The sequence below is a fragment of the Pantherophis guttatus genome, chromosome 2 (assembly GCF_059756535.1).
Source record: "Pantherophis guttatus breed Tessera chromosome 2, ASM5975653v1, whole genome shotgun sequence".
Taxonomy (NCBI): domain Eukaryota; kingdom Metazoa; phylum Chordata; class Lepidosauria; order Squamata; family Colubridae; genus Pantherophis; species Pantherophis guttatus.
Genome location: NC_142064.1, coordinates 139378046 through 139450134, shown reverse-complemented (window position 1 = coordinate 139450134; position 72089 = coordinate 139378046). Strand labels below are relative to the sequence as shown.

The 72089-nt window shown below is 39.3% G+C and overlaps 1 protein-coding gene across 10 annotated transcripts; it reads left to right on the top strand.

Moving 5' to 3' along the window:
* Positions 1–18232: 18232 nt before the first annotated feature.
* Positions 18233–49526, top strand: RACGAP1 (Rac GTPase activating protein 1). Of its 10 annotated transcripts, none has more exons than XM_034412417.3 (18): positions 18233–18405; positions 27053–27129; positions 32681–32780; positions 34104–34306; positions 35539–35669; positions 36947–37016; positions 37203–37256; positions 38467–38544; positions 39290–39407; positions 39957–40084; positions 41698–41862; positions 43176–43271; positions 43629–43827; positions 45880–45985; positions 46154–46286; positions 46408–46543; positions 48061–48169; positions 48935–49526. In XM_034412417.3, the coding sequence occupies exons 3-18, from the start codon at positions 32696–32698 to the stop codon at positions 49008–49010; spliced, it is 1887 nt and encodes a 628-aa protein (XP_034268308.1). In that variant the 5' UTR covers positions 18233–18405; positions 27053–27129; positions 32681–32695; the 3' UTR covers positions 49011–49526. The 10 variants fall into 10 exon arrangements, with proteins under 10 accessions (XP_034268308.1, XP_034268310.1, XP_034268309.1 ...); XM_034412419.3 differs by having other exon boundaries at positions 18271–18405; positions 27053–27138; XM_034412418.3 differs by having other exon boundaries at positions 18279–18405; positions 27056–27129.
* Positions 49527–72089: the final 22563 nt, after the last annotated feature.

Here is a 72089-nt window from a genome sequence, read left to right as displayed (position 1 = left end):
AAGTCCCCTGTTGGAAGAAACTGAATACCTTTTAACAGGGGACTTATTTTATCATTCAGGTATTCAGTTTCTTCCTTCTCCTTAATTTTAAGTGTTAATCTATCCATTTGTGCGCATTTGAATATTTTTTTAATTACATTTAATTACATTTTCCTCTGTGGGGATCTCTTTACTTTTCCACTGTTGTGTAACATGTAAAATTAAGTAAGTATTCCCTTTGTTGTATTTTTCCGGCAAAATGCCCAACAAGAATATTTCTGGTTTTAAACATATATGTTGTTTTACCATTTTTTTCCAGCCATGTATGCATTTTTGTCCAATATTTTTTTGCCTTTGGGCATGTCCACCACATATGATAATACAAATCCGGTGTCTGAGTACATTTCCAACATTTAGTGGACATGTCCTTAAACAACTTTGCCAATCTTGTTGGCGAAAAGTGCCATCTATAAAACATTTTATATAAATTTTCTTTCTTTGCAGTTGACATTGTTAATTTATAATTCCTATCCCACAATTTCTGCCATTTATCTAACTCTATAGTATAACCAAAATTTTTAGCCCATACCATCAACTGTTTCCTTTACGTGTTCTTCTTACCATTGGGTTTCTTTAAGCATTTGACAGTCCTTCAAGGTAGGCCAACTCAGGAAACAGGCACTTCATGATCTATTGGAATATTACTTTATTGTTCTTCTGCCTCCCAGCCTATACAGAATCCAGGCAAGGTTATTTTGAATCTCCTCCTCATATTTTTCCTTTTCTCTGAACCATTCTGTACTTTACATCTTCCCTGAATACCTATTAGCAGTACTGTTAATTGTTCTCACCGTCTTTCATTAGCTCTGCATTCCTCTACAGCCCCTGAGCTGAGGCACAAAAACCTTTCAGAAACCTATGTCCAGCAGTAAAATAATAACAACAACAACCAGAATAAATTAGCATGTTGTGCTTTTTCAGAGCACTCAGAATGAGGCAGGGCCTCACTGTGTCTAATGGTAGGTCTGACCCTATGCAGCTTGCCACACCTAGTCTCTAAAAATCCATTTCCCCCTTACCCATGATGCCTGAGCATTACATTAAAACCTAAATGACAGAATGATAATTGCAAGAAGTATTATAGGTCTTATTTTCCTGCCTCCCGTCTGCAATATGGGGCTCGTAGAGTTTGCTCTAGCCTGGCTCAGTCTAATCTCATTTTGCTGTTGACACCATCCTATTCAATTATTAGGCATTCTTGTGTTCACGTACGGTATATATTGTGGACCTTTCTCTAAGAGGTGGAGCTCTTGACAGCTTTGTATATGCATTTTTTTCACAATTAAAAATCAATGGAGCGAGGAGATATTTTAGAGGCCATTAAAAAATAAAAAGCCCAAGCCTTTTAAAAGTAACGTAAAGACAGTAGAATGATATACTCTTGTACTTTACTGAGGAACTGCTTTACAATTTCTATTGGGTAGCAGAGGGCTGAGTGCCCCCACGATGCCATCAAACAACAATGGTAAATTGTCCATTATTTAGTTTAGCGTTACATTTTTATCTTTGGAGGGCAAGCATCATTTGACTTATTTTTTGCTGTAGATGTCAACTCTCTGTTCTAGTCATTATTCTTAGGAAAAGTATTTGGGTTTCTGGAAAAAAATCCTGGGGAGGGCAAAAAGAAACTTGAACAATTAGGCCCACCCCCCCCCAAAAAAACCCCAACGTGTAGGCTTTGCTAAGCTTCCAGCTATTGATCTCTTTCGGGGTTATATCTTAAGTCTTTTGCTCAAGCACAAATGTTCCAAAGGTGTTTTTTTTTCTTTTTTCAAAAGGCAACTGGACTTTCTTTGTTTTTCTTGAAGACGTTTCACTTCTCATCCAAGAAGTTTCTTCAGTTCTCAATGAATGGTGTAGAATGGAAAGATTTATATTCCTTGCAGTCATCTGGACATTCGCACAAGGAAAAAGAAAGAAAGTCCAGTTGCCTTTTGAAAAAGCACCTTTGGGATAACTATGATCTGGATGCAGGGGTGAAATGCTCACGGTTCAGACCGGATCGCCCGATCTGGTAGCGATGGAGGCGGGTGGTTCAGAGAACCGGTAGCAAAAATCCCTGCCCCCCCCCCATGCCCAGCTGAGCCGCGCAATCATCAGAGGCTTTTTTTCTTTTAAATGCCTCTGATGATCCAAGCTCTGACGATCCCAGCTGAGTTGCCTGATCGTCAGAGGGTTTCGAAAAAACCCTCTGATGATCAGGCAACTCAGCTGGGATCGTCAGAGTCTTTTGAAAGCATTTTTTTACAATCTCTTCGCCGAAGAGGTTGTAGAAAAAATGGTTTTAAAAGTAAAAAAAAAAAAATGGCTACGCCCACCCAGTCACATTACCCCACCCCCCCATCAAGCCACGCCCACAGAACCAGTAGTAACTAATTTTAGATTTCACCACTGCCTGGATGACAGAGAATCTCCATAGACACCAAGCACAAATGCTAAATTAATATGTTTAATCCTCCTCTTTTTAACTTTGTGAAAATGTTTTGGTCAGGAACTGATGGTTTCAGTCTTTGAAATTTTTGAAGAAAGAAAAAAGCCATAAAGTGTGATTATTGTTATTCAAATTGATGATGGCCTCTGTTTATTGTCCTCTTGGGCAAATTTCACAACAACTGTGTTTCTAGAAGAGTTTGGGGTATTTCTTTTATATCCGTGTCCTTCATGACTTTGTGAGCATTTTAATATTCATATTGATTCCTCACCAGCTAAGGAGTATTTTTATACTATCCTTTCAGTGTATGCTATTTCTATACAATGTGATCTGATGATTCATCTCTTTCACCTAATTTCAGCTGTCCTTTTATAGACTTAATTTTTTTATGCAGACAATTTTGTACTTTTCTATCACATCTTCCTCCTCTATACAGTCTACTACTGACCCTTCCTTCCTTCCTTCCTTCCTTCCTTCCTTCCTTCCTGTATCATGTGACTCTGGCAATCTAGGCAGTTCATAATATAAAGAACTGAATAAAAATACAAGATAAATGGGAACAAGACAAGAAAAAAAAAAACCCCAAATAGAGAATCTGGCTGATAGATTCATATATGTATACAACCAACATCGAACGAGGGGTTCTATCTGCCCTAGCTGAGGGCCTGAGAGAATAGCCAGGGCTTTAAGGCTCTCCAGAACACCATGAGGATGGGAGCTGCCTAGCGGTGAAATGCACTTACCTTTGCTACCGGTTCGGGAATGTGAATGTGTGCGCCTCTTCATGCGCAGAGGGTAAAAAATGGGACCTAATAACATCCCAGTGGGTGGGCGGAGCCTTCCGCCACCAGCGCTACCAGTTCGCGCGAACCGGATAGATCTGGCCGGATTTCACTGCTGGAGCCGCCTGACTCTCAGGGAAAACGTATTCCAGAAGTTTACTTTATTTATTAATACCATTTAAGTCTCTCTGGAATTTGTATATTGCTACTAAAGTTCACAGTAGCTAGGCTTGTTCACCATGTACATTTGCAGCTCTGAGAAAAGAGAGAATCCTGGTAAGATATTAGAAAGAACTTCCTCCATATTTCCCTCTCTCACTCTTACTGTGGACACTTGCAGTAATTTTATTATTTGTAAAGGCAAAGCAGGTGTTCTTTCGGGACACTAAACATCTCAGGCCAGTGCTCATCGGCTTTTCTCACCTTTGCAATAGTATCTCCCAAATATTAGTCCTACTTTGTTTGCCCTTTATAATATTGCCTGGGGGTGCCTTGATTAGGGATCAAGATTTTCAGTTTCACCATTATGCTGATGACACTTAGACCTTTCACTGTTTACTCATCTTTGATGACAATGTGTGATCGATTTTATTATCATTTTGTCTTGGATATCTTCTTATCACTTGTCAAATATAAATAAGATAAAGATCTTGTGGTATTTTGGTCTTCCCATTCTCCATGATGTTTTCCCCTCAAGGATTTAAGATTATCCCTTTACCAGCACTCTCCATGCCTTTATTGAACATCATCTGGCTTTGCACTCATTGACTGAATTTACAGGAAGTGTCACATGTATTGATTTGATCTGGAGAGTTTTGATGGAGGAAATTGTGGCTTTATTGTGGATGTTTTGATATTCTTTATTGAACATCATCCGGCTTTGCATTCATTGACTGATCTAACAGAAAGTGCCACATATGTTGATTTGATGGCTCATCACAGATTCTGGAAAGTTTTGATGGAGAAAATTGTAGTTTTATTGGTGCATGTTTTAATTGCTTCTTGGTTCAGTTCCTGCAGGTATCTCGGGCAAGTGTTCCCAATTCTTCCTTCATCCCATGATCTCAGTCCAGAACAGTGTTTTGTTCTGTTATTCTTATGTTTCATTCCATTGCAGTGCTTTTCACTTAGTTGAGTTACACACCACTTTCAACTACTGGTGCTTATGTTGAGAGCCCTGGTGGTCAGACACACACTCCCCTCCAGTTTCTACCTGCTCTTATTTCTTCTTCCAACTTTTTGGACACCTTAACTTCTCCCAGACAGGGTCTACTTCGTGTTCTGCATTCAGGTCTGCAAGGTCTGATCTTTCAGAACTCTGCTTCTGTGACTCAAGAATCTGCTCCCTCTTGTCCTTTGTGCCTATGACAGCCTGATGGCCTTTAAATGAATTTTTCTTTGACTAGTGTATTACAGTGTGATCTGATTCTTTCATCATAGTCCAATTAAATTTGTCATTTTCCCGGCTAGTGTTTGTTTTACATAAATTATGGATGTATAGGGACTCTTCAGTGTCATAAGATGACTTTTAAATATGCACGGTTGTTATGTTTGATTAGTTTTAGTTGTAAATACCGGTATCTGATTTATTGGTTGTGACCTTGCAAATTAATTTTATTGGATGGAATTTGCTAAGTCTTCGATTTCATTTGTACTGCACCCTGGCAAAAGAAGATTATTAAATAAATGTTGTCATTGGCATTACTATTTGAACACAAAGTTGAAAATTTAGCTCTCTTGTTCTGAGTTTTCAGTTTATCTCCTTAGTTTAGCCTGAAGTGAAAATAAAGACAATATTTTTAGAGCACTGAGGTCATTCTCAAAAGGTTTGCTCACAGTATTTGACCCTAATATTTCATGTTCTCAGCACAACAGCTAAGAAAATAAACCTCTATATTTTTTATATATTTTGTTGTCAATTTTCTTTCTAGAAATCTCTGCAGTTTCACACTAATTATCCACCATGCATAATTTAAACTAGTTTCATATCCTGTATGCCTTCTTTTTTCAAACATAAAAAAGCCAACTCCATATCTTGCATTCTTTCACACAGAAAAGCTATTCCAGGTCTGTATCATTTTCATTGGTCTTTTCTGATTTTCCAATTCTGCGGTATTTTTATGAAGTGCAGGAACCCCAAACTATACATAACATTCTGCTTGTAGATTTATAGAAAATGATTTTGTATTGGCAGTTTTATTTCTGACTCTTTCTCAAGGATGCGCCCTTGATTAATGGTTTCATTAACATATCTATCACAACTTTAAATTTGATTTAGAATCCATAAAGTATTACATTACAAGATCTGGGTTATGAAAGTCCAGGCAAGTAGTAACAGAGGGATATAGAAATATCTAGCTCTCTCTCTTGCCTTCTAGTGATTGTTCTGATTTTTACAGCCCAGATCAAAACATCCTGAAAAACATAATATAACATAATGCAATAATAATCACAATATAAGAAGGAGGGTGGGAGGGAAAGAAAGCGAGAGAGAGTGAGTGAGAGAGAGAGAGAGAAATTTTACCATTGACAAAAAGCTCATTCCACCAATCTTTTGTAAACAGCAATTGTCACCATAATGTCATCCTTATATCTGTGACTGTATTTGGTCTGAATGCTAAATATGCAATTCTAGATAATTTTGCACCACACATGGTGGGGACTTTTAAAGCAAGAAGATGCTGTGCATTGTAGTTAAAACTACCTCAAATGTTTAGCAATTTCATTGCACTAAGCAATGAATGAAAACAGATGGGTAGAACAAAATGTAAAATTAAAGCAGGCATTTTTACAGATGTTAGCATTACTGAGAAGTGATACTATGATTAGTTCATTACTGTGAGCGGTGGGAAATTGCAATCGGCTGTCAGAGATACTCTCCTCTTGAAAAGGAACCTGCTTCCTTTTTATCATGGATGTGTGAGTGGAGTGACATAAAATAGTGTGATACAGCAACACAAACTTTAATCATCGGCAACAGCAATGCTTTATAGTACAATTGCGGGCCTTCTGTTTCAAAAGTTTTATAAGTGAGCTTTAAATTTAGGCTTCTTTATTTCTCTTTCATTCACACTCTTATATTCCTCCTATTGTCCTCTCATGTTCCTTAAGATCAGTTTCTGTTCCCACAGGGCAAAGGAATTATTGGTTTCTTTTCATATTTATCCTTAACTTCTGTATATATAGAAATAGCTTTGCCTTCCTATATGAAAAACGGGAAAAATGGAAGAAACCAGTAATTACATTCTTTCCCTGAAGGAACAGAAACAGACAATAAAGCAATTAACAGAGTCTATTCAAGGGGCAATTAAAAGGCTGTTCATCACTGGTTGAACTGGCAAGTAGGAAATTTTAATTAACCCTGGAAGTGACCTTTGGTGAATGGGATTTACTTGTGAGTGAGCCTTAGAGAAGAACCTTGGTCAATGGGAAGGTCATTGCTGTATAATAATGTCAAATGCTGGGTGAATTTGCTTTCTACTGTAAAGCCAATACTTCAGCAACCCTAAAGCATTCTAGACTGGAAGGAATAAGCTTAGAAGCCAGCTCTATTAAAAAAATTCCAAAACACCACGGCCTACATGAAGTTGTATCTGGCTGAACAATAGAAACACTGGCTGAACAAGAAAATTGCCAATTTTAAAGTATGGTGCAAAATACAATTTAAAGTGATTAATTATGGGCCATCAAGTTGTTGTTGACTATCCCAGATTACAATCCTTTGTATAAATGCATGGGAATATATTGCCCTACACTTAATGGGATACAATCATAAGGAAAAAGATTTAAGACTACAAGATAATTATCCTTTAAAAGCATTGATAAATGTTTATATAATTGTTTACAATTTTTTTTCAGATTGCTACGATAATTCCTTTGGTTTAAATGTACTTTGGAAAGGAACACCCAAAATGAATTCAGCAGTAAAAACATATTTCTAAATGACTCAGAAAAGAAAATTAAAAAGAATAGAAAAAATAACACAAGAACACAAAAATCAGAGAGAAAGCAAAAAAGACCACAAAAACACAGGGGAAAAAATCACTCAGAACAATATTACTCAGCCTTGAAAACATGGAACAATTTTTACTAATTTTTCCATTTCATCAGTGCAGGATCTCTTTATAAACAGAGAGTGAACAAATGGTAGTCTTGAGGTTGAAATTGTCTTTCCAAAATCAAGGAATAATCCTTTTTTACTGCATTCCATGCTTGGTAAATATACAATTCTTCATATAATAATACATTTCATATATTAAGTATACTGTTGTAGGAAGTTAGCACCCACCCCTCTCCTAGAAGAATGAAATATTCTAGGAAATATGTGAGAGAAAAATTCCCTCACAGTTGCTGTGCCTATTAATGGTTTTTGGCTTAGACAATTAAATAAGCCAATCAGAGAGCAGCTCCTGGATGTGAAACTCCCGGGCTTTTCTATGCCCTCCCCTAACTGCCACTGTGACAGTATAAAAGGAGATGCTTGCCAGCAGACATTGTGGTCTCTTCGGGATCAGAGGCAGAGCTTAAGTCACTAAAGCCTCTTCCTTCTGAGGAAGAAAAGCCCGAAGTACAATTGCACAGAGCGATTGCACCAGAGAGCTGACAGGACACTTAAGAAAGAGAATGACATCTAATATTCTTTTTGAATAGATCTTGTTTTATTTTATGTAAATAAAAACAGTTTAGTGCAAACTGCTTGTGAGGCTCATTTGTTCTACAGGGATGGGCAAATGTGGCTCTTTTACAACCTGTGGACTTCAACTCCCAGAATTCCTGAGACAGCCAAGCTGGCTCAGGAATTCTGGGAGTTGAAGTCCACAGGTTGTAAAAGAGCCACATTTGCCCACCTCTGTTCTAGTAGATTGTAAAAGAGATAAGGTTACAGCCCATCGAGGCCCCCTTCATCACAATTGGTAGCAGAGGATGGTTTTAAACCTTATCACAATCTACTAAACAAAAATGCCCACTCTCAAGCCAACGCGAAAGGCAAGGATCATAACCAAAGCCTTCACCAGGCGCACGGTGCCCCAACGCCGACCAACGGAACCTGGGGCCAGGGCGACTTTGACTGAAGTGCCCCTGGCATCAATCGCACAGGAGACCAGAGGGATGAGAGGTCCCAAAGCGAGTGTCCCAGTTCGTGAACTACTCACCGCCGCCAGTGAGCGCTCTCCGCCTGCAGAAGCCAAGACCAGAAAGGTGCCCCTTCTGGCCTTGACCATGAACCCAGCAGAGAGGGATGAGATGGGGTCGGCAATACTTCAAGCATTTGGCTTGCCGGTGGCAAGCAAAGAGCCGGTGGCCGACCTCACCGCCCTACTACGGATCACAACCATGGCGACAGCGGCGAGGGACAGGACTGAGATCCAGGACAGCGCCGGATCGGTAAGACCCAACCAGTCCTGTCCCGCAACCCCTTTTACCACTAGTGAGATGAAGGCGGGAAACTACAAACTGTCATCCTCAAGTTTCCCACCAAAAAGCATGGCACCCAGCTCCTAATTCAGGATGGCCAACTTAACATGGGGCCACCTGTCACCCTGTCAGTTACCAGCGGCCCGCAATGGCAAGCGGGCACCGGCATCAAGGCCACCCACTTGGCAGCGCATACCGCTGCAGTGGCCCAAAGCGACCAGCCAGCTGAAGAGCTAGTTTTCCCAGCAACAGCGGCACCGCTGGTCCCAGCTGTGCCAAGCATGCCACTAGCACCGGCCGAATGGGCCTGCGCCCAGGCAACCAACCCGGTCGTGGCGGCCCAAGCAACAAAATTGAGAAGCTCGCCTACCGATCTTGAGATCGCAAATGCGATTGAGACACTGACAGCAGCCTTCGGGGCCACTTTCCAGCTCCCTCCCACCTACCGTGCAACAGCGGCCTGCCCTGACACCCTTTTGACGGCTGCGGCCTGCTCCTTAAATGTTTCCAAGATGGAGGACTCTCCTGCGGCGTCTCCAGCCTTTGGAGCCATTTCCGGGACTACTCCAGCCGAGGCTGAGGTCCCAGAGGCAGGCCCAAGGCCTTCTACAGAGGAGCAGCTGAAGAGCTCCTCACTCCTCGGTGTCCTGACAAGAATGAGCTGTGCGCCTGTGCAGTTCGGTGTTTCAACCCCTCCCACAAGGGAGGGGCAACTGTCAAACAGCTGACCAATAGGATTCAAGCTGGCTGCTTCAATACCAATGCCGTTCTGTCCTTTTCAGAACTTACAGCACCATGGACAGCAACAGCTATCTGTTTCAATGCCTGCAAATGCAAGCATTTTGACGTCTGGGTTTAAAACTTTAAATGGAAATGGAAATAATCTGAAGGAGTGGGTGAAAGGGGCTCAGGTGATTCTGATGAAAGAGAATGTGCTGTCATTATTGTTAGAAACTCCCTCTAAGCCCTGGACTCTGGAAATTGATTTATTGCACCATAAAGCCTTTTGTATTTTGTTATTATCAATTGACCCAGCATTATATCCAAGTATTCCACATAATTTGAGTATATGTGAAATCTGCGAAAAATTGTTTAATTTATTTTATTATAAAAATTCAAATACAACTAGCAGGATTTCCAGAGAATTCCATTCTGCCAAATTGAGGACAGGGGTGGATATGAATGAGCATCTTTGTGAGCTCAACAAAATGAGGGAGGAACTAATTTTAAGGGGTGAGCCTGTGTCTGAGCAGAGCTTAATCAGCATTATAATTAATTCTTTAGACTCTAGCTGGAATAATTTTATTTTCCAATTGGATAATACCAGCTATGAGGGTATGTCCCTGGAAGTCCTGTCTGGTAAACTTATTGCAGAAGACAACCTGAGGAAGGACAGGGCGGCCTTCCACAGGAAGAAGAGTCCACCAAGGAGATCTAATAGCTCTGAAAGGGTCAACATTGTTGGGGAGTGTTTTAACTGTGGGTCCAGGGACCATTACAAAAGAGACTGCCCGCATAATGCCAATGCCAGGGCATGTCAAAGGGCACCTTTTGGTGGCAGATACAGAAGGAGATCACTTACTGCACACAGAAAGCCACAAAACAACCCTTCCAGCCAGAGAAGGGGCAGGTGGCCAAGGAAAGATGACAAAAAGGACAAATTTAACTTCACCAACAATTTTGCTGCTGTGGTCGAGACTGCTGAGTCAAAACTTTCAAAGAAGCAATGTGAACAACTGTGGCTGTTGGACAGTGGGGCAAGTAAAAATATTGTAAGTGACCGAAAATTATTTACTGAATTAAAAGACCATAAGTCTATGATCAAGGTTGCCAATGGCATAAGGGCAAGGGTCACTGGTATTGGGAAGGTGTTCATCCCCGGGCTTGGGGAGGTTAGTGGTGTCCTGAATGTAGCTGAAATTGATTACAATTTGCTTAGCACTATAAAAATAAGTGAAAACACAAAGATAGAAGCGTTGTTTACAAAAGGTACTGCTATAGTCACCAATAATAAGCATGTAGTTGGAGAAATTTTAAAAATTAATGGTCTGCCCCACTACTCTCCAATTGTGAGAGCTGAGGAATCTGAGATCAGAAAACAGGTTAGTAATTATGATGGTGATGATGGATCTCAGCCAGAATCAGAGAGTGAAACCGAGGGTCCCCAAGGGAAGAGGGGGTGCAACTACAATTGTAAATATAATTCAAGAAGTAAAAAGGGTGTGAGCTTTAATTTGGAACAAGGTGATGAAAGGCCCGAGGATGCCAATGCAATCTCTATTGGCAAGCCACTCCATGATGAGTGTGCTCACCTCATGCATTGCAGAATGGGTCATATGAGTTTCCCTGTGGTACAGAAAGCTTCTGAATGCTCCAATGGAATTAAAATTAAAAATTGTAATACCTTTTTGGATTGTTCCATTTGCAGGAGTGCAAAATCCAAGGTAAAGCCAGCACCCAGGAAATCAGACAGGCAATCAGAGCGTATATTCCAGTTGGTGCATATGGACTTGGTGGGTCCTTTGAAACCCTCCATTGGCTACTTTTTGACCACTGTTGATGACCATAGCAGGTTCAGATTTGTCTATGTCCTCAAATCCAAAAATCAGGCCTTACCCAAATTTAAGAAGTTCTGCAGTCTGGTTGAGAATCAGCACAAGGTCAACATCCAGAAGATCTTGACCGACAGAGGAACTGAGTTCAACTCAGCTCAGTTCTCTGATTGGCTGAAGGAGAAGGGCGTAGTCCATTTGCGTACCACCCCTTACTCCGCTTTTCAGAATGGGGTGATGGAGAGGAGAAACAGAGTACTGCAGGTGATGATGAGGTGCGCCCTTGAGGATGCTGACCTAGATTTCTCATATTGGGCGGAAGCTGCTTTGTATGCAAACTACACTCTCAACCGGGTATGGTCCAGTGTGGTGCAAAAGACCCCATATGAGGTAGTGTATGGCCATAAGACAAGATTAACACATCTTCATGTATTTGGAGTGATGGCCAATGTCCACATCCCCAAGGAACTTAGAAAAAAGGGGGATAAAGTCTCAGTTAAATTAAGATTCATTGGCTATGAATCAGGCTCTAAGGCTTTTAGGTTTGTGGACTCAAACAGAAAAATTGTAATATCCAGGTCAGCTACTTTTCACGAGAGTACAAATTGGAGCAGGATTCATGCCAACGAGATCCTGACTCCCAGCCCTCCTCGTAATTTAGATAAACAGGTAAAAAATGTGTCAGAAAATCCATCTAGTGATGGTGACACATCTGGCTCTGAGGATGAGGGAGAGCGAATGCCTTCCAGACCTTTAAAGGGGATCCTCAAGAAAAAGAAGGGAGTAGCCTGGAAGAAGGGGCACTTCACTCTAAAAGTTCAGAGTAGCAGTGATGAGGAGGACAGTTCATCGGATAGCTCTGATGCAGGTGAGGAACCAATTAATAGGCCAATTCGATCCACTAGGGGCAAGAAGCCCAAGAGGTACGAAGATTCTGTTACCTCTATTGATCAAATCTCGACCACACCTCAAAGATATGAGGATGTGTTAACACTACCTGAAAAAGAGCAGGAGAATTGGTGTACTGCAATGGATATTGAATTGGACAGTCTAAGAAGTCTAACTAAAGAAGTTAGAGGTATTCACACCAACAAAACTACCAAAAGGCAAAAAGGTAATTGGCACTAGATGGGTCTTCAAGAAGAAACCTGTTGAGAAAGGGAAGTTTATTTATAAGGCGAGGTTGGTTGCACAGGGTTTCTCACAGAGATTTCCTGATGACTACGTTGATACCTTCTCGCCTACAGTGCGCCTGGAGAGCATCAAGACTGCGCTCACCATACATGGGGAGAGTGTGTACCAGTTTGATATACAAACTGCCTATTTACACGCCAAATTGGACAAAAAATTATATGTCAAAGCTCCTCAGGGTGTAGATCATCAGAAAGGTGATGTTTGGCTCTTAAATAAAAGCCTCAAGCAATCGGGCAGGAGGTGGTACAAATGTCTTACCAAACGTCTAAGGCAGATGGGTTTTTCTGCCTCATTGGCTGATGAATGTGTGTTCATCAGAAGTCACCAGGGCACCAAAGAAACCATTTTGGTTTATGTAGACGACATTTTGTACTGCAAATCAGAGAGCAAATGTAAAATATTCTCTGACGAATTAGGCAAGAATTTTGCCCTAAAGCCTCTAGGCTAAATTGACAAATTTTTGGGGGTCCAATTCGCTAAGACTGAGAAGGGATTTAGGCTTTCTCAGCGGGATAAAATTTTAGACTTAATTGACAAATGCAGCATGGCAGAGGCCAAGCCCTGTGACACTCACATGCAAACGGACTTTCCAAAAAACATGTATGCCGAAAGTGCCGAGTTTGAACAGAAGACATTCTACAAATCAGTAATAGGCTCACTCTTGTACATTGCGGGGTGGACAAGACCAGATATTAGTCTAGCTGTCAATGTCTTGTCCAGGCATTCTGAAAACCCCATCCAATTTCATTGGAATGGGATCAAGAGGGTTCTCAGGTATCTGAAGAGTACTGCAAATTACTCACTCCTCTTAGAGCCTTCATGGATCAGACAAACCAAATTTGTACTGTTATTCAGATGCGGATTGGGCAGGGGACATCAAGTCCAGGAAGAGTACTTCGGGTATGTTGTGTTTTTAAATGGGAGCCCTATCCACTGGTATTCAGGGAAACAGAAACTGATTGCCACTTCTATTGTTGAGGCAGAGTATGTCTGTCTGTCCAAGGCTTCAAACAATTTGGTCTGGTTCGATGACCTTTTGATGAATCTGTGGGAGGAACCTGTGTACCCTATAAATATTCACGAGGATAATATGGCAGCCATTAACATATCAAAGGCTGACACTGTGGGGCAAAGATCATGCCATATTGATATAAAATACAAGCATGTGAGACAACTGTCCAAAATGGGTTTTATCAAAACAATCTTCTGTGATATTAAAAAGCAAATAGCAGATATCCTAACGAAACCATTGCCCCGGGAACAACATCAATACCTCCTAGGTAAATTACCTCTGGTCATATGAAGCATGTACTGATTGTCATTGATATGTATAATATATTGTATGTAAGAAACCTATATTTGGCATCAATAGCCACAGAGAAGGGGATTGTGAGAGAAAAATTCCCCCACAGTTGCTGTGCCTATTAATGGTCTTTGGCTTAGACAATTAAATAAGCCAATCAGAGAGCAGCTCCTGGATTTGAAACTCCCAAGCTTTTCTATGCCCTCCCCTAACTGCCACTGTGACAGTATAAAAGGAGATGCTTGCCAGCAGACATTGTGGTCTCTTCAGGATCAGAGGCAGAGCTGAAGTCACTAAAGCCTCTTCCTTCTGAGGAAGAAAAGCCCGAAGTACAATCGCATAGAGCGATTGTACCAGAGAGCTGACAGGACACTTAAAAAAGAGAATGACATCTAATATTCTTTTTTAATAGATCTTGTTTTATTTTATGTAAATAAAAACAGTTTAGTGCAAACTGCTTGTGAGGCTCATTTGTTCTAGTAGATTGTAAAAGAGATAAGGTTACGGCCCATTGAGGCCCCCTCCATCACAAAATATTAAAAAGGCAGAATATTATACCTCCCTGGATGAGAAAAGGAGAAACATGCTCTTGGAAAACAGCCCCCACCTTTGTTAATAGCACCAGAAAGACTAGGCCATCTTATCTACAAACTAAAAGGCCTTCAGCTCCAGGGTGCTAGGTTTAGCCCTCACTCAAGTTCCAAACCAGGACAAGGCCATTAAGCCATAATAGGAATTGCCCAACACCCTTTCAGAACACATGCCTCTTCATTACATCACCCAGCACAGTTCAACCAAGCTTGACTCAGAAAACCTACAAGGTTAACTGACCCCTACAGCAGCCAATAGCTTGCCACAGGAACAGGAAGTTCAAATTCAAAGCCCAAGAGAGGCTCGCTCTCTCTCTCTCTCTCTCTCTCTCTCTCTCTCTCTCTCTCTCCCCCCCCCCCCCGCCATGTGCTCAATTGCCCAGGACCTCAAACCCATGTGGTTCTGTGCACCATTAAACCATCTTTCCAAACAGCCTCCATGTTTCCAATCTTTCTCCACACTTGGAACTGAACCCAGATGGCCATGTCTTCCAATACTGTATAAATAAAAATACATTCTTTTTTTAATAAAACATATTAGTCTTTGTAATAGCATATCAGCGTATTGATATTAAACAAGCGTCTTTCTCCCAGCTTGGAACTGAACCAGGTGGATTTTTCTTCCAACACTTATAAATAAAAGGTTGCTGATTAAAAACCCAAAAGGAAATTGTTTTGTTTTTTAAAAAGAATTAGCTTCTTCCTCTTCCATTTACTTTATTTTTTCCCTATTTCCACTAGTTTTCCAGTCAACTAAAGTACAAGGTTGTCAAGCAGCCTAAAGTTTATTTGATCTATTTAAAAGCAGAGCATGAAAATCTTCTATTTTTTGGTGCTTTAAACTTGTAAATATAAATTTAATTTAATGTTGATTGTTTCTCTGTGACACACATTTCTCTGTGTAAATGCGAGAAAGAGATAGATATATCAGCCTGAATCAACCCGCTATGGACCTCATTGAAGGCTATGGACCATAAACTATCATGCTCATCCAAAGCAGGTTGGTAAACAGATGTTTTCCAATTTCCTAATTTATAGCTGAAAGAAAGTGACTGACTCAAAGTTGGACTAACTTCCCTACACAGATGGGAAAGACAGAAAACAGTGGAATGAGCAGTCAGGTTTTGTATTTGAACAAGGCTGTGGACTGCAGCCCAGAGATTGGAAAAGATTGGTGCATATACCTAAACCAAAATAAAAAAATGCAAGAGAATGTGCCAGTTCAAATCATTGCAAGCAAAACAAGATCTGAGGACCCAGATTCCTGGGGGCACTATGCTGACTCTGTAAACCCCTTAGAGAGGGCTGTAAATCACTGTGAAGTGGTATATAAGTCTAAGTGCCATTGCTATTGCTATTATAAAATAAAACAGTTCTATATGAAAAGAAATGACAAATGAAAAGGCAGGTTTTTAAAAAATGTTCCATACTTTTTTTTTTACATAGTATGCTCAGTACTTTAATCACCTTCTTTCCAGCTTCAAACAGGCATTTCTTCTACACCTGATGCTTTCTAATTTGACAACTAGTTTATTGCCTGTTCTGCTTGATTTTTCACAGGTCTAAGCAGTATTGTCTGAGGCAGGGGTGAAATGCTCCAGGTTTGGACCAGATCGCCTGATCTGGTAGCTCGGAGAACTGATAGCAAAAATCCCTGCCCCCCCCCCCCCCCCAAGCCGTGCAATCATCAGAGGCTTTTTTTTATTTTTAAAAGCATTTTTTCTACAACCTCTTTGGCCAAAAAAATGCTTTTAAAAGTAAAAAAAACCTGATAGTTGGGGAGTCAGATGACATTTCTAGATGGACAGGAACAACAACCTTATAGTCAGATTCAAAAGCTCCTGTTAGACTTATCAGAATTTTTTGAGATACAAGGAATAAAAATCAGATATAGAACTGTTCATAAGATTCTTACCCAATTACTTTACCTTATAAATTGGGGGCAATATGCTGACTCTGTAAACCACTTAGAGAGGGCTGTATAAGTCTAAATGCTATTGCTATTATAAACATATATTTGAATTTTGAGAAAGTATAACCAAAACCAAGACAGGACACCTCAAAGTAGCTGCAAATAATCTAGCTGGGAATTCTTTGTAAATTTCAGAAAAATGACTGGTGTTTACAGGATAGATGCTTGGAAAGAAATTAAGCCTAAATTTCTGAGTCATACATTTTTCCCATTTTGTTTCCATTATTATTAACTTTCAAGATCAGAATTGTGCAAGTCAGGGTATTCTCTATGATCCTCCATGGAAGTGAAAATTGGACTTTGAAGAAGCAGAATAGAAAGGCTATTTATGTTTTTAAATCACTTAAATAGAGCCAGCAGTGTGCAGCAGCAGGCAAAAAAGCCAATGCAATCCTAAGTTGCATTAACGGACGGATAGAATTAAGATCACATGAAGCATTAGTGCCACTTTATAAAGTCTTAGTAAGGCTACACCTGGAATACTGCATCACGTTTTGGTCACCGAATTATAAAAAAGACGTAGAGACTCTAGAAAGAGTGCAGAAAAGAGCAACAAAGATGATTGAGGGACTGGAGAATAAAACATATGAAGAACGGTTGCAGGAATTGGAATTGTCCAGTGAAAAGAAGGACTGGGGTGTCATGATAGCAGTGTTCCAATATTTGAGGGGCTACCACAAAGAAGAGGGGTGAACCTATTTTCCAGAGCACCAGAAGGCAAAACAAGAAAGAATGGATGGAAACTAATCAAGGAGAGAAACAACCTAGAATTAAGGAGAAACTTCCTAATAGTGAGAACAATCAACCAGTGGAATGGCTTACTTTCAGAAGTTTGTTTGACTATCCATAGTATTCTCAGGAGTCTTCTTCAATACCAAAGTTCAGAATAACAGAGTTGGAAGGGATCTTGGAGGTCTTCTCATCCAACTCCCTTCTCAAACAGGAGACCGTATACCATTTCAGACAAATGGCTGTCCAATCTCTTCTTGAAAACCTCCAGGGATGCACCCACAACTTCTGAAGGCAAGACAGCCCACAGATTAATTGATCTGTCAATTAATCAATTGTCTGGAAATTTCGATTTCTAGGTTGGTTCTTCTCTCCTTGATTAGTTTCCATCCATTGATTCTTGTTCTGTCTTCAGGTGCTTTGGAGTATAGGTTGACCTCCTCTTCTTTGTGGCAGCCCTTTAGATATTGGAACACTGCTGTCATGTCACCCTTAGTCCTTTGCATTAGACTAGACAGTTCCTGCAAAAGTTCATCATATGTTTTAGCCTCCAGCCTTCTAATCATCTGCTTCTAACTGGGAATGCAGCATATATTGCAGAAACTTACATTCGGATCGAAGATGTGGGTTTTCTAACCTCAACATGAAACCAATTTTTTCTTCTTCTGTCCACCAGGTTTTATTTATCACACAGCCTGGTGGTACTCTCTAGAAATTGCTTGCTGTTTTATTACCATTTGATTTATTCTAATAAAGTAAAACTCTCTTGTGGCTTTTAAAACCTGTGCCAGAAATATGTTCCTGTACAGTTTTCCTTTCAATAGTTTAATTTATGCATTTATGTTATTATAGAGATCAAAGTCACGACAAAGGTTTTTTTTTTAACCTTTAAATAAATGTTCTAGCAACTATGCAAATTATAAAAAGAACGCGATTTCTTCCAAGCGTTTAAAAGTTCCCTGTTGTTCCATTTCATACCCACCCTCTTTTCCTTTAAAAGGAAAGGGGGCAAAGAAACTGATCCTGGGTAAAACTGTTCTCAGAGGAACACCCCCTGTAAAGGTACCGATACTGTACTGGGGTGGGAGAGAAAAAAATGACAAGTATGGGCAATCGTGCCCTCGAAAAAGAAGGCGCCCTAGGCGTCCCCGTTTCAGAGTGCCTCTTCTAATCGCGATTGGCCGTGCATGCTTCCTTAATAAGACAAAGAGGTGGCGGTGACGTCACGTTTGCCCTCGGCTACGCCGGTATTGCTCAGCCAATCACGATTAGGAGAGGCCAACGGTGGGTGCGATTCAAATTGAACGGCGGGTGAGTCGCGAAGCCGTTTCTGCTGGAGTGGATGCGGCGCTCTAATCCGGTGGGGTCCCAACGGCCTTTCCCCTCACGCGCCTCCTGGTAAGTTAAAATGGGGGAAGTGGAAAGAAAGCGGCGCCGGAGTCTGGCTGGGATTTCAGGCGGCGTTTGGGAAGAAGCAGCTAGAAAACTGTTCGTTTTTATCAACGTGCTGAGTTGTTACGGACTTTGGAGATCCCCGGCTCTGTTAAGGGAAGAAGGCTGGGGTTGTTTTTATGGCCGTCCTGAATCGTGACGACCTTTTTTTTTTATTTTACACGGTCTTCCCTCATTTAAAGCAGGGTATTGTGGTTTTACCGACATGGAAACGGTCAGTCTTCACAGGTTTTCTTGTTCAACCCTCAAGGGGAGAGATTACGAAACGGCTTAACGACGACGAAGCAAATACAATGCATTGACAGCAATATAATCTATTGTAATACTTCCTCTTTTTTAAAAAATTCCTTGTAATATGCAGTTGTAATCTGCTTTACGTGGGAAAACAGCTGAAAGCAGAGGAGTATAGAAATTGTTCAGATGAGGTTTGGTCTCAGGAATGAGATCAGGTCAGAGGCTTTACAAAGAAATAAGAGGTTTGGAGGAGGGGGTTGAAGGCGAAGGAGGCACAAGGGGAGTGAGTCATTTTTTAAAAAAGCAGGGGCCATTTAGGTATCTAAAGGCAGCAGAACTGAAAGAGCAAAGGTGGTGATACGGTAGGTATATGTTGAGGGTGGTCTGACCAAAGCAAACTTTCAGAAGACTTTGAAGGTAGGAGTAATGACCTCTTAGATTAAAGAGTAAACAACCCAGGGAGGAATTTAAGGTGATCTGCTCAGGATGATCAGGTGATAGGTCAGTTGACTTTGGTTAGATTAGTGGAAAATGAGAAAGAACTTTAGTCATAGCTGTAAACATGAAACTGACGTTGGACGTGGTGCAAAGATGAAATTTGGGCATTCCTCCTTTTCTTTGGGTAAAGGACTGTGATTTGGTTGATACAGTATACAGGAGGGGGGCTTAAGGAAAGGCAATTTTGCTCTTGGATTTAATGGTGGTGAAATATTTAAACAGAAATATATCTGGTCTTAAAGAGATTTGGGGATGAATGGAAGAGGAATGTTCTGTAATTGGAGCTACAGGTAATAAATATCTAGGCCCTGATGCGGGCCCTCTCAGGTGACAAATTCATTCATGGATATGAGAGAGAATATACAGGATACAAAACACATCCTTAAGAAACGCCAGTGGAAAAAAGAAAAGCAAGAGCCTTCTTTCATCCAATATTATAATTTAGTAGAAGGACAGCATTACAGCAAGCAGCTGAATGTGTCAGCTGGTACTGAAAGCAGCAGTTCTGAAAACATTGAGGCCATTGTATTTTTGAGGATGATGTAATCATTTAGATAAGAACAGTGTCATTGGATCATAGAAGCCAGAATCAAATTTTGAAGACACAAATGGGGAGGGTCAAAAGAGGTGCTAGGGAAACAAAACTAAGTTGGACATTTAAGGAGCTCAGAGGCAAAGGTAAAAGGCAAAATTGGACAGTGATTTAAATGGGTTTGTTTGTTGTGCCTTCCAGTCAGATTTGACTCCTGATGAGTGGCCTGGACAAGTCATTGCACGTTGCTTCCTACAGTTGAGAATGACCCAAAGTTATGTAGCTGGTGGTGTGCGTAAGGCAAAACTAGAACTCTAGCCTGATGCCTTAATGAGTACCCCAATCTGGCTTGTGCTTTAAATATACTGTACAGTCATGTTATTATTGATAATATAGTGGCATGATTAAATGCATTAGAAGAATTGATAGCTGATTATTATTTTGGAGGATGATAATAGTACGATAGATACAGAATAAAGTCTGGGAAGTAAAATCAATGGAATGCCAGTAATCAGTTTGTCTAATGTAAGCTTTGATGCTTCTTGTTCCTGTTCCTTTTCTGATCAATAACAATAATAACTCCTTCACTTCCCTCTTACACCAAATCCCTTGGCCTAAGGGCAGCAATTTTGCTTGCAATTATTACTTCCATTATCTGATAACAGCTACATTTCTATGCCTTTAGAAAATACATTCTTTTAAGTCCTTATCTAGTAGGTGCTTGAGGTTGCGGGAATGTAGGAATTAAAAATCATGCTTTGCCTTTGCTTCTTTATAACTCTGAAACCATGGAACATTATAATTTTAGATTTGTGATTCCCTAAATAAGCATTTAATAATAATAATGGATATTTTAATTATCCCCAAAACCACTATGAATCTAATCTGGCAAGAGATAAAGGCACAATAGTTCTTGTCCTCTTACCAACAACTTTATTTCTCAGAAAATGGAAGACAGAACAAGGGGGTCTGCTTATTCTGGAAGTGATTCTCTCACCAAGGGGAGGTAATTGGTGGAAGAAATGATTAGTATCTTGGGCAAAAGATTATCTTTTGAATTTTAATTGAATATTACCTTTGAATCTGTGATATTTGCAAACAGCCTAAAATGAGCCAAATCTATATACTGGATTTTAGAAAATAGGATTTTGATAAACTCCAATGGAAAGTAGATTGAATCCAATGGTTTGAAATCCTGAAGAAGAAAAATGTCCCGGAAGAATAAGAAATCTTTTGGGAAAAAAAATATTGAATACATAGTCACATTTTCTAAGAAGAAAAAATAGGAGTGATCTATAAATATATTGAGAGCCAGTTTTGTGTAGTGGTGAAGGCTTCAGGCTAGAAACCATGATCCCCTGAGTTTGAATCACACCTAAGGCACAAAGCCAGTTGGATGACATTGGACAATGTCTGCTGCTGAGTCTTCCGGGAGCTGGGGCAGCCGCATGAACCTGGAATCATAGAGCAGGAAGTCCGGACTCCCCATGTGAGGCTGCAGCTCCCTTTACCCTTCGCAGCCTCTCTGCCCCGGCTCCTGGAAGACTCTCTGCCCCAGCTCCCAAAGACTCGGCAGCAGGCGGCTGGCCCAACTGGCCTCTTCTCCACTTCCAGCGGCTTCCAGCAGGTGTTTGGAAGCCGCAGAGGAAGCCAGCCTCAGTGCTGAGATGGCAACGGCGTGGACTCCTCAAGGACCTGGTGCTCACCGGCTTCGCTCACATCGTGATCCTGGGATACCGCTTGGTCGGTGAGTGGCGCTATGCCTGGCCAGAGGGGGGTGTCTGCTGGGTGGGCACCAAGTGGCAAGAGGTGCCAGGCGGCTGCTCTCTTGCGAGCGGGGCGGGAGTTTTCAGGAGAGGGGAATGGATGGATGGATGGGAGGTGGGCAAGCACCAAGAATGCTGGGGCAGCTCCCGATCAGCTCAGTTGATCCGCAGGTTGCCATTAAGGAGCCCAGCTGCCATTAGCTGACTGGGGAAGGGAAGGGTTCCCTTCTGTGCTGCCCACACCCAACCCTTCACTAGGGTTTATTTTTGGGGGAGGACGTATATTTACGCCCACCCCAAAAATCAGGCTTGGCCTTATTTTCGGGACATGTCGTATTTTCAGGGAAACACAGTAGCAATAGCACTTAGACTTATATACCACTTCACAGTGCTTTTTACAGCCCTCTCTCAGTGGTTTACAGAGTCAGCATATTGCCCCCAACAATTTGGGTCCTCATTTTACCCACCTCGGAAGGATGGAAGGCTGAGCCAACCTTGAGCCTGGTGAGATTTGAACTGCCAAATTGCAGGCAGCCAATGATCAGCAGAAGTAGCCTGTAGTACTGCACTCTAACCACTGTGCCACCGTGGCTCCTAACCATGTTGCATAAAATAGAAAATAACTAGCTTAAATTTTAACATATAAGTTGTGTGCATTTTATATGACCAGATTTAAGATCAGAATTGTTTTGTGACCTCACAGAATCTCTGAATCTGGGCATTCCTAAAGATGTTTCTCATTTGGAAGAGAGCTACTGAGATATTTTTGTATATGAGAGGTTAGCTTTGACTTGTAAGACAACTAGTTGTTAGTTACTATTTTTTTTGTGTGTGTGAATATTGTGGTTTTTTTTTCTTTAGCTCTAAGACAAATGGATACAGTATATTAGTGATAAATATCCAAATTTACATGAGCAGATTTCCACTTATCATTTGAAACAACTTAACATTTTCTGTCTGAAATTTGTTTTGAAGGGTTTCAATTTGAACTATTAGAAACATTCGGAATATGGTTAAATGTAGGTTAGATTTAAGAATATTTAAAGAAGAGATGGATTAGATGAGAGTGGATTAGAGTAGCGGTCCCCAACCTTTCTGGCTTGGTGACCTGGGGGAGGATGGTTTTGTGTGAGTGGTGAGCGCATGCAAGTGCGCATAGCTTCATTTGCACAAATGGCATGCAACTCAAATGGAGCTTTGTGCGTGAGCACCTGTCGCTCACAGAAGTGAACCCCCCGCCACACACACACAGAGGCTGCAGTCCACTAGTGGGCTGGGGCTTGAGGATCCCTGGATTAGAGGGAGAGTGCACTCACTCCAGGAGAGTGGAGCAGCCTCCTCTAATGGAATGGCATTGGATACAAGTCATTATGGTTGTTAAGCAGGTCACCACACGAATTTACCCAATTATACAACCTTTTCTGCAGTTGTCATTAAGTGAATGCAGTGTTTAAGTGAATGTATCCAATGGGTAATTTGTTCCAGAAACTGGGTGGAAACATTGAAAGTTGTGGTCATGGGACAAGATGCTGCATATGGCTTTAAAGTTTGCCAAGTGCATAAAATATGATGAGAACTTCAAAATCAGGTTGTAAGCACCTTTTAAACGGTCTGATAAATTTAAACAATTGCTAAACGATCAGTTGTTAAATGAGGACTACTTGTATAGTACTGTAAATTTAGTAATACTGGGTTCTGAAGCTGTTAAAACTGCATAAATTGCTAATTTGAGGTATTGAAAGAAACAGCTCAATTGTTTTTTTTGTTTCACACTTCCCAAATTATACACTTTAGCGGCAAATTTAGTTCATGTGTAAACAGAATTTCGATTCACTGAGTTTTTCTTATCTTGCAATATTTATATGTCTTCAGATTGAATATTAAAGGACATACAACCTGACTATTGGTTGTTAAAGTAGCTGTCATTCACTGCAGAGTAACAGTTTTGACTCCTTGGAGTGCTACAAATATTCAAAGTTCTGCATATTTTCCAGCTTTCATTATTTTTCTGCAATCTGCATCAAGGTTTGTAGATCATATGCAATATCTAGTGTGTGTGTGTGTGTATATATAATCTTCCCATTAAAGAAATATGTTTATTTTTAGCTACATGGGAATTTTTTGAAGCAATACATTTTTTCATTTGTCAGAAGTGTTCAGGTTTTTTATGTTGTCATTTAAAAGGCTGCAACTAGTTATGCAAACAGATATGTTTTTAAATTAATAGCTTAGAAGGGAAAGGTCAAATATGCTTTTCTTTAAATGATTTGCCTTGCTTTGATATAATGTAATCTTCTCCAGCCTGATATTCATTGGATATATTGTTTTATAGCTTGTTTGTTTTCTAGCCAATATAGCAAACTAATACTTACAGGAACTGAAGTCCAGAACTCTGAAGGGCAATAGAGTAGGATATATTTGCAGGTTGGAAAACATTAATGATTCTGACTGATAGCTGTGATGGAGAGAAAAATAAAGGTCAGAAGAAAAAAAGTACACAGAAAAAAAGGGACAAAGAATGGATCAAGACAGTTTGTGGCCCTTGAAGCTGGCTTATGATTGAGGAATTATAGTTATTAAATGTATGTATTTAGCCTGACTCCTACTATAGACAGATACAACAATTCTATGAGGTTTAATAACATTGTAATTCAGTAATTAATAATACTGAACGGTAATATTTATTAATATTCATGGTAAGCCTCTAGAGTCTAGAATATACTTCTGCTAAGCTCCCTCATTATGGTAGATCAGAGGGAGGTTTTTCTTGAGGAATGAGTGAAGAATGCCAGGAGTGCACCAAGAGCATAGACTTCTCAGCAAGGTCACCCAAGGTGTGAAAGTCATCCCAACTGTCCAGCTAAAGTAAGAAAGTACCTCTGTTGGGATGTATGAAGATGATGGATGCAATTATCACTTCAGTGTCAGTAATAAAAGCATTTCATACTACGCAGGATAATGCAATGGTACACCACTTCTGTATTTTACCAAGAAAATTACATGGCTAGACAATAAAAAAGTGATACCATGTTAGGTGATAATTGGCGCCTCAAATTGGATGGTATTCAGCACGCTACTGAAGAGGGGCTAAGAATCTTTGGGAGTAGTAATGATGTTTATGATATGACTGGATTGACGCCTTTGAGATGCCTGGTTGCTGATATTGCCATGCAGGAAAAGGAAATCCAAAGTTACAAAGACAAAATTGCACTGGGTAGATGTAATATAATAAGCATGATTGTGCTCACCACAGTGAAAGATAAAATGAATCAACTGTCATTAACCTCTTCAGGTCAACCAGTTGAAAGTAACAGAAATCAAACGCTTTTAGTCAGAATGTCATGCTTTTTACTACTGAGGCCATGAAAAACAAAGAATGAATGGCATTGCTTTCAGGGTCAGGAAGGATGAAGAGAAGACAGTACTTCGGTATAATGCCATCAATGACTGAATAATAGCACTTAGGCAATCTTGAATATGACAGTTACTCAAGTTAGTGTTCCAGCTACTAATACAGAACAGGAGGGCGTTCCTGTTCATGGACAAGTTCCAGGTCAAGCTAAAGTGAGAGAACATCAACCAGTTTCCATGATATGATGTTGAACCTACAATTTCAAGGAGAACCTCAGGGATTGATTTGAAATCTTGAACTTCATAGAGAGGGAACAAGACCAACTGTTAAAGGAAATCCAATAGGTTGTTAAGGATAAATATGAAAAAAGATTGCTGAAGATTAAGAAACAGAAGAAAGCAAACTAGATGTCAGAACAGACAGTAGAAATTGCCTAGAACAGGGGTCTTCAAACTTGACAGTTTTAAGATTTGTGGACTTCAACTCCCAGGATTCCTCCTCCAGTCATGTTAGCTCAGGAATTCTGGGAGTTGAAGTCCACAAGTCTTAAACTTTCCAAGTTTGAAGACCCTTGGCCTAGAAGAAGAGCCAAGAAAGGCAAAATATCTTAGGAAATTTCAAAAAGCTGTTAGAAACAAGCGACATTACAATCATATCTCTAAAGACATCAGAGATGAATCTGACTCTTCCAAAAGATGGAACATGGTCAAACAGACTGACTCCAGTTTGGCAAAATAATGAGACATGTCTATATACTCTTCCTTTATTTATTCAACCTGTATACAGTAGGTGTACAGGTTGTACATCTCAGAAGAAGATGAGTATGATTTTAAAATAAGCACATTTGCATTGTGCTTATGATGCTACTCTGATAGCTGAAAATGCAAATAATTCACAAGCTCTATGTCTATGAAGATTCTCAGCCATCCAGGTCATGGTTGTCCCAAAGGTGCTTTTTCAAAAGGCAACTGGACTTCCTTGTTTTTCTTGGAAGACATTTCACTTCTCATCCCATATGCTTCTTCAAGAAGCTTCTTGGATGAGAAGCGAAACGTCTTCCAAGAAAAACAAGGAAGTCTAGTTGCCTCTTGGGATATTCACAAACTCTAATAAAGTCGTGGAGGACAGTGAAAAAAAGAATGGTACTAAGATTAAATATAGGTAGTCCTCAGTTAATGACAATAATTGGGACTGGAATTGCCAGTGCTAAGTGATGAGGTCATAAATGACTGTGGGTCTTTTAAGTGAGGACATCATATGCTTGTTGTTTGCAATCTCATGCCAGCTTCCTTATGGTCTTTGCTTGTCAGAATCTGGCAAATAATGTTGCAAATGGTGACCCCATGATTACAGGGACACCAGAACTCTGATGACCAATCATATCATTTTTCAGTACCAATGTAAGTTTGAACAGTTGCTGAATGAGTGATCATTAACCAAGGACCACCTGTATGAAGAAGACCAAACTAATGACGACAATTCAGCAACCAATAAAGATATTGATATGACAGTTTCTGACTTTTAGGATCAACAACCAACATCAAATGGTCCAGCAGTCAAGAAATTTGGTGCAGACTAGTTTTGATAGGGTAAAAATATCTTTATTTTTCCATTGTTCAGGGTCCCTATTTCTTATAAAACAGCATCCAAGAAATGTTGTATTCCTTCTTCAGACAGAATCCACAAGACTTTGTAATACGTGATTGTACACTTATGCTGTTTTCACTGAGTAGAATAATGGCAACAGTCTTTCCTAGTTTGCTTTCCCACAGAGAGGAAAACGCCTTTTTTCTTTTGGCCCTCTTATACTTTAAAATATTTGTATTTACGTTTTGATATAGTTAAGGTACATATATTTAGTCTGTTAATAAAGTACTTTGTGAAGCTGTCTGCAACTGGCTGAAGTGACTAGCTCTTGAAACTGAATTGGAATCAGTTATGTGTGATTGAGTGTGATTTGTAACATCCATTTTTTGCAATTTAATAACTAACCGATGCATAAACAGAAATTTTAGTTTCCAACAGTGATCCATGCAAACATTGTAGACAAAATATAAGCTAATAACCATCTCTATAGGAAATTGTGTGACCTCATTACTTTATAATTTGATTTGGAACAATTTTGCGTATCTGCATTGTAGTATATTGTATCCTATTTCATTAGTAATGGCAAATATGCAAAACATAACATTTGATCTCTTTTATTTTCAGCAGGTTAAACCAGATGTTCTTTGGGAAGACACAGCTTTTAATTCTGAGCCTCATGCAGTACAGAATTTAACAATAAGGTATTACAGGTAATACTAATATCCATATATTTGTATGCCTTTACAAAGTATTCTATTCTAATCTTACACTAATGTTTATTTAAAAACAAATGTTAGCCAAAATGTTATAAAGAAATATAACTTAGTTCTTGTCAGACTTTTCAGCAAGCTCAGCTGGAACAGATAACCACTCACGCAAGAATATAAATATTTCTGATTATGTAGGAGAGGTGAAAAGCCATTACAAAAGTATTCCACTGGCTGTTCTCTTTGACTATAATCTGTGTTATATTCTTGAAACACTTTCTCCTGCTTGCTTTTTATGTAAGGTTAGAAGTGACTTGTTTTTGGGAGAACAGACAGGAATCATTTATTTTTTAAAAAAAGAAGGGAGGGGATAATACAAAGATATACTATCCATAAGTGGCAAAGAAGCTGCAAAAGTTAATGCTCAGTATATCGTTAATGAAAAATTAACCATGAAAACTGGGACTAACTGTATTGGATATGGAAGATTGCATATCTGGAGTTGGCATCATGAGCTATTCAAAAGATAAGCGAATTGGAAAATCCTTCAGTTTGATGACAAGACCAATAATGTCCAATTTGGGAACAAGCTAATCCCAACAAATGTAAACCCTTGCACTAGAGAATCAGGTTCCATCTTTTTAAAGATCCTCCATAGTCTCCACTTTTTAATTTGAGTAGTTTCAATGAATAGAGGGCTATTTTGGAGAATGCTGTATCATATTTTTTTTGTTTATTTACCAGACTTATCACAAATGTGACTCAATGCAGCATACAATAAAATTGAATGATTAAAAATAAAACTTTAAAAAACATTAAACAATTAAAACAATCACAGGAAAGTACCTTCAAGACCTTACATTCAATGAAGTAATTTCATGGGCTCTCCACTTAAATGGGATCTCCAAACTGCTGACAAAACAACAATTTCTGGAAAATCAGGGTTACAGCCAATCTCACCTTAGTACTGTGTTTCTCCAAAAACACAACCCACCCCAATAATAAGCCCAACCCTAATTTTTTGGGAGGTGGGTGGGCCTAATATCACCCCCACCCTGAAAAGCCCAGGGGGATGGGCATGGCCAGCATGAGTAGCTGGGGGGAGGGGCAACTGTCGGCTGCAGCCCGCTGGCCCATTGGGGCAGTGCAATTACCGCTTTTGCCCTTCTCTTTCTGGGCGTAGCACTTCTGCTTATTGGTCCATTTCCCTGAAGCCGGCAGCTCCACTGCTTTGCTTTTTCCCTCTTTTAGGGAGGCTCGTGGGAGGCTTTTTGGTGAATGGGAGGAAAATGGGGAGGGGGGCTTTTCCTGCCTGCCATCCTTCCCTCAGTCTGTGCTGAGCTTGAGGAATGGATGACAGGCAGGAAACACCCCCTTCCCCATTTTCCTCCCATTCGCCAAAAAACCTCCATTCCGAATGCTGAAGGTTCAGAATGGAGGCGACGTTGCGTCCAGCTCGGCCTGTACGTCAAAAAAAGTAAGACCACCTCGGAAATTAGCCCAAGTACTTATTTTCAAGTCTAAAAGAAAATAAGACGCGGTCTTATTTTCTGAGAAACACGGTAGAAGGATGAGGAGTCATGGTGCCGCAATGGTTAGAATGCAGTACTTGCAGTCTTAACTCTGTCCACAGCCAGGAGTTTGATCCTGACCGCTCAAGGTTGACACTCAGCCTTCTATTCTTCCGAGTTCTGTAACATGAGGACCAGATTGTTGGGGGCAATATGCTGACATTGAAAACCACTCAGAGGGTGCTATAAAGCATTATGGAGTAGATTACGGATAATCCTCGGTTTAAGACCACAACTGAGGCCCAAATTTCTGTTGTAAAGTAAGACAGTTGTTAAGTGAGTTTTGCCCCATTTTCTTGCCACAGTTGTTAAATGAATCACTGAAGTTGTTAGTAATATGGTTGTTAAATGTTACACATTTTCTTGTAAATATTCCTTAACACCTAAAGCTTTCTGCTTTGCAGTAGAAGTACTATATGTTTTCTAGAGATATTCAGATATCAAGTACCCTGAGGCTTGTCCCCTAAATGAAAGAAAGAACAAAGTTGGTTTTGTTTTTTCCTCCCTTTCTTTATGTTTGGGGATTTAAGTTTAGAGCAGCTGAAAGGATTTTCTATTCCCCCCTCCCCTGGGATTGAATGTGGTAGCTCCTATGTCAGAAATGCAGTGCCTAAGGATGTTTTTTAAAAGACAAGAAGAGTTTTTCCAAGGTCTGAACATTATTATTAACGAAGGTCTTGGTCCGAGGGAGACCACTGTGCCACAGATTGCCGGTTGTGAATCCCTCTTTGTGAGATGGGGTCATGGGGTTCAGATGGGCTTGTTGCTTGCATACCTGGCTCCCTGCCGCATGGCAGCGGCCCTGCCCGAGCTCCTCTACGTGATAGCCATGGTGGCAGTTGATACACCCAGGCTTATGGTCATGGGTGATTTCAACTTGCCGTCCATCGGTGAAACGTCTGAGACGGCTCGGGAGTTCATGGCTTCCATGACGGCCATGGACCTGACCCAGCTAGTTCATGGCCCCACCCACAGGGGGGGGGGGACACACTTTGGACTTGATTTTTGTCTCTGGCCAGTGGTTGAGTGATCTTATTATAGGGGATATAGACATGGAACCCTAGTCATGGTCAGATCACTCGCTCCTTTGCCTGGACCTTCGAACCGCTACACCCCGCCGCAGGGAGGCGGAGCCAATAAGATGGGTCCGCCCCAGGCGCCTGATGGATCCTGATAGGTTCCAGATGGAGCTTGGGCCATTTCCTGAGGATCTAGCACATGACTCGGCTGAGGACCTGGTAGCCGCCTGGGATCGGGCGGCTGGTGGGGCCTTGGACCAAGTCGTGCCTTTGCGGCCTCTGACCCGGTGCCGATCCCGCGCAGCTCCTTGGTTTACTGAGGAGCTGAGGGAAATGAAGCGCCGGAAAAGACGCCTGGAGAGCGGTTGGAGGGCCAGTCTCGCTGAATCTGATCGAACACTAGTAAGGTCGCATATTAAGGCCTACCTAGTGGTGATAAAGACGGCAAAGTTTAATTACTTTTCCGCCTCTATTGCGTCATCAGGGAATCGTCCGGCCGCCCTGTTTAGGGTGACCCACTCCCTGCTCCATCCGGGAGTGCGGGAGGATCCCCTGGAAGGCAGGGCGTAGGATTTCGGACATATAATACCTGTATGATAATACCTCTATAATACCTGTATGACAAAATCGCTCAGATCCGGGGGGATTTGGACTCTGACTGGGTAGATCAGGGCAGGGTGACGAGGAATAGTCTTGAGAATGTTATCTGGGAGGAGTTTGATGCTGTGACTCCCGATGATGTGGACAGGATTTTGGAGAGACTTAGTATGGCCACATGTTTACTGGACCCATGTCCCTCCTGGTTGGTACTGGCTTCCCGGGAGGTTACACGAGGCTGGCTCCAGGGTGTTATCAACGCTTCGTTGAGTGAGGGTTACTTCCCCGCTGCCTTGAAAGAGGTGGTGGTGAGGCCTCTCCTCAAGAAGCCGTCCCTGGATCCAGCAATATTGGCCAACTATCATCCTGTCTCCAACCTTCGCTTTATGGCGAAGGTTGTTGAGAGTTTGGTCGCGCGACAGTTTCCACAATTCCTGGAGGAAACATCTTATCTAGATCCGTTCCAGTTGGGTTTCAGGTCTGGGCACAGCACGGAAACGGCATTGGTCGCGTTGGTTGATGATCTCTGGAGGGCTCGGGACAGGGGTTGCTTCTCTGTTCTGGTCCTGTTAGATCTCTCAGCGGCTTTTGATACCATCGACCATGGTATCATGCTGCACCGGCTGGAAGAGTTGGGGGTGGGAGGCACCGTATTGCGGTGGTTCTCCTACTTTCTCTCCAACCGGTCGCAGTTTGTGTTGGCAGGGGGGCAGAGGTCGATCTCGAGGCCTCTCGTCTGTGGAGTGCCGCAGGGATCGGTCCTCTCGCCCCTTCTGTTCAACATTTATGTGAAGCCGCTGGGCGAGATCATCCGTGGCTTCGGGGTGAGATACCATCAGTACGCTGTTGACACCCAGCTGTACATCTCCACCCCAGGCCACCCCAACGATGCCCTTGAAGTGATGTCTCAGTGCCTGGAGGCTGTGCGGATCTGGATGGGGAGGAACAGGCTCAAGCTCAACCCTTCCAAGACTGAGTGGCTGTGGCTCCCGGCATCCCGATACAGTCAGTTGACTCCATCACTTACTATTGAGGGCAAGTCCTTGGCCCCCACAGAAAGGGCTCGCAATCTGGGAATCCTCCTGGATATGCAGCTGTCCTTGGAGGAACATCTGACGGCTGTAACCAGGGGGACCTTTTATCAGGTTCGCCTGATTCGCCAGTTGCGGCCCTTTCTTGATCGGGATTCCCTGTGCACAGTCACTCACGCCCTCATCACCTCTCGCCTTTACTGCAATGCTCTCTACATGGGGCTCCCCTTGAGGGGCACCCGGAGGCTCCAGCTGGTCCAGAACGCAGTAGCGTGGGTACTGATGGGAGCAGCATGGCGCTCCCATGTAACACCGCTCCTGCGCGAGCTGCACTGGCTCCCGGTGGTCTTCCGGGTGCACTTCAAGGTGTTGGTTATCACCTTTAAAGCGCTCCATGGCATAGGGCCTAGCTATCTTCGAGACCGCCTGCTGCTACTGACGACCTCCCACCGACCTGTGCGCTCCCACAGAGAGGGCCTCCTCGGGGTGCCATCAGCCAAACAATGTAGGCTGCTGACCCCCAGGGGGAGAGCCTTCTCTGTGGGGGCACCTACCCTCTGGAATCAGCTGCCCCCAGAGATAAGGAGAATTCAAGACCTCAGTTCTTTCCGCCGTGCCCTTAAAACCCACTTTTTCCAGCAAGCCGGGCTGGCTTAGGAAGAAATTTTTTAAATGTTTAATTGGTTTGTGGTTTTTTAAATTTTTGGGCCAAATTTATATAGATTTTAATTGTTTTTAATATTTGTATTTCATGTTTTTAATTCTGGCTGTGCACCGCCCTGAGTCCTCAGGGAGAAGGGCGGTATATAAATTGAAAATAAAATAAAAATAAATAAATAAAATTATCCAGCGTTGGAGGGGGGAAAATTCAATCTCACATAAATCAGTCAGACTTATCAGAGATCATTGGATTGTACCTAGATCTTCATTTCCAGCTACTGTACAGAACAATTTACATGATTTTTTTGCTGGCTGGTAGCCTTTTCTATTGCCTATTTCAAACTGTAAATCCTACATTGCTTATATAATTTAATGAATCCCTTTGTTCACAGTTTTGAAGTATACTGTTCATAATTTTTGCAAGATTTCTGATATTAGTTTGAAAGAGAAAACATAAGTATGTAGTTTGGCGTCTCAGTCATCAAAACTTTTATATCTATATATATGTATGTAAATATTGAATCAGTGGCTGAGTTATTCATATTACAATTTGTTATAAACCCATAGCATGATTATACTTGACTTTAAGATCTGAAATCATTGACAAGGATTGCTGTGCCTGACAGAAAAAGAAGACAAAAGTAAACTTATCTCCAAATTGTTTCAGTTTCATGTGACAAAAATGGAGACGACAATTCTGAATTTACGGAATTTCTTTGACCAGCTTATGTGCCAAGCAGAAATTCTAAATGAAAACAGTGAATACCGTAAGTGATCACTATTTATGGATGTTATGCAGGTGAATCATGTTAGTCACCTGCAAATATTAGAGACATACAAATAAATATATTTGAGGGTTCCTTCCTGCTCTATAATTTCCTTGAAAGATAGGCGTGAATTTTTCTAAATTTCTCAGATCACCTAACAAATGTCTGTAAAGTAACTCAGGAAGCATGATTAATTTGTTGGATGTCTTATGTATAAAACTAATCTGCGTAACAACTAGTGGGCTTGTACAATGTGGTTTCTAGGCAACAGTGTAGAGCATGTAGTTAAAATATTATGGTTCCAGTAGTTAACATTGTTATTCTAACTATTGTCTCAGGAAATCAGATTACCTTGCTCTATATTTCTGCGGTTCTCAAAAGAGTTCAAATGAAGTCTATGCAGTGTTAGAGTCACAACATCTGTAATAATGTGTTGGAAGGGTTAAGGAGAAAATACTGCTTAATGAAAAAATTATCCAATGCTTTATGAATATCACTTATCAGGATAGAAAGTTTATATCCACATTAGGAAGTGTTGAGCATCTAACAAATTAGAGTCCTCCCCCCCTTTGGTTCAATATTTATATAATTGTCCATCAAGTTACAAATCCAAACATCTATAATCAATGTCAATGAAGCATATTTTAAACTTTTTGTTGAATGTCTTCCTAATATCATCATCATTGATTGTAATATAATCTACTCACAATTTTTCTATAACTGCAGTTTTGTTTGTATAACAGTTTTTCTTTTCGTATTATATACATTGCTTTAGTAAGGTTATTGTTTCTTATGACATGATGTAACTGATCATGCTTAACATGGAAGTACACTGAATACCTGAACTGAAATCCTTGAATTGGATTATGGGGGAAAAGTGTTGACTGAATTCATGTTTAATCAATAAGTTCTACTGTCTTCAGTTGGATTTACTGGCAGAAAGCTTTACTTTTAGAGATAACTATTTCTCTTTTTGCATCGTGTTCTGAATAATCAGGGTGGGTTTTTTTTATCACCCTGGCATTATCTATTTACATCAGTGGATCTCAATCTCATCTTCCACACAGATCCCCTTTAAATACCTTTTGTGTCCACAGACCATGGCCCCCAAGCCTTAAGTCAAGATTTAAATCACTACATTTCTTTAAGCCTTCACTGAACCCCTGCGATATTACAGCCCCCAACTCCCGAGGGGTCTGCACAGAGCAGGTTAAGACCCACTGATTTAGATTATTATCAAACTGAAAGGATATTTAAGAAGGCTATAGAAAAAATATATTTAAAAAAATAAGTGTAAATGGATTAAAACTTCGCTTTCCCTAGAATTTCTCCAACTGGCCAAGAATTTTGAAGAATTTAGGAGAAAATGGCAAAAAATGGATCATGAGGTGGCCAGATACAAAGATTTACTGATGAAAACAGAAACTGAACGTAGTGCTCTTGATGTGAAACTGAAACATGCACGCAACCAAGTAGACGTGGAGATCAAGAGAAGACAGCGAGCTGAAGCAGATTGTGAAAAGTTGGTGTGTATATTTCTGAGCTTCTTTTTCAAAAAGTGGCATCAGATTTGGAAGAGGAATGTAACAGCTTTGTTAAATATCCATTTATGTGACAATAGATATAAGCCTTTTTTTTTTACCAGTGGGTAAAAATATATTGCAATAATAGTATGAATGTGGGCTTCTTATTTGGCTGATAAACCTATAATCTCTTGGTTTAATAGACTTTAATTTAGTATACTTCAAATATAATTTTTAAAAATCCTGCAGCACACTAAAATAAGGATTATTTGGGGCAGCAGTCTAAACAGTAGAGACTGCTTCCTTTAAAAATGGATAAGTTTCTATTTGAATTCTAAATGAGGGAGTGAAGGTACTTGGGTGATTGGGCTGCTAATGGAATATTGATACATTTAATATTTGAATTTTCATGGAGAAGAGAGAAATATACTAGAAAGATCAGACAGCTGGATGAGTTTACAATGGTGGCTTAGTCAAAAGTAAGAAGCAAATATTGGGAAGATCAGCAAGTAGCATGCTGGGCAGTGACTGGGATAGGAAAAACTCCAGGAAGATAAAGAAAATAAATGGCAGGAACATTTGGATTTAATAGATAACCCTTTTACCTGAACGGTCTGTTAAATTAAAATTTTCTTGTAATGTGATTACTTGACTGCAATGGATAAATGTGTAATTATTTTAATTTCATTGGTGACATGGGCTGTTTCCAGTTTGTAGTACAATAAGAGTTCTTTTATGAAAGGGAACCTTTTGCTCGAGGCAAAGTAAGGAAGCCGTTTGGAAGCTTAACGATGAATGGATCCTTCTGCACCTATTTCTTAGATCCCTCCCATCTAATGTGAATTGTGTTTTGAAGTGGCATTTACAAGTTTATTCCACAGATACAATAGCCGCAATTACCCATTGCAAAAGGCATCTTTTCTCTTTTGTGGGACTAAAGGGTGAATGCTGTTGTGATTAGTCAATGGAATTGGTAAGATACCAGCAAATTGCTTTATAGCTGAAAGAAATCTATTTGGAGTATATGAGATTTTATACTGGTTAGCAATTGGCTCCAACAAAATCCCTTGGCTGTTTTAATCTCATGCTATAATTTGAGAGATCAGTGTATGTGCCTTGCATAGGGATTAATATGCCAACAGCATAGTTGTGTTTCTCAGAAGGTTTTGCATATTATGTGCTTTCTGTGCTATAAATGTAATATAAAGCTACTTTTAATGTTTCTCAATTTGTAGGAGCAACAGATTCAGCTGATCAAAGAGCTTCTCATGTGTGATTCATCAGGCAGCATACAGCTGAGCGAAGAACAGAAATCAGCACTGGCCTTTTTAAACAGGCCTCAGGTGTCCATTGGTGGTAACAAAAGGTAGATTGTTCATGATTTATTTTAGGTGGATCAGATTGTAATAATGTAATGGCTAATATCTTCCTTCATTTTGACTAGTGAACATTTTCTCAATCTATTGAATTTTTTTCTTTAAGAGTCAGAAATCAAAGATTCAACCCTATGTTAACAGAAGGTGCTTAAAATAGCAAGATGCAGTCCTTAACATATTTTTGTGCATTTTGTTATTTAAAATTTTCAAATATTTTTCAAATATTCAAAAATTTTCAAAGTACATGGGTTGCAAATAGCATTGTTAAACTTCAGGATGTCTTCTCTGTTTTTACTCTTAAATTGTGGTAAGATACAGAGAAACGTCATGGGATATATAGCTACATGAAAGAGGTAAAGAACTTACTTTATTGGAAGGTGGAAGTCAATCACAAAACTCCAGTTTTATTTCTTGAATTATATCCAAGAGGTTCTGTTTATCAATATGCTAAGCTTATGAGAATTGAATAGAATGGGACCAAATTGTTTGGCACAACTCAAAAACTTTTGAGTTGGGAAAATGGCCTAGATCTAGGCAGGGGCTGCAGAGAAATATGTCCACTTCCTACAGTAGGGCAGTAGCTCAGATAACTGTTGACTCTCCCATTATTAGCCGCCTCCTGCTTCCTTCCTGTTCATGTAACTCATATTTTTAAGGGATTGGAAAGAATTCCAGAAGCAAAGTGCTACATTCTTTTATCTTGTTTTTCCTGGAAAATAGGATTTTCAGAATTCCAACTTGTATCTCAGGAAATATGTAGTTTTATATACAGGCAGGATGAATCTATTACTGCATAACTCTGGGTATGTTTATTCATCAGCTATACAAAATCTATCCAAATTCTATAAACATATGGATATATGGGTTTTTTAAAAAATAGTTTCTCTCCAATAGATTTTGGTGGTATTAAGACAAATTTAGGGGATTAGAGGGTACAAAATATATGGTAAACATTGTAAATGTTTTATTTGAAGAAAAGTTGACTCCCATTAAGTTAGGCAGTGGCATAAAGGACATATTCAGGGTTGTCCCACTGAAACCACTGAAATGTAATGTTTAACCTGAACTGTTAAGGAGCTTTAAAAATGAATCTTTTAGTCTTTTTTTAGTATTATTACAGTAAAGTTTTTACACCAAGATACCAAATCCCATGTAAAAAATTCTGAATATGTTATAACTTTCTTTTCAAACTCTGCTACCTTATCAAGTACTAGATTACTATCTATGATAAGGTGAGATTTTAAAATATGTGTGATTTTTATTTTAGGCTGTCAACAATAGATGAATCTGGTTCAATTTTATCCGACATCAGTTTTGACAAAACTGACGAATCATTGGTAATGTAACCATTATCTGAATTCATTTCTTGTATTGTCTTACAATAAATTTTTTAAAATGATCCTTTGTAAGATGTCTATTATTATGGGTGAATATTCAAAGTTAAGCCTAAAGGAATGGACAGACTGAAAATGCATGTTTGCCATCTGTTTGATACTAAAGAGGTTGTTTTTTCTAATATCTAGGATTGGGATTCCACAATGGTAAAGACTATTAGGTTGAAAAAGAGAGAAAAAAGGGTATGTATGGGTTTTTAAAAATTTACTTGTATTACCTGATGCAAAGAGCAGGTTTCATTTATTATTGAAATTTACATTAGTGATTGGGGGTATGCCTATAATGCAAATGTTTTCAGCTTGGGAACATTTAAATCATATTTCAGTGTATATAATTGTTATTTTTTCATTAGAGTTATACTCTTAAGTCTGAAACTTTTTTTTATGCTCACAGAATCTCCTAACAGCCAAGCATTATGTAGAGAACCATTTAATTTCCATACTTTTTGCTTGTGCAATAAATAGGACAATTTTGGCAAATATATTTAAGAAAATCTGATGTAACAGAATAATAGTTGGAAGGAAACTTGGAGATCTAGTCCAACCCCAGCTCAAGCAGGAAACCCTATATAATTTTAGATAAATGTCCAGTTTCTTCTTTAAAAACTTCCTGTATTGGATGTTGATGTGGAAATTGCCATCAGTTTTGCTTTCAGTTAATATACAGCTGAACTCTGGAAATCTTATTATATATATATAAAAGCCAAATACAACTCACTCATCACAAAATCTCCAGGACGGTAAAACCTACAAACTTGAAATTTGGCACTTATGTTCCTCTTGGCTTCTAGGTGCTTGCTAAGAAACAATTTTTCAAAATGACCATCAGATCATTAGTATTTCATATACAGTATTATATTCACATGCTAGGAGTTAGATGTTCTACTCCCCCCCCCCCGAATGGAACTCTGTCCCAACTGCCAGTTGCCTTATATTAACACACACTGATGCTACCCCTTTGCTAAAGTGGGCGTGGTCAGCACGTGACTCTTCCGGCCTGTGGGCTGGGACATTCTATTCCCCCTCCCCCTCTGTTCTAACTGCCAGTTGCTTTATATTAACATGCTCTGATGCTACGGATCAAGCCTGAGCGCATAGTTTAGTAGTGAAGCACAGGCATCCAGCTAGTACATTTAATATATACTTGAGATAATCTACCACCCTTCCCATTTAATTCTCTTTACTTTCATCTGTATGGGTTACTAGGTAAGGTAGGCAAAAAGTGTGTTGTCTCTGCATGTTTTGAGTAGGAAATGATAATTTAGATAAACACTTCCTATTCTGCTTAGAATCTCTATAAATATAGAATTTAATATTTCTCTAGAATTTTCCCTTCACTCAAGAATGCTGTCATGCTTTCACTCAGAGACTTACAAATGTGCTTCCTTTACAGCGCTCTTCTAGACAGTTTATTGAAGGCCCACCTGGTCCTTTAAAGAAAACTCGTTCCATTGGCTCTACAGTAGATCAGGTATGTGCTTTTACAAAGACTATTAGATTCCTTCCAGAAGTAGGTCTCTGATCTCTAAATACCACATATTTAACTATAGAGGGGGTGTTCATTAGTATTCATTGCTTCATAGCTTTTTACTCACTGCAAATTCATCAGCAATTTCATGTTGCCAATAGGGCACTGTGTGTGTGTGCTTTTGTTTTATTATGCTCAATTCTTGGAGATAGCCTGGACAAGTTCCTCCAGTTTTCTTGACAGGGTTTTTCAGAATTGATTTACACTTGCTTCCTTCCTAGGGCTTTGAGAAAGTGACTGGCCAAAGGTCACCCATTTGGCTTTGTGCCTAAGGTGAGACTAGAACTCACAGTCTCCCAGATTCTAGTCTTAACGCCTTAACCACTGCACCAAACTGCTCTTAAAGTTATAAGTTAGTGCTCTCTCAGGTGCATTTCCTGATGTGATTCCTAGATATGCTTTCAGGTTTTGATTATGGTGACCAGGAATTTTGGGGTCTGCAGTCTGGAGTATACAATGTACCTGGAGTATACAACTGTAAGGAATCTGTTGGAGAATATGGGATTTATTGGTATCATGTGGAAATTTCTCTTTTCTCATTTGAAACCAGGGTTTTTAAGTTTTGCTGCCTAGGATGCTGAGTAGGTGTCCAGATTGCACTATTAAAACATACATATCTTAAATATTCTGAAAGAGAGAGCTTCTTGTTTATGTTTCCTACATGCTTCTTTCAACTATTTTATTTCAGGGAAATGAATCCATAGTTGCAAAAACAACTCTCACAGTTCCTAATGATGGCGGCCCAATTGAAGCAGTTGCCACTATTGAGACTATACCTTACTATGTGGGAAACCAGAGAAAGGCAGGTAAATGTGTCTATGAAATTTAGACTATTATGATTTCTTCTTTGTCACAGTTTTTAATCTGTGTTTGCCAGTAACAATGCAGCTGCTGATAGAAATGAAAGTAAGGGGTTTCTGACAGTGTTCATCTGAATTACAGTTGAAATTTGTTATGAATCACATAGGACCATATTTTCTTTCCACGTGTAACACTACGTACTTTTAATTTTCAATCTTTACCTTCATTGGATTTTATATAACAGGAAAAGAAGAAACCTGCCAGTGAGAAAATGTATAAATGTTAAATCCATCCCACGCATCGGTTCTTTAAGAAGGTTTAAAATATCCTTTAAGTCTGAGCCCTTGTGCTGAGGAAAGGATCTAAAAGTAACCATTTGCTTCTCCCCCCCCCCCCCAAAAGCGAAGTATTACCTATTGTAATAGAATTGAGAAAAGAGAGAAATAACTTTATCAGGTTAACAACACAGGTTAGAGTAGATGTATTAGTTTAAACTGTCAGCTTAATCCTGTATCAAAAACTGATTTTTCAAATTGTCTCTTTTTCCACCCAAGCCATCCTACAGCCTTGGAACAGTGACTCAAGCCTGGGAAGCAGGAAGGTTGGAAACAAATCCGAAACAGATGGATCTAGCACTCCTGGAAGCACTGGGACGAGACTACACGAATTTGTATCAAAAACGGTGAGTGAAGAGGCCTCTCAGTTCTGGGTCCAATTCAAAGCTCATATTATTTTGGGTCTAAGATACTAGTCAGCTGACTTTTTGTAGTCAGTCATACTCATTCTCTGATTGTCAGCTGAGGTTATGTTTTGAAATGTTCTGAAAAAAAGAGAATGAAACATGGCAGTTGCTAGAATAGATACTGTTTCTGACACAGTGCAAAGTTGTTTAATGATTTCATAATACATCAAATGTGATGTAGAACCTTCTCTTGGTTTGTAAAGGCTTGCCCAGAAAGCCATGTTAAGGAAGACATTTGCACATTTTTTTTGCAAGAAGTCAAATAAAGGTTGGAAGGAAACCACTTTGCAAATGTTTAACCATAGAGCTGCAAACTCATGCCCTATTTTCATTTCCTTTTCATTCATTTCATTTCATTTGTTAATCAAATTACATATAAAAATATAGTTGAAAAACAATTAGGTTTACATTTTGCATAGAGTTTAAATAATGATCCTGCCATAGTATTGTTCCTAGCTGCCAAATACCACAAATGCCTAAGTAATGTAATATAGCAATCTTGCTGAATAAAAAGCTGGTTAAAGAGCAGCTATAATTTGCTTTTGTTACTCATAACTGGGATTTTCACAATTCAGAATTAGTTATGATTAAATTTGTGTTTCAGAGGGTGGGTCAGGATGAACTGATACACACACAGAGAGAGAGAGAGAGAGAGAGAATAATTAAACAAATTAGGGCTTGCATTTTGGATACTACGATACTTACATTAAAGAAGCAGCATGATCTAATCATATATGCAAGTAAAATTATTTACAAAACCAATATGTTTTGCTATGTATGTAAAGAATAGAACAATACTTATAGTAAAAGAAATCAAGTCTTAACTTACTTAATTTTTCTCACCCTTATGTTTCTTTCTGCTTGTGATTTATTGTAAGTTCTTCTTATATCAGTTACTGACACTGGAATGTCTATCAATTTTCTCCTGGTTGCTTTTAACTCACAGATATCTATATCCAGCATCTGAATCTCACTGTACACAACACAGTCCATCTTCCTGGTTTTTTCTACACTCTCACAAACTGCTAGAAAAACTGCTTTTTCTTCTGGTTTTCTTCCTTGTCCTAGAATTGGCATCTGTAAACTTGGCAGGGCAGGGCATTCCTCTGCTCAGCTGTCCATAAACCAGTTGATGTGCTCTCCAGCAGCATGTCTTGCAGCATCTGAAATGTAACCCCACCCCACCCCCTTTCTCCACTTTCCCTTTCTCTCTTTTTAAAATGCTTTATATCTAAGGCATGTATACACCACTTTACAGGTGCATTCTGCCATTTTCCTCTTTTCTGCCTACTTGTTCTTGGTCTTGTGAAGGCATCTGCCTTTCCTAAAAAGAAAAATGCATGACCTTTGTAGAGATCCAGACACCTTCCTCCGGGTGGGCATTCAACTGGTACAGATAGATAATTTAAATAAAATAAACATGTATACAGTAATGTCTTCACATGAATGTATTTTAGTGGCTAGTTGTATGTACTTGTCTGTGCCTGTTTATTGAACTCAATATATTTCATTGCTTATTCTCAATCAAGTTAGTTTACACATATTCTCTCTAGGTTATTAAACCTGAGTCATGTGTTCCATGCGGGAAGCGGATAAAGTTTGGGAAAATGTCCCTGAAATGCAGAGACTGTCGGGTAGTTACACATCCAGAATGTCGAGATCGCTGCCCCCTGCCCTGCACCCCTACTGTAGCAGGAACCCCTGTCAAAATTGGACAGGTATGCTTCTAAATAAAACACCTTAGTGGCTGATGATTGTATTTTGGATCTCAAAAAGTAATAATAATAATATTGAAGATTTAAATAGGTGAAAGAGTGTTAGTTCGCTGTGAAAATGTTTTTGATATAAGCAGCAGCAATGTTTCAAGTTATTTTCTGGTAAATAAAGCTACTGTTGATACAGCCACCAACTCTTCTTATACTGGAATTTAAAGAAGCTCTTTAGATTCTAGGTGCTGATAGAAAGAAAAGTATACACTGGAGACTGGAGTTTTAATATACGTGCCATGCGTATGTGTAAAGCTTTCTTGCTATCTGTTTTAAAGCAGGGTGGATAAAAATCAATGATTTTTTTTAAAAAAATAAAAAAATCGAATTTTTTTGATTTAAATCGTATTTTTTTTTATTTTTATCGAATTTATTTTAATAAAAAACTTTTGGGGTAAAAATCTATCGTAAGATAGTTTTCTATTTAAGATACATAAATAATTTAGTTTATTCAGCATGAAATGGAGCTTAGTTATCTAGCATGAGGCTGTATATTCTGCAACACTGGGACTCAGTGAGTCAACAGTGGGTCAAAGGAGTAGCAGAGATGACAGTTGCTCTTTAAAAATTACAATTTAAATCGAGTTGATTTAAATCAAGCCTTTTTACTAGTGATTTAAATCATGATTTAAATTGTGATTTAAATCAACTCAATTTAAATCAAATCCACCTTGCTTTAAAGCACATTGGTATCTATAAATACAAAATAAAAGGAGAACAGAAGAAAAAAACTAACTGCCTGATATTTTGGAAAGGAATCTGTTTACTTATATCTTAGTATTTATTGCTCATGTCTAAGATTTTTCACAAGCATATTATGTTCCAAATATAATCTAAACAGGGAAGAAGTAATATGTAACATATGCTTAAAAAAATCCTTGCATTGTTACTGTCATTGTTGTACTATTAGCATATTACAGTGCTCAGAAATATGTTAAATTTTTATTCTTGTATCTCTTGTATTGAGTTACTGAACATTTCATGCCATGTTTTTTCTTTTTGTATTAGCGCTATGGTACATTAATTTAGTTTATGAGTAGAATCTTAAGATTTAAGCTGTAGAATCTGGCACTCTGTCACACAAGTTAAATGAGTTCCTTGTCTCTTGTTTTCTTACTATGCACTTACATGATATATTTCTTACTAGTTTTACTGTTAAATTATATTAAAAACCGTGGCTTTGCTTTCTCTTTAGTGAAAATAAAAATAACAAGAATAACTTGTTATTTCCCATTTCCCATACTTGTTCCTTTCTCTCTTTTTAGGGAGTTCTGGCGGATTTTGTACCTCTGACGACTCCAATGATCCCTTTCATTTTAGTTCACTGTGTAAATGAGATTGAGAGACGAGGCTTGAATGAGGTAAACTAAACTTAAAAGGTATAAATCTTATGGAATTGTTTGGAATGCAGAAAATGCATATGCTTTCTGCTAAGACCTTCTATATCAGGGGTATCAAACTGGATGTCCGCGGCAGGATGCGTCATACGCAGGCCACACCCACCCCGAAGGGAAAAAAACATTGCGATACGTCACGTGACGGCAATGTGACGTGGCGAGTTTGACACCCGTGTTCTATATTCACCAAGATGTAGCTACTTTTAGAATTGCCGGGGTGGTGATTATGGAAGTCAAATGCTAGCACATGTTATATTAAAGCTGGAGGGATTTCAGAGAAACAAGTTTGGGATCTTGCTTTAAAAATCTTTGTTTCAACAGACGGGCCTCTACCGAATTTCTGGCTGTGACCGCACAGTGAAAGATTTGAAGGAGAAATTCCTTAGAGGGAAAACAGTACCTCTACTTAGCAGAGTGGAAGATATCCATGCTATATGTGGCCTTCTTAAAGATTTTCTCCGCAATCTTAAAGAGCCTCTTCTTACTTTCCGTCTCAATAAGGACTTTATGGAAGCAGCAGGTATGAGTAATATAACACATTTGAGTATAAATGTTGAATATACTTTTCTCCACTAGGCAAACTAAAATGCTGATTCTTATCCTTTTAATATGTTTTTATCCATGATATTAAAAAAAACTTGTATCCTGCATTTATTATTTTTACAAATAGCTCAAGGCAGTAAGTATATCCAACATATACCCTTTTTTCCCCACAACAACAATCCCTTGAGGTGGGTTGGATTGACACAAAGTGACTAGATTTATAGTACAATATTTCTATAGTATAGATGTATAGACTTCCCCCCCCCAAAAAAAAAATATTAAGTACTGTGATTTAGTACTTATTTGCTAAAACTTCCTTTGAATTCCTATATATTGACTTCATTCTATTTTTTATTTTCCACGCTGTCTGTTTGAAAATCAGTTTTCTGTTTTTGTTAATGTAACAAAAGTGGCCAAGACTAAAAGAGTACAATTACGCATTAGAACAGGGGTCTCCAACCCCCACTCTGTGGCTCACTACCGGGCTACGGCCTGTTGCAATGGGCAAGCACATGCGCGCAGCTCCACTCGCACAAGCAGCAGGCAAGTGTGCATGCGAAGCTCCACTTATGCGAGCAGAGGGTGCTCACGTACAAAGCTGTACACGTGTGCCTGCCATTCACACACACGCATACATGCACCAGGCCGAGCCACCAAGGTGTAAAGGTTGGAGACCACTGCACTAAAAATCCCTTTCTTATTGTTTTCTATTACTCAACATAATACTTATTTTTTAAAATTTCTTTTTTTAAAAATAATTTTTATTAATATATTCTATGCACCAATACACAAATAAAATATACAATCCTGCCACCATGGTGTAATGTGAGTACATTGTCCATAAATATAAAGTCATTCCTTTATACATACATACTTGCCATCATATATATACATCATCATATATCTATTCTATCCCACCTTTTCTGGACCCAATCGTACCATAATTTCCAACTGTTATAAAATTCTGAATCTTTTTTTACCATTGATCAATCTAGTTAATCTATCTGATTCCGCACACTCATTAATTTTATTATTTTCAAATCCATAGGTAAGTATTGATTTTCCCACTCCTGCGCATACGCTAATCTTGCTGCAGTAATAATGTGAATCAACAAGAATCATATACCTGATTTAACATTCAAAGGTTTTGCCCCCAACAGGAAAATCTCGGTCCTTAATTCCAAATTGATCTGTGTAATTTCCAAAATCCATTGCCGTATTTTTTTTCAATATTTAACCGCCTGCGGGCAGGTCCACCATTGGTGAAAATAAGTTCCATTATTGTAACCGCATTTCCAACAGCAGGAAGATGTCCTGGGAAACATTTTTTTCTATTACTCAACATAATACTTAATTTTTAAAATTTCAATAGCTCAATTCTTTATTTCAACAACGTTTATTTTCATAGAGAGCAATAGATGTTAATATGTTATTGATAGAAAGATATAGAAATTATTTGGTTGGGAAAACACTTGGAGGTAAAATGCTATGTAATCTTCCAAACTAGTCTACAGACTAGTCTAGTCTTCCTTAGCTCCCCAACACAATTTGCAAATATAGATTAGAGGGAGACACTGTCTCCCATGGATTTTTGATCAATGACTTTTTTCTTGCTCCAGATTTGGAGACTTATATCATTCTTGTTTAACAGTTTAACTGTTAACCTCTCTTTCCCCTCCCTCCTTCCCTGCTAAACGTTTTAGTAAGACTTGAGCTGTGCATCACACATCACAGAGTGATTTCTTTGGGATTAATTTAATGGTTGTTTGAATTCAGCCAATTGCAGTTTATTCAGTAAATAATAATTAAGCAAACAATAGCTTAGTATGATATATGAACATACCTATACGTTGGGAAAGGCCTAATATGTTGCCGTTTTAAATTAATTCTGCCTCCCTAACATGGAGACCAAAGTCTTAGAAACCTAAGCAGTTATAATTAAGGTACCTGCAGAAAATTCATTATTTTCTCCATTGTAATAAGCTGGAAGAGGTCATAGAAATACCATTTTTTATGTTTCCATTTAAAGAAATTATAGATGAGGACAACAGTATAGCAGCCATGTATCAAACTGTTGGAGAGCTACCACAGGCTAATAGGGAAACTCTGGCATTCCTCATGATTCACCTGCAGAGGTAAGTTCAGTTGTCTTATTAATTCTTGAAGAGGTGATAAAAAAGATTCTTTTACTATAATTCTGTTCATCTTGTGGGATTGGGGTGACAATGAAAGGAATAGTTCCTAAAACAAAATGTATTGCTCCTCTTTGCACAAATGCTCCTAGATGTCTGTCTTTTCCCTAGAGTGGCTCAAAGTCCAGATACCAGAATGGATATTTCCAACCTGGCTAAAGTCTTTGGGCCTACCATTGTTGGCCATGCTATACCAGAACCTGATCCCATGACACTACTCCAGGACACAAAAAGGCAACCTAGGGTAGGTCACAAGTGTGCATAACAGACTGGAAATGTTCAATATTTCAAATGATTGAGAAGCATTGATTTGAAAGAATCAATAAAAGAAAAAATATTCTTTATATGTCAATGTGAATTTGTAGGTTGTGGAACGGTTGCTCACTTTGCCTGTGGGTTACTGGAGCCAGCTTATCATGGTAGAACAGGAAAATATTGAGCCAGCTCACATCATTGAAAATGCCAATGCTTACTCCACAACCTGCACACCTGATATTAAAGGTAATTATGCCTTTGAATTGTTAGCTATGATCCAACACATGTGCTAATTGAAACTTGATAATGTGAACAATAGTGTTGCTTTTTCACACCAAACTGTGAATATGAGTGTTATGATACCCAATTATGTCATCAGTATACCTTTAAACTGAATACCTCTAAACAGTGGGAGATGTTGTAGAAGTCCTGTCCAAATGTCCAGAGACAGCCAATCTGGTTGGGGAAGGCAAACAAGTCGGAGTGACTGTTAATTTGAAAGCTTCTGTAACATTTGATGGGAATCTGTTCCCCAGAAAGAGCAGATTCACAACACAAAAGTTCCACCCAGACTCACCATTCCTACTACATTAGTAGGGAGAAGCTGTGATCAGGGGACCCTTCAACTGGTACACCATTTGCAACTTCGTATGGGACAGGATTGAGGAAGATTACTCATGTCATTGTCACCTCCCAATTAGGTTATTATAATTAGTTCTACTTGGGCTATCCACAAAGTCTATTCAGAAACTTCAACTGGCCCAGAATGCAACAGTCTACATGTTTGCAGACCAATCTCTACTGTCACATTTCAACACTCTGGGAGCTATAATGGCTGTCAGTATATTTCCAAGTACAATTCTAGGTCCAAGTGCAATTCTAGGTGCTGGTTGATACCTTTAAGTTTCCCTGTTTGGCTTGCGTTCTGATATTTAAGGGACTGTCTTTCCACATAGTCTCTGCCCATTCCATCCTGATAGCTAGAGTGTATTTACTAAGAGGTCCCACCTACCAGTACGTAGGTGGCAAGAGGGGACTCAACACTGAACTTTGTTAGTAGCAGTTCCCCTCCTGTGGACAACTTGTCGCTTGACACAAGAATCACCCCCATGTGTTATAGAAATCAGTACAAACTTGGCTTTTCTGGAAGATTTATGGGGGCTGATTGGAGAGCTACAGGTACAAATGCATGCATGCACATACAAAAGCACATCGAATGTGAATGTATGTGGCTTTGTATTCTTATTTGATGTGTGGAAATTTCAAAATGTAATTTTATTTTATGGTTATTATTTTAATCTCTGTAAACTGCCTAAAGTCTTTGAGGATTGATGTGATAGATAAATTGCAGAAATAAATAAATTCGACAGGGTTGCCATTTTTAGTGAAAAACCTCTAATTGTTTCCTTTCACATACAATCTTATTCTCTGCTCCTGTAGTATGTAGTCCTCAACATATGGAGCGTATCTACCCATTTTCTGTGTCTGCTACTTCAGTCTACATAAATTGGATTTCGATATTTGGGGATTTTGCTTGCAAAAAAATTGCAGGAGAATAGTATGACTTGAGTTATTTGCACTTTAGTTTATTTTTTGAGCAAAGGTTGAAAACGTGAGAATTAGATTTGGATTAATTGTGATATTATTTGAGAGAGGGAGTAAGTCATTCTCATTAAGATTTTTCATCACTTTACTTAAAATGCTGAAGCTATTTGAAATATTGTATCTTAAGAATATTAACTGTAATTGTTCTTATCACATAGTGAGCATGTTGGGACCACTCACTACTCCAGAACAGCAATTGGTAAAAACTCCTTCAAGCAGCTCACTGTCTCAGAAAGTCAAATCTACATTTAGCAAAACCACTCCCAAGTAAGTTTAATTATTTATTTGGTCTAATTAGCAAAATATCAAGTCAAATCCTTATTGAGGTCACAGACCAGAATAAATTAGCAAAGTATGTTTTTTTTTCTATTCTTCCTTGGTGTTTTGGAGCTATAAATTGAGTTTGTATAATAGCTGATCACCAATTAGTGGGTGATATCAGAGAAAAATGGGGGGGGGGGAATTCTGATTCTAGATATATGATTTGGAGTACTGGGGAATGAAAATTGATGAGACTATTTGAGATAGAAGAGAATATGAGAAATAATTGATACATATCCCGATGGAAAAATACTCCGAATGAGCAACACATTAGTTGTGAATACTTCCAAAAAAAAATTTCAGATCAAATGGTTGCCGTTTTTAATTTGAAATATAAGGCTATCTTATCAGTTTACCTGTGAATTGCAGGCTCCTTAAGTGGACTTTTGTGGGGTTGTGATTTTTCCTGAATATGTGTTATATAAATACAACACGGAATAGCCCAACTGCCTCCTCTGTACAACTGTTTCTGGACTATATGTGGAAGCCAGGGGAAAGGTTATTTGCATTAATTTCAGGGAATTTGAGTTGTATGTTTTTTGTATGTCAGGAAAGTGGAAATATGGAGCAGTGTTCAACAGATATTAATGAAAGATATAAAAAGATACATTTCAAGAGTAAGGTTATTTTTCAAATGCTAAAACATACAGACACTGGCCACTATTGCATACTGAAAACTGCTCATGATGAATCTTTCCACTTATTTCCTAGATTTGCAAGCAAAAGCAAGTCTGCGACAACTCTTGGACGGCAAGGAAACTTTTTTGCTTCTCCAATGCTGAAATGAAATATCTTGGTGTTCTGATTATCTGCTTGCAATGCCATTATAAAGACCAGCAATAAAATCTCAAGTCTTCCTTCACTTCCTAACAACAATGTGTAATAATGTCAGTAATATATAGCTGCTTTTTTGCTTTTCTTAAATTTTAGTTGAATTTTATTCAGTCTAAGATGTCTAGTCATATCACATTTATTGTAGGGTATAACTGGCATAATCCACTCAGTGTGTAAGTAGGGAATGTGTAAGTTTGCTTACTTGTTTTTGAAAATATGTCTCTAGCTGGGAAACTGCCATCATTGGAAAGGAATGTAGTTTGAAAAACTAATAGTTTTCTTCATTTCACAAGCTTTGGATAAAATAAGTGCTGATCCATTACAAAGGGTTTCTACTTGAAACTATATAAATTCAAAATGTGGTCATGTGAAAAATTGAAACCAAGTGGTCCATTAGTGCATGTGCACATTGTATAAGATATTTCTTTTTATATCAAAGGAGGACATAATAAACTAATTGAGGAAATGAGATAATAGTATGTTGTCACTTTAACTCTAATCTCACCCACTTAGACTATTTGAATTATATACACTTGTTGAAATCATGTGCTTTGCATTGGGAAGACTGTTAAGGTTACAGTCATAGCAATGTGAATTTATTTTTGAATGTACATCTACAAAGCTTTCTGATAAAGGGAATTCTTAAAAGAGCTGTCATTAAATAGAAGTTGAATGTAATATCTGTTGATAGATGTATGGGATAAATCTGTCCTTTTGACTTTTTAATTATTTTCTGTTGTATGTTAAAAACTACTCTCTATTTAAGAGCATGTTATTTTGCAGCATCAAAAATAGAATAGATAAAGTGACATAGATTTGAACGAGTAAAATTAGTAAACTTGGATAATCTTCCCAAACAAGCAAAGAATGGGTGCAAGAAAATTTATTGCACAACTTCCCCTCTGTGTGACTCTATTCTATATAAGTTTCAGATTGAGGCATTTTCTGCCATAGTAAATGCTGTTGCTTTCAGGAATCTCTGTACAATTGGAATCTGGACATGGGTTTCAAAATTCTCCCTAAGTATCTGGATGGGGGTGGGGGTGCTTTTTTTTTTTTTTCCCTTTACTTGCAAAAACACTTTTTGTTGCCAAATTTATTTAGGGATATTTGATGGGAATTTCCAGTACTTGGAAATCTATAACTATAAATAACTTTGGACAGGTGAGGGGAATAAATGGCCAGGGACCATTCTCTCAAAATTGTGTAAATTATGAGGAAAGATTACTATAGGGTTTTCATCTTTGAGGATAACCTCAGTTTATTGGGTATCCAGAAAGTTCTATTGACTCTAATGGGTTACCTGTGTCTACTACCTGACTTAAATGAGATTTTGATATACTTGCACTTAATCTAAATTTTCAAGGTTGGGAGAGTATGATGAAAGTGTATTCAAGTTGGGAATACAACCACCACAGTGGCATCAAAGCACATTCAGAGGTTGCAGCTTCAGCAACTTTCGAGCGGAATTCTTTTAATAGAAAAGATTTGTAGAAATGTGATTTGGAAGTCAGTGCATATCTTTACTAAACATTATAAAACCAATAAAAGTACAAATGGGTTTTCCAGTGGTAACATAGTCAGCAATTTTAGAAGTCTTCCTGAGGGAATATTGCTCTGATATATCCTTAGGTTAAGAATTGTAGTACTCCATTTGTATTACTACTCTCTAAGAATGTTTTCTTACATATTATTTCCAGGGCAGCATCCCACCTGTACTGGTAGATTTGATTTCTGCTTCTTAAGTAAAGTGTGTGTTTATGTTAAATTTTAGTCTGAAATATTTAATCAATTTTAACTGAACAATAGTATTTTAATTTTTGTTTATAGCTGATTTTGTGTTAACAAAATTCAATAAACATTCTCTATATCTTTCCATCTAAGCTACTAATATACATTTTGAAGAATAGGACTGAATGTTAGCATCTATTCAATATCTCACTCCATGCATGAAATCTTTGAGCTATCAATATATCTACTAGTTGACAGTCATCCCACATTCAGCCAGTTTTCTAATTAGAATGCTGTATTTTATGGTAGTCTGCTCAGGTGTGTACTAACATCAAAATAAGTTGTTAGGTACAGCACTCCCATGATATATTAGGAAGATTATCTAGTTCTTTAAAAATTGATCAAGTTAGTTCATTAGGATATCTCTATGTTAATTATTATGATGTGGCCAGACCACCAGCGTTCTAAAATGCAATTGATGTGATCTGGAAATTCAAATAAACAAGTATTCCCTGAATATGGAATTCCAAGTTTGAACCCTACTTTTTATTCTATTCATGTGCTTTTTATTATTCTTAACCTCCTTTGACAATTTCATTCTGAGGTTTAGCTTTCCTAGGTTTAAGGACATCTATAAGTACTTATTAAGAAAATGACCTGGCCGTATTTTCTTATGCCTGTGCCTCTTTTTTTGTCCAAATTACTGCTAATTTTTTTTGTGCAGCCATATTGATTTTTTCTTTCTCCCCCCCCCCAATTGTTTGTAATTATACTTTAATATCTTCTTTTTTAGGAATTCTTGCCTTCTTTGAGTGACCCCCATCCTCTGCCATGAAATCCTACCTGTCATTGCACTTATTTTATTAGCATTATCTAAAAAAAAAAAAAAAGATATATGTTGATCTTAAGCCAGCTTTCATTTCCCCTAAAATCAAGAAGTCCAGTATTACATTATCAGTTTCCCCCTAATGTTCCTTCTATTTCCACATCATTGATTGAATCTTGCAGGATAGAATAAAGTCAGGCATAGCCAATAACCTTGTGATTTCCTCAGTTGTGTGAAGGTAAAAATAGCAGCACAGGAATTCCTGTTAAGATATTATTTGGCAAAACTTTTCTCCCTTCAGAATCAGGGCACTTCAAATCTCTTCTCCCGCCCCCCCTCCCCAACTCTTATTTATTCATGCCTATTTTGTTTTTGGAAAGCATGTCTGGTACTCCTTTCTGAAAATGTTCTGGTATCTTGGATTGTACTAGTATACATAAAAGCGTTTATATGAAAACCTAGCATGATGTTATCAAAGTTGGGCACACAAGCAAGACTAGTTAGAATCTTCTGCACCTGTTACATGCAATTTTCAAGGGTATCCGAAAATACCTAACACATTCAGTCATGGTTGGTAAAGCAACTCTTATTAAGACTATGGCTTTATCAAAAATGTAAAAGGGAGGACTTACAAGCTTGACTTACACAAAAGAGAATAAAGACTTTTATACGAAATTAGAAGAAACAGAATTGTTCCATAATAACTACTGTGTTATCTGCTACTAACCTCGCTCTAGCAAGGAATATTCATGTTTCTTTCTACAAAAGCTCAATATACTGGCTATGATCTCTTCTATATGCGCTGGATTATTGGGATTAACACTTTAGGCAACTAGGCAAGGGGCACCCATTTATCAGAAAGTGACCAAAGCCCTCCAGCTACTTTATGTAATTGAACCTAAAAGGCCAGCACAGCTTTCTAATCTCAGATTAGTGTTTTATATCAAACATATGTCTATTTCAGGCAGTGAGAGAAATCCTACTGATGTAGTGTTGATTGGTAACCAGTCTGCATGCAGAAACATTTTTGAAAAGCTATGCATTGGAAGTAGATGCCTCAAGGAGCTTTTGTGGTTCCTTCTACATGGCAAGCCATTTTTCTTACATAATATTGAGGGTTGTAGTTTTTCACTGTATATTTGGGTCTGAATGAACCACTGCATACCAAACAGTTTACAGAATTAGCTGTTTTGTGTCCAGTATTTCATCCCCTAACACCATTATTTGTTTTAGCTCTTTTGGAAAATGTGGGTGTGCACTCTGTAGCACTTTTGGCGAACATAGATATAAAAATGTAATTCAGCTCTGCATTTTTCTGGGCTTGCTCAATTCTCTTGTCATTTAATTGTTCAACCTTTTCCCTAGCCAATTACTTCCCTCTGTCTATTGTAAAAGCCTGTATACTGATTGTAATGCTATTGCTGATACTGTTCTTTAAAAACATTTTTATAATTCCTGTTCTGCTCCATTTCTTTAATGGAAATGTGGATTCTTTTTTTCTAACATATTTTCTTTTAACTTTGTTAATCATGGAAATGGCTTCCTGGACTTTACCCCTAACATATGATATGCATTCTGTTAGAGCTTCTATTAGCAGCTTTCAGGCATCCTAAAAAAAATTCTGGAGAATTTTTATCTTTTTGATTTTTTTTCTTTTATCTCTTCCACTACTCCCTTGTAAGCATTCTTTTTTGTTTTACTATGTAGTATCTATCACTATTTGGGAAGTTATATCAGCAGACTGGAACTTCTGAAAGTCCTAAGTATTTTTCAACTTTCAAGATTATTTTCATCCATAAAACTGTTTAGATTATCTTGGATAAAATTTCAATAATATACTGTATCGACCAACATGGCAAACCATATTCTAGGATCCATTTGATTTGTTGCTGATTCAACGGAATTGTTTTCCTACTTTCATGAGACACTTTCTCATCATTGTTAAGTGAACTAGCTATTTAACCCATCTTTGTCATACAGAGACCAGGAAAAATAAGTTGTTAACTTCTAGCTATATTGAATATTCAGCTGCGCAATCAAACAATTTACTTTCTCCATATATTCTGATTCTCTTGATACTTCCTCATGGTCATGTTTATAATTTGTTTAATGTTTTTAATAATGGTGATAATGGTTTTAGTTATTTATTGTTTTTAGCTTTGTTGTATACTGGCTGGAGCCACTGGCAATATAAATTAGGTAGTAGGTAGGTAGGTAAGTACGTATATACATACATACATACATACATACATACATACATACATACATACATGTGGAATAGGGTATGGTTACTGCCTAAAGGTTATAGAATGTTCTTGAATGAAGTTCTATCCAGAACACATGTGAATGCCAAATGACAACTTAAAAAAACAGTTAAAAGTCAGCAGTAGTTCATCCCATTCCCTAAAAGCCATAGTCTCAACTTCTAATTGCTACTTTCATTAGGATATATTTTTATGATCTGCTGCCTTTGGTTTGTATTACTTAACCTGGTTTTAGTATTGTTGGTTTCCGAAGACTTTAACATTATCAATATAGAGAAAATGTTTGACTTACGTTCATCTTTTGATTTCTTTGCCCTTTGCCTGTCTGTACCTGTGTGTACCTCTATGTATTTTCAAAGAGATTTTGCCTTTTTTTTTTTTTTTTTGGTTACGTTTCATGCAGACAATTGTATGTTATTAGTGCTATGAATGATGTAAGAGACACTAAATGAACTTTGGGAATATCACAGATAATTTGAAAAGGTGGTTAATTATTTTATACTCCGTGAAATATGTCAATTTTATATTTCTTTAAAAGGGGAGAAATGATAACCTTTTAGAGGAAAATAGCCGTTTTAAGGGTGTATTTGTCTTTGAGAATCAGGTCAGGAAAAAGATTCCTAATCTTACCATTTCAAGATTGTTGCCCTTCCTTGAGCTTATTCTTTATATTATGTTACCCAAAAGATACCTGCGATACCTCTGATGCCTAATCTCTTAAATATAACATCACACCAAGAGAAAATGAGTTGTCATATCTGTTAACACCTCTGTTGCACTATTATGGTGTTTTAGATTAATTACCGTTTAAAGCTGTAAATACAGACTTGTTATATATAAACACAATTCCCAAAGGTTCAGCTTTAAACATCTGCTAATACAACACAAGGATTTCACACAATATGTCAAGCCAGTCAGTTAATTTCTAAAGAGAAAGAAAGAACACAGAAAAAGACCCTGATAGGTTTTTATTTCAGGGTTGTGATACTGATAAAAGAAACAGCATGACGGAGAGTAAGGTTGCTTGACTCTCTGCTGTGCATTGACTTTCTAGCTAAATCCAGCACTTTGATGTGAGTCCATGCAATATATACACAATCTCTAAGTAAGCTGTTCAGTACCCATAATCTACTTCACCAATTTGTTTCCAAATTGCTTCTTACTCTCATATTTTGCATTGTCTAGGAAAGGAAGAAAGTACCTGGGTTTTTTTCTCCACAGCATAGAAAGATTTATTACAGCCTTCTTTAATGATCTATAGAAAGATGGAGACTTAGAACAGCAGAGAAAATTGGGCATTCTTTTTCAAATTGCTTAACTGTTTTATTAAAAAATGGTTCCTTTTGACAGCTGACATTATGATTTCTTTCAGAAACACATGGGCAAACAATAGAAAAGAGATTTTCTGATGTAGATATCAGTCGTGAGAAAATCTATGTCTGTTTAAAAATCAACATCATCTAAATGAAAACTAATAATAAATGACAGTTATTTTATTAGGCATAATTCTGTATCCTTATTATGAATAAGTGGTTTTATAGGTGAGCCGAAAGCATACGTAACTACACAAAGTATTCAAACTCTGCGAATACTGGATTTCTTAAACAGCCCATTTGATTTTATGCTAACATTTTTCTTGCAAATGTAACTGAACTCATATCACAAAAATTGAAATGTGTTTCATTTTGGCTTAGGGTTTTGTGCGATGAACCCAACCAGTTGTGATTTATTCAACAACAAATCATGACATAGACATGATGTGTGAATACAATCAATAACAAAACAACTGGGAAGCTTATTATCATACTACTACTATATTTTATTGGAATCATGTCGTAAATTAAACAGCATGTGGGAACCATAGCAGGAGCTGCAGTCGTAGTTCTGGAGAGAAAAGATTAGTTACAAGCAGCTGAAGTGTGAGAAACATTAATTATATTACCTCATTTCAAAGGCAATATTTTGAATTCATACTGAAGCATCCAATAGCAAACAGAGTAATGTTCAGTGGTCATCCCAAATAGACCCCCTTGACAGCAATGTAGTAAGGTGCCAAAGACAGATGATCCCGTTAGTAATCAACAAAGGCATCAATGCATGCTGCAAGGGAGAAGGCAATGGAACAACTGTTTGACCAAGAAACCACATAGGAAGAATTAATGACGTGTGCAAGCGATTGCACAATGTCCTCAATTTGGCATAGCAAAACAATGCTTAGGATCATCCAAGTAAATGCCAAATGTTTATGCTGCCTGTGGAGAAAGAGAATTATTGTGATTCAGCCTAGATCCGTGATGGCGAACCTATGGCACGGGTGCCACAGGTGGCACACGGAGCCATATCTGTGGTCACGTGAGTGTTGCCCTACCTAAGCTCCAGCGCGCATGTGTGCATCGGCCAGCTGATTTTTGGGCCTTCCGGGCCCACTGGAAGTCAGGAAATGGGCTATTTCTGGCCTCCGGAGGGCCTCTGGGGGGGTGGGGAGGCTGTTTTCACCCTCCCCAGGCTCCAAGGAAGCCTACCGGGCCCACCATTAACCTTTTTGCCGTCATGTGCCAAAAGCGGGGGTAGCGCGGGGGGGAGGGTCGCGTGCGCATGCGTGGAGATGCGGGGTGGGGGGCATTGAATTATGGGTGTGGGCACACGCGGGCACAACCTCCCCATGCTCCCCATGCTTTTGGCACGCGATGGCAAAAAGGTTAGCCATCACTGGCCTAGATAATTGAGAAAGCAAAAGTTGATGTGTTTTTCATTAATGATAGAAAGTTAGGTCAAGCTGTGGAACTATCTTAGGAAAATGGGAATCCCAGAGGATGTTAACTGTCCACACCTGAAATCTATACACTGGACAGAAATCCATAGACCAGAGAATATGGGGAAATAGACTGGCTCCAGGTTGGGAAAAAGAGTAAGACAAGTATGTATACAGGTAGTCCTCAACTTACAACAGTTCATTTAGTGACTGTTCAAAGTACAGTTTACACCAGTGATGGCTAACCTTTTTGCCATCGCGTGCCAAAAGCATGGGGAGGTTGTGCCCACGTGTGCCCACACCCATAATTCAATGCCCCCCACACCCCGCATCTCCACGCATGCGCACTCGACCCTCCCCCCCGCGCTACCCCCACTTTTGGCACATGACGGCAAAAAGGTTAATGGTGGGCCCGGTAGGCCCGTTTTTCGCCCTCCCCAGACTCCAGAGGCTTCCTTGGAGCCTGGGGAGGGTGAAAACAGCCTTCCCCCCCCCCCCCGAGGCCCTCCAGAGGCCAGAAATGGCCCATTTCCCGACTTCCAGTGGGCCCGGAAGGCACAAAAATCAGCTGGCCGATGCACACAAGCGCGCTGGAGCTTAGGTAGGGCAACACTCACGTGCCCACAGATATGGCTCTGCGTGCCACCTGTGGCACCCGTGCCATAGGTTCGCCATCACGGGTCTACACTGTACAACTACACTGAAAAAAGTGACATGACCATTTTTCACACGTATGGCCTTAGTAGCATCTCTATGGTCACATGATCAGAATTTGAATGCTTGACAACTGACTCATACTTTTGATAGTTGCAGTGTCCCAAGGTCATGTTATCTCCTTTTGTAATCTCAATGGGGAAGCCGGGTTCACTTAACAACCGTATTACTAACGTATCAACTGCGGTGATTCACTTAACAACTGTGGCAAGAAAGGTTGTAAAATGGGGCAAAACTCAAATGTTTCACTTAACAGAAATTTGGGGGTCAATTGTGGTTGTAAGTCGAGGACTACCTGTACTACAGTATCTCCTTATTTACACGACCTGTATGTTGAATATGCATATGTTGAGAGAGGCTGGATCAGAAGATACATGTGGTTTTAAAACAGGAGGAAGATGCATCTAATAACCCATGCTGTGCTGACAACACCTCTCTGATAACTGAAAATGCAAATAACCTACAAGCTCTAGTGATAGTTAAGGACTGCAGTGAAAAATGAAACTCAATTTAAATTTGGAGAAGACCAAACTGATTAGAACAGGTTCAGCAACCAGATTAAAATTGATAACAAAGATACTGAAATGGATCGTTTCTGTCTTCTGGATCAACTGTCAACAGTAAAGGAACAGCAATTAAGAAATATGCCACCCACTGATGGTACAGTAGCAATGAAACCCCTGGATAAAATGGATGCTATGAGAGATCTGCCTACATACCATAGATCAAAATGGTGCAGACAACAGTTTTCTCTGACAGTCAATGGGCAGAAAATTACTTTGAAGAAGCAGAATAGAAAGTGTATTGACACTCGGTGTTAGAGAAGACTCTTGAGAAGACTATGGTTCAGCAAGGAAACAAATGGATCATTGAACAAATCCAGACTTCATAAATGACCAGGGTCCGTTTATCATACTTTGAACACATTATGCAAAGACTTAGCTCTCTGGAAGATTATAATGTTGGGAGAGGTAGAAAAAAAAAGAGAATGAGAATGACCAGTAACAAGGTGGATGGACTCAAGTACAGTAGCGCTGGATGCAATATTGGAAGATAGGAAGGACCAAGATGGAAACAGAACATCCTGGAAAAAATCTATCTCTGTGGTTGCTAAGAATCACTGCCAAGATGATGGTATGTAATCATCAATATTTAAGTGGAGAAAACTGTCCTTTCCTCATTAGTAAGCTTATCAGTTGCAAGGGAAGAAAAATAGGAGGGGGGTCTCTCCATCTCCTACTTGCAAGTACCCCGGAGACATCTGATTGGCCTCTGTGAGCAGTTAGTCTTAGCCTGCTCAACCAAAGCTGTGCTTATCAATGCTTTTCATATTACCTCATTAATTTTCAGTTTATTTTGCAGCATCTTGCCTTCTGGAAATATATTTACCTAATTGCCTCAAAAGCAATTCTGTCTTTTTTACCATCCCCATATACAAGAGATGATCACAAAATCTGAGCAGTAGAGGGTTGGCTCCATGGCCAAAGGGGGAAGTTCCGACCAGATGTTGCTCTTCATCACATCAATGAAAATGTATGAATGTGAGAAAGTTTGAGGCACGTCTGGATAGAAATGATATGAATAGGCTTGAACTATGGAATCTTTGCAAATGTTGAAGGTGGGTGACTGATGAGTGGAATATGAAAGCATGGATGGAAATAAATAGAATGCATATTCAGAACTGATCAAAAGAAGAGTGGTCAATCTTGTCCAATTGTCAGTGTAAGCCATGATCTTAAGCAGCAGGGCAGCATGCCTTGAGAACGTTATGCAATCAGAATTGGGTAGACAAGTTCCATTAGATCCCTTTCAAGGATATAAAAGATCCAGCCCAATAAGATTCCTGATTTTGGAAAAATTCTACTTGTAGAAAGACTGCAGATTGTATTCCTCTCACCATGTTATCCATTTTTGTGGGTATTCAGAGATGAATAGGCCAGTTGGATAAAGATTCTGTTAAAATTAAACAAATCTGCTCTGAACATCTTTAGGAAAAATGCTTTGCCTAGGTTTTCACTTTGTTGTTTCTTGTTTTGTGTTTCTTATTGTAAGTCACTACATCAGGCAGAGACGTATGCGCTGAAAATACCTCTGAAATTCAAAGCAGCTGATAAAAATGGAAGTATTTAGTGAGAGTGTCTTCCTAAGATACAATTGTCTCTAGATCACATTTCTTTAAGCCCTTCAAAGGAGCCAAAATCCCAGTTCTGCTGACAGTGTATTCTGCGAATAGTCTTCAATTGGGACTAAAGCTCTCCTGTGCTTTGGTCTGATTCCCAGAGATTCTTCCAGTACTTTCAATACAGTTCATTTCTGGCCATAAATATGTTACTTTACATGGATATATGGGCTTACAGAGTGAAACATACTTAAAGCAGTCAATGGGTTACTAATCCTCGACGTGGCTACAAGCACAACAGAAACCACCATGTGCTGAGCTGAAGTAAATAGGCAAAAAGAGAACTTCCTTTCAGTGTGTAATAGAATCAAAAATGAAAGAGAGAAGAATTAGTGTGACTGAATACTAAAGTGTTATGAGCCGTAGTACATGAGGTTGTTTCATCATATAGAAAGAATGAAGATGGGCTGAATCACAAATCAACTAATGGAGAAAGAATGAAGGGTTGAAAGAAAGATGAAAGTCATGGCTGAATAGAGTTGATAATAATCACCAAAAGAGGGAAGTTTGAAAAAGAGAAAGCAGTGATATGTTCATAAAAAAGGAGAAAACCTTCACAAGAAGTACAGTATTTTATACAACAGAGTAAGTACCATGAATCTGCAAAGTCATTGTGACTTCTAATTATGTTGTATTTACATATACAGTTTGAAGTGAACTGTTCTGTGAAAGTTGAAACCAAGTCAATTTTACTCTTTCAAGATAACAGTTCTTAAGTTTGAGATGATAGGCAGTGATAGATATCAACCCAATGTTTATTAAGTATACTGGGCTTTTTAAGTACACAAAAATACAAATCCCAATAATTACTATAAGCATATCCCACACAAGCAAACTACATATAAAAATTAAAACAAAAACATACAATTAATGATTAATTTGTGACCCTTAACAACTTGCTAAATTATAGTTCCCAGAATCCTTCATTGTTGGCCATATTGCCTGAGGATGTTGAAAGCTGACCAACAGCTTTCAGAAGCCTACATATTTCCTGTTTCTGGCCATTTGCGGGTTAGAAAATATCAAATACTACAACAAATAAGGGAAGTTAGTTTGGTGCACTGCCTAAGAAATGCCAAACAGAAAGCTGGATATCAATCCTTGCTCTGTCTTGAAACACTTACTTTAATCTTCATGTATGTAATATCACTGCCATGTCAAGTGAGGGCATGCAATTTGCCCTATATTTCTTAACCTGCAGAGAGTTATTGCTAAGTAAATGCTTCGTGTTCATTACAACAGGTCATGCTGTTGGAGCTAATTGGAGCTGGACTCCAAGGATATCGATCTGGAAGATGGCAAGCTCCCTGTTGCTGCCATAAAGAACAGTGAATAAGAGCCTAAATCCATACATTAATAATATGTTCATTTTGTTTATCCCCGTAGATAAAAAATTACATTCTTCTCTCTAGAAAATTCAACAAGTACCAGTGAAGGAGATGGAATTGAAACTACTTTGTGTTGGTGTTGTTTGCGTTGAAATGGAATGAAAAGCTTAAACTGGGTGCTTGACTGCTGCTGCATTCTGTCTCTTTAGATGGATAATTTGGGCCTTCGGCAGAGGTGGGTTTCAGCAGGTTCTGACCAGTTCTGGAGAACCGGTAGCGGAACTTTTGAGTAGTTTGGAGAACCAGTAAATATCACCTCTGACTGGCCCCACCGCCATCTATTCTCTGACTCCCGAGTCCCAGCTGATTGGGAGGAAATGGGGATTTTGCAGTAACCTTCCCCTGGATTGGGGAGGGAATAGAGATTTTACAGTATCCTTTCCCTGGAGTAGGGAGGGAATGGAGATTTTACAGTATCCTTACCAAGCCACGCCCACCAAGCCATGCCACGCCCACCAAGCCACATCCACAGAACCGGTAGTAAAAAATTTTTGAAACCCACCACTGGCCTTCGGTCATTCTCATACTTGAAATGAGGACTGTCTTATGTACAAGGCAATGGTCGTTGTAAAACTGGTGAATGTTTTGATGAGAATCTGGGGTTAGAGAACTAATCTACTTTTTACAATTTACACTGGGGCATGATTGATGATCAAAGGTACCCAGTGGCCTGATTTTAAAGTACAGATGAATAAAACCAACTATGGGTCTTTGTTTTTGGGTTTTTTTTAATGATTAGCTAAACTCAAGCTGGGGTTGCTCAGTTCTCTATTATCCTGCCACTTTTTCCTAGACAACACCCTGTACTAGAAGAAAAGTTCTAGAATAAACATCTTAAAACCCATACATTGGATGCTTTGTTCCTAGAACCCCATTCCCCGCCCCCCAATAATTGCCTCAGCCATCTATTTAATCTTATACTGTCAAATAAAAGCCATTCTTAAACTTCTCCTTAGATTCTGAACTGGCATATATATAAAAACCCATGATCAGGGCCGGATTTTCCTATAGGCTAACTAGGCTTCAGCCTAGGGCCTCAAGATCAAGAGGGGCCTACACAGCTGCCTCCGATGGCTAGAGGGAAAAATAACTTCAAATTCTTGCCGCGGGGCTTCAAAGGGCCGCCCTAGAGCCAGTGGTGCAGCCGAACCCTTTGCTAAATTGCTGGCTTGCCCCGCCCCTCCGCACCACTATTTATTGCCAATAAATAGTGGTGGGCGAGGGGCGGGGGAGCCAGCAATTTAACAAAGGGTTCGGTGTTTTTTTTGTAATTTTATTGGCCCCCGGAGCTTCAGCAGAGGCTAATTGGCCTCCCGGCTCTCAGCTGATTTGTCTCGGCTGTTTTGCTCAGGGCTCTTCTGCTTCCTTGCAAAGAAACGAAACTGAAACTGCTTTGCTCTTGCTGCAAGGTTGGAAAATTAGGCAGGCAGAATTCTTTTTCCTCACCAAAAAAGGTAGGTGGAAACAATGGGAAATTTAGGGAAAAAGAGGAGAGTTCAGGATTTTAAAACACAAAAGAAAAAAAGCTCTATTTAACTAGGGAATTGTAATAATTGAGATACTATTAATTGTATATTGTGTTGAAAGCAGAAATGGTTAAGTTGTGGTTTGGAGGAATATATGGGGGAAATTATTTGGTTTATTATTATTGGTAAATATAATTAATTGATTTGTAAGAAATTGGATTGCATGGAAATAATTGGAATATTCATGTTCATATTGATTAATATACAAAAAAGGTAGTTATATAACTAATTGATTTATATTAAAATGTTGAATTTATATTAAACAACTAATATTACATAATTAACCAATGTGAGGATGGATATAAAAATAGATGACAATGGGAAGGGGTTAATATAGAATAGAAGGGAAAAATTGAATTTGATTAAGATTAGAGATGAGGATGAAGGGTAATATTGGTTTTTTACAAAAATAGATGAATAAATATGGCAAAAAGGAAATATAGAAATTGTAAATTTAATTGAAATGACTAAACACTGTTTAAATTTGTGAACCGGCCAAATACTCTGTTCAAAGAAAATACTTTGTATGTGTGTTTCTAATTATTGTTATTTATTCATATTTGTTCTCTTTTATTCTTTAAAGTTTAACAATTCAATAATTTAATATCTTTATATTTGCTTGGGGTTGGCTTTCTTCCCTTTCATCTTTTTTATTGTACAGCAATCTTTCTCCTCAAACCTACCACCTGTCTCTTTTCTTTCCTTCTTACTTTCTCTTCCTCCCCCTCTTCTTCTCCTCCCTACTTCCTCTTCCTTTCTCCTTCTCCTCCTCTCTTCCTCCCTCTCTTACCCTCCCTCCTACTCTAATTTCCCTTCCCTTCCTTCATCCCTCTCTATTGCTGTATCCTTTTATGCATATGGACTACTCAGAGGGCTGAAAAAGTTATTTCTGACTGGTCCTCGCACTTTTGACCAGGCCTCGAACTTACGACTGTCCTCACATTTTACGTTTTTCCCCTATCTTGTCACCATGGTGAAGAGAAGCAGTTGTGAAATGAGTGACATGGTTGTTAAGAAAGCTGCACGGGCATAAATGTGAGGATGGTCATAAGTGTGAGGACCGGTCAAAAGTGCGAGGCCCAGTCAGAAATGACTTTTTTCTGCCCTCTGGGTAGTCCTTTTGTGCATATGGACTACTCAGAGGGCTGAAAAAGTTATTTTTGACTGGTCCTCGCACTTTTGACCAGTCCTCGAACTTACGACTGTCCTCACATTTTACGTTTTTGCCCTATCTTGTCACCATGGTGAAGAGAAGCAGTTGTGAAATGAGTGACATGGTTGTTAAGAAAGCTGCACGGGCATAAATGTGAGGATGGTCATAAGTGTGAGGACCGGTCAAAAGTGCGAGGCCCAGTCAGAAATGACTTTTTTCAGCCCTCTGAAAAAAGTTTATGCACATAGCCACGCCCACCTGGTCACATGATGAGCTAGCCACGCCCACCCAGTCACATGATTGCCAAGCCACACCCCCAACTAAGCCACGCCCACAGAACCTGTTGTTAAAAAAATTGAATCCCACCACTGGTGAAAGGGCCTCATAAGTAGAATAGCCTAGGGCCTCTTTTCATCTAAATCCGGCCCTGCCCATGATTTGTTTGCCCAAAAGACTACAAGTTACTCAAATACAAGCACATGTAGCTATTGCCGATAGCAAGCATTGCATAAAATCTTGCCTGTTAAAAGGTCTGAAAAGAAAGAATAAAAAGTTATTGATGAGACAGAATTTTCATTCTTTCCTGTATTTGCTTAAGGAGGGGGGAAAAAATCTGAAGGATCCATTGTTGTTGAAATACATCTGATTGAATGCTCTTTGCCTTGAGTCAGTGGGAAATAGCAAGGTCACAGAAAATGGGAAGCCGGATGAAAAGAAGAATGGTGAAGAAAGTTTGGGTTAAAGAAGGCCAGACACTTTTGACATGATGTTTATTAATCCTGTACTTCTGGTGCCCCAGGAAACAAAAATGAATAGATTTCTCCCACTCAGAAAAAATAACTTGGAAAGGGAAGCTCAAACCATTTAGACTGCTTTGTGTGTTTCTTTTTTATGCTGTCTATTACAGTAATAATAATAATAATAAAAGTAATAGCAAAAAAAAAAAAATCCATCCACAACCAAAACCATCTGCACAAGACAAAAAGAGATTGGAAAGAAACTTCCCTTAAGCATCACTATTATAAGTAGTCCTCAACTTATAGTCATTCATTTAGTGACCTTTTGAAGGTACAAGGGCAGTGAAAATGGTGGCTTATAATCAGTTCTTATACTTACAACCGTTGCAGCATTTCCGTGGTCATAAGATCAACATTCACTAGCATGTATTTACAATGGTTGCAGTCTCCCAGGCAGTGGTGAAATTCAGCAGGTTCTGACAGATTCTGGAGAACCGGTAGCAGAAATTTTGAGTAGTTTGGAGAACTGGCAAATACCACCTCTGGCTGGCCCCGGAGCAAATTCAAATCTTTATTGTCAGTGTACAACAAATGTACAATGAGATTAGTTGAGCTCCCTCAGTGTACCCCCCCCCACACACACACAACACAATACAACTCACAGTGAAGACAGAAAATCCCTAACCCAATAAATCATATTAACAAAACGGTGGGGTGGGGTGGGAATGGAGATTTTGCAATATCCTTCCCCTAGGAGTGGGGAGGGAATGAGGATTTTGCAGTATCCTTCCCCTGCCACGCCCACCAAGCCACGCCCACCATGCCACACCACGCCCACCAAGCCACGGCCAGAGAACCAGTAGTAAAAAAATTGAATTTCACTACTGCTCCCAGGGTTACATGATCTACATACCTTCCCAACCACCTTCCAACAAAGTAACAGACACACACACGCACACATATAATATACTTATATATATTTTAAAAAAAGATTTATATAGAAATGACTTCCCCCTTCATCACAATAAATGCAAACAATTTCAGTACCTTATCACTTTCATGATCAACAATACAACAAAAGCTCTCTTTTTCTTTTTCCCTTATCTCATCTCTTATCTATAAACAAATTCTCAAAGCCTCATCATTTAATCTTAATCAGCAAAATTCCATTAAGTTACCAGAGATAACAACATATGTATTTTAACCTTAAATAAACCAATATGCCTTTCTCTTACTTTTAAAATAGTAATTTATTACTTTCTCTAAAAATACAACAAAGAATCTCTTCTTCCCGTATCTCATCTCTTACCTATAAATAAATCTTTAAACTGTCTTCCTTTGGTCCTGATCAACAAAAATCCATTTAAAAGGTTACCAGAAATAACATATATATTTTAATCTTGATGAAACAAACCTTTACATTCCTTCTCCTTGCTTTTCTTAATCTTAATTTTTAATCCTTTTAAATCATGTCCCAATACATGTCCCATGTAAATCTAAAATAAATAAAAAAATCCAAGTTAGTCTTCTGGATTGTTATTTGCATATCCTTTTTAATGATTAAGTCATCAGCCAGTTTCGTTTGTAAATTCAATGTAACAGCCTTTCCATGTCATTTCCTCTGTCATTTTTAAATCCATATTTGAATCAGCCTCAGTTTTATCTAGTAAAGCATGTTCCTCTTCTATAGTCTCTTGAATCCAGTTTTATGATAACAGACAGATTTAAAAGTGACTTCTAAATACATTGTTCCTAAATACCCTTGAATTCATTCCAAGTTACAGAATTTTTGCTCCATTCTGTATTTGTGGATCTTTTCCCCTTTAATCTTTATTTGTTTCTGGTTTCCTCTAGTGTCCAGGCCTCAATTTCTCATCTTGTAATGTCCCCCCCCCCCCCCAATCAACAACATTTCCCCACAGGAACACTTCTTATAATCAATTTCAAAACCTTCATTTTTAAATAAAATTCTAAACAGCAATATTTTCCCGCAGGAAGGATTTTTATAGTTAATTTCATCTTATTTCAAGTTCATCTGGCCTATTTATTTATTTGTAACTTTCCAAAGTCAATATTGAAATTACCCTTTTGCTGTTTACTCCAAAATATTTTTTTAAGTCCTTAAACTTATGTTAAACCGTTTTTTAAAAAACCAAGGATAAGAAGGAAATGCCTTTTCTGAAGGTTCTTAAAATCCAAAAAGGCATTAGCAAGGAACTTCCAGAAGTGATTAAGAAATGAAATGTGAGAATCCAGTGTTCTTTTAAAGGCGCCAAATGACAGCTTGAGCAAAGGTGGCAATCCTTCAATTCAATTGGGGCGAGGGGTGCCATTGTCTGGAGTGCTTCTCCTTGCTTAGAGAGGCATTCTGATCTATTTACTGATCCTCTCTGCCACAGTTGTTGGCTCCACTGTTAGCTGTTTTCAATTTGCCATTGCTTCCCTGGAATGGGGAACACTTTGTTGCCTATATGGTCTTTTAAAATATTGGCAAGTCACTTCCCCACCCTAAAATATCCTGACATGCATAGTGGTTTAGTACCTTGGTTGTCTTGTACATTACCTGTCCATTTAGAGATAATGGAGAAGGATTTTTATTTGTCTCGGTATAATTGGTTTGGTGGCCAGAGCTAGGCTTTAATCTTAATAAAGGGCTTGTCTGATCACCTTTTAGGCTGCCACTCTTACATACAAATGTTTCATTTGTGACAAATGTTCCTCACCCTCTTCAGATCCAAGGCAACTTCTTTTCTTGCCTACTGTAGAGGTTAGGGAATTCCCCATGACCTGAGTGGGGTCAAAGGATCTGATTGGGTTCATTGGACAACTGGGTAATAGACCTAAGAAAATGCAAAGAGGCAAATCATGTAATTTTCACAATACGAAACTTATTTTATTTGGCACTAAACCTTTCTGCTTCAGCTGTGAAGGAGGATCGTATTGAACACATTTCTATTAGTCCATGACAGCATGAAATATACATCTGCCATGATCTAATAAACCATATAATGTAGGAACAGAAAGGTAACCTTTACGCTAGTATATCAAGTGCCTACCATATTCCATATTTTTCTCCCAAGGCTTACATAGTTAGCTTTCCTTCCTTTCACTCAAACGTTTCCAGATATGTTTATTAATATAGCCATTTTTTCTTCATGAAACATTTTTTTCTCTGCCCATGTACCTACTTTTAGGAATAGTAATTGGGCATCTTTTTCAAAAGTACTCAAGCAGTAATCAGTGATAGGTGACTATAGTACATTTTTTAAAGTAACAACAGAATTGGAACCATAAGAGATAACAGAACAACAGAGTTGGAATGGACCTTGGAGGTCTTCTAATCCAACCCCAACTCAAGCAGGAGACCCTATGCCATTCCAGACAAATGGCTGTCCAATCTCTTCTTAAAAGGCTCCAGTGGTGGAGTACCCAGAACTTCTGAAGGCAAACCATTCCACTAACTAATTGTTCTCATTGTTAGGAAATTTCTCCTTAGTTCTAGGTTGCTTCTCTCTTTGATTAGTTTCCATCCATTGCTTCTTGTCCTGCCCTCAGGTGCTTTGGAGAATAGCTTCACTCCCTCTTCTTTATGGCAGCCCTTCAAATATCAGAACGCTGCTATCATATCACCCCTAGTCTTTCTTTTCACTAGACTAGACAAACCCGATTTTATTATAAGAAATTTTCAAATCGAGAAGCAAACTTTTTAGAATAGGAGTAAGGACTTTCTTCTTCTTCCTACATGAAGGTTTCTTTTTTTAATTACTCCTTTTATTCTTTCTGGGCCTTCTCTGTAAAGTATTATCTACCACTCCTTAAGCCAGCAAAAGAGTAAACCAGCATGCAGTTTGCTGTCTCCACCACCAATCCATTCACTTATACTAAACATCTCCTTTATCTCCTGATGCGACACCCGGAAAAATACAGCATACTTCACTTAATCTTCCAGAGAAAGATTGAAGGCAAATGAGGTCCAGGCAGAAGAAGAACATCATGGCTTCAAAATCTAAGGGACTGGTTTGGAGAAAACTCAGCAGCACTTTTTCGTGCAGCTGTTGATAAAAATAGGATCACCAACATGATCGCCAACGTCCGGTGATGGATATGGCAGAAGAAGAAGTATTTCCTTTGGCTTGCCATTAGATGGCAGTATCTTGATTTTGCCAAAGTTAAACTCTCCGACTTCAATGCCTCCCCATTTCTGAATATCACCAGCCAGGGGCAAATCATCTGTGAATCACAACACAGCTGTGATCAGCAGATCATTTTGACAGCTGGCCAAACCCAGGGGCTTAGCCATCTGCCAAAACCATCACATTTGCCAGATAGTCAATTCACTGAGTGGGTGGTCTATCCAGTAATGTATTCTGAGCAAGGAAGTCATCTTCACAATCACTCATGCCTTGGTCATTTAGCAGATAGATTAATGAAGTGTGTTCTATATGGGGCTGCCCTTGAAGACCACTCCAAAACTGCAGTGATAAGCAAGGCTCACTAAACATATGTAACACTTCTGCTCCATAAACTGCAATGGTTACCAGTAAGCTTCTGGATGCAATTTAAGGTGTTAACTATGACCTTTAAAGTTCCCAAGGAGTAGGGCCAGGTTATCTGAGGAACTGTTTGCCTCCCGTAGATCTGTTCAGTTTAATTAAAAGAAGGAGTAGGGAGTGACATGATAGAAGTGTTCCAATATTTGAGGGGCTGTCACAAGGAAGTGGAAATGTAACTCTATTCTCCAAAGCACCTGAAGGTAGGACAAGAAACAATGAATTAAAACTAATCAAGGAGAACTAACTGTTGTGGTCTTCCAGCAGCCCGCGGAGCTAGCAGCAGAGTCGGACAGTGAGGAGGCTGGGATGGACCAGGGGCCAGTCCTGGAGTCTGGGGAAGGCCCAGATGAGGGCTCTGCATCGGAGGCAGAGATGGGGCCAGGGCCATCTGGGAGTGATGCGTGGACTCTGGAGCCTCCAGAGTCAGACAGCAGAGAGGCAGTGGAACAGGAGGAGCAGAGCTGCCAGAAGGCAAGAGCAGCTAAAGCAAAAAGGACGACTCGGGAGTAAGGCCAGGAGATAATTGGCCATTCCCATAAGGCTTAAAAGAGCAGCAAAGGCTCTGGGCTCTTTGTAGGAAAGCAACGTTGCTAAATCTGTTTTCTGGTCGGCGTCTCGTTTCTGAACTTCGTGGGGCTTTGCCAAGAAAGGCCTTTGGCAGGGTGCCAAAGAAGATAAAGGTTTGTGATAAGCCGAAGGGCTTTTTCTGAAGAATTTGTTTTGGAATTAATTTAGCCTAAGCTGGGAATGAAGTAATTCTCAGTTGTTATAATAAAACAGTTTTGTTCGGGACCAATTGTGTCTTGTAATGACTAAGTGAGCCTGGGTCACAACACTAACCTAGAACTAAGGAGAAATTTTCTGACAGTTAGAAAATTAATCAGTGGAACAATTTGCCTCCAGAAATTGTGGGTGTTCCAACATTGGAGATTTTAAAGAAGAGACTGGACGGCCATTTGTCTGAAATGGTATAGGGCAGTGATGGCTAACCTTTTTGTCATTGCATGCTGGCACCCATAATGTAATGCACGCATGACCCCCCCTTGTGCTCCCCTGCGCATGCACACGCGACCTGCCGTATGAACTCCCATCCCCCTGCACATGCATGCATGACTTCCCCACCCCGATTTTGGGCCTAGTAGGCCTTTCTGCAGCCTGGGACCAAAAACAGGTCATGGGCGGGGTGCCACACCCCATCGGACCCCATTTTGGGCCTCCCTGCAGCCTCCCTACAGCCTCCTGGGACCAAAAATGGGCTGCGGGGGGCACCCCCTGCGCTTCCCCCACCCCCGCATGTGCATGTGACCCCCTCTGCCCCCCCACGCATGCATGCATGCATGACACCCCCATGCATGCACGTGCATCTCTCGCATGTGCCCCCCCCCACACGCATGCGTAGCAGAGACCCAAAAATCAGTTGGCCAGCGGGAGGCGTGCACACATGCGCGATGGAGCTGAGCTGGGCAACGGCTCATGTACCTGCCGAGAGGGCTCCGCATGCCAGCTGTGGCACGCGTGCCAAAGGTTCCCCATCACGGGTATAGGGTTTCCTACTTAAGCAAGGGGTTGGACTAAAAGACCTCCAAGGTCCCTTCCAATTCTGTTACCTCTGTCTGGTTCCTGCAGAACCAGGTTGCTTCAGGTTCCATTAATCAAGCCTCGTCATCCAGCAGCATCTGGGAAATGAGCCTTCTCTGTTGTTCCCCTCACAACAACAATCCTGCCTTTCTGAGATTCATGTGACACTAACCTCACATGCCTTAAAACAAGACTAAAAGCCGGGCTGTTTTCCCAGGTCTTGATTAGTGTGTGATCGGGCCCCTTTTAAGTTAGGGGGTGATCTTTTTAATTTGTTCCTTCGGAGCAACAGCTTCTCTTTTCTTACTTTCAGATTTCCATCTATTTAATTGTGAAGCCATCCAGAGCTGTTCTGGAATCAAATGACCTGGAAATTGAATTGATGAATGAAGGAATGACTCTAATGCAACACCAGGCAGCACCCTCCCATTTGCAGAGCAGCTGCCAACATACCAGCTGCAGATTTTCAGAGCTACAGAGCCTCCTGTTTTATCACCCAGGTCACCTATCCTGCCAAGGAGCTATCCAGAAGGCCTGATTTGAAAGTGGGCTTTGCGCTCTTTCAAAAGTGCAAGGTTCTGCTCCTCCAGCCACTAATCTCTGTGTGTGGCAAGCTGCAGTGAGCTTTGCAGAATGGCAGCTGGTGCTCCTGTCCTGCTTCTTTCAGCTGGAAAAAAAAACAAAATAAAAATATGTCGGGGGTATTGTCCAAGACCATATAGACACCAGCTTGAAATGGCCACCAGGCGCTGGGTTAACCCAACCACTAGAGGGTCACTTGATTGCAGCTGACAGAATAGTTAACAAAGCACATGAAAAACTGTCCATGTTGGCATTACTGTAGGTTACTGCCAGCTTAAGGGGCGAAATGCAAATTTAACATCTTTATAACTAAAGACAACTGCAGCCTTTCTTACTCACAGGCTGGAGACAACTTGAAGGCAACAACATAAGGCAATGGTGGAATAAAGAGATGGTTTGTGGGGAAAGGCTCTTGATTTCTCCTCTTGAACGAAATATCCAGGGCAGGGGTGGGTTCTACTTACCTCCGCTACCGGTTCACAATGGGAGCGCAGAGCACACGCGCTTCTGCGTATGTGCAGATTGTCCATGATGATGTCCGGGTGGGTGGGTGGAGCCTCCCACCGCCATTACTACCGGTTTGCAAGAACCGGACCAAACCAGGAGCAACCAACCACTGATTCAGGGGATGGTTTAAAAAAAGAGGAAACTCGGTCTCATCTCATGGTTTGGTTTGGAGAGTCATTTGTGAGCTGGCCAAGGGCCATGTGTGAATTGCAGATTCTTGGTGATCAAGTGAGGCTGTAATTAAAACAGTGCTCAAAAGTGGAGGGGGTTTTGTGTATCTAAAATTTGCCACTTATTGCGCCACAGATTGTTCTGACCTAGGCGGGCCACAACACAGATCTTGTCTTATATAATGCAAAGAAAGTTCTCCTGTGGGAGGGAGTTGCAAAAGCTGATCACACGACACTGGGACACTGCAAACTGTCATAAATACAGACCAGTTCCCAAGCATCCGAATTTTGATCATGTGGCCATGGGGATGCTGCAATGGTCGTAAGTGTGAAAAACAGTCATAAGTCACTTTTTTCTGTGCCGCTGTAACT

What these genes read in the sequence shown, in the direction of transcription:
- RACGAP1 (XM_034412417.3), top strand. Translation starts at nt 32,696, where the DNA reads ATGGAGACGACAATTCTGAATTTACGGAATTTCTTTGACCAGCTTATG. An exon ending in AAATGAAAACAGTGAATACC is followed by an intron (nt 32,781 to 34,103) that starts GTAAGTGATCAC and finishes CGCTTTCCCTAG; the next exon opens with AATTTCTCCAACTGGCCAAG. An exon ending in AAGCAGATTGTGAAAAGTTG is followed by an intron (nt 34,307 to 35,538) that starts GTGTGTATATTT and finishes CTCAATTTGTAG; the next exon opens with GAGCAACAGATTCAGCTGAT.